This window comes from Lonchura striata, chromosome 2, assembly GCF_050655825.1.
Source record: "Lonchura striata isolate lonStrDom1 chromosome 2, ASM5065582v1, whole genome shotgun sequence".
Classification (NCBI taxonomy): domain Eukaryota; kingdom Metazoa; phylum Chordata; class Aves; order Passeriformes; family Estrildidae; genus Lonchura; species Lonchura striata.
The window spans coordinates 128,654,664-128,726,752 of record NC_140704.1 but is presented as its reverse complement, the minus strand read 5'-3'; the positions used below and the strand labels follow the sequence as shown (position 1 = coordinate 128,726,752).

At 39.1% G+C, this 72,089-nt stretch overlaps 2 protein-coding genes and 1 long non-coding RNA gene across 4 annotated transcripts in view; 1 reads left to right on the top strand and 2 right to left on the bottom strand.

Annotated features, from left to right (window-relative positions):
* The first annotated feature begins 5,518 nt into the window (after positions 1 to 5,518).
* LOC110481779 (myelin P2 protein-like) lies at positions 5,519 to 9,670 on the top strand. 2 transcript variants are annotated; one of them, XM_021550540.4, is made up of 4 exons: positions 5,519 to 5,777; positions 7,336 to 7,508; positions 7,771 to 7,872; positions 9,418 to 9,670. In XM_021550540.4, exons 1-4 carry the CDS (start codon positions 5,705 to 5,707, stop codon positions 9,466 to 9,468), a joined length of 399 nt encoding a protein of 132 aa, XP_021406215.2. In that variant the 5' UTR covers positions 5,519 to 5,704; the 3' UTR covers positions 9,469 to 9,670. The 2 variants fall into 2 exon arrangements, with proteins under 2 accessions (XP_021406215.2, XP_085428417.1); XM_085572291.1 differs by lacking the exon at positions 5,519 to 5,777 and adding an exon at positions 6,763 to 6,908.
* Positions 9,671 to 15,030: 5,360 nt separating this feature from the next.
* Positions 15,031 to 50,878, bottom strand: LOC146768418 (uncharacterized). Its single transcript, XR_014952964.1, has 2 exons — positions 36,867 to 50,878; positions 15,031 to 36,340 (listed from the first exon to the last, which is right to left on the bottom strand). It is a non-coding gene; the product is annotated as an uncharacterized LOC146768418 (long non-coding RNA).
* Positions 50,879 to 71,455: 20,577 nt separating this feature from the next.
* The window catches only part of LOC110481782 (fatty acid-binding protein 5), a 5,131-nt gene continuing 4,497 nt past the window's right edge, over positions 71,456 to 72,089 (bottom strand). Inside the window, exon 4 of the mRNA XM_021550543.4 lies at positions 71,456 to 72,089. This exon is cut by the window's right edge and continues 232 nt beyond it. The gene's annotated coding sequence lies outside the window, so the exon portion shown is untranslated.

Below are 72,089 nucleotides of genomic sequence, written 5' to 3'. Positions count from 1 at the left end.
GGCTGCTCTTCTCAGCTTCAAGAAGAGGTGGTTGCTTCTGGGGCAGGGAGGAGGATGATCTGTGGATGCCCAGTTTTGGCTTCCAAACACAAGCAGGTCCTCTGTGCACAAATGCAGAAAATTTTAAACCTGAAGAGCATTTGAAGCAGTTTGATCTTATCCTTTTTTAACATCAAGTGTGAAATGTTAGAGCTTTCACCTGTGATTATTTTTTCAATATGCTTGTCTTGAACATCTTATTTTGACCGAGATACGCTAAAAGCCTGGAATTAAGAATCATAGCTTAAAAAATACTCAAGTTTACTAAAAGTCTGTACAAGTTTGCTGGTGGTACAACTTCATTTATTACCTACATGCATTTTCTACTAGCTCATTAGGCTTGATCACTCTTAGGAACATGAGCCTTTCTAGATGCAAAGCCCTTTGGGACACCATGTTTTTCAACTCTGCTTACTTTTGAACTGCCATCTTCTCCTGCCCATAAGCCTGGTCTCCTATTTCAAAACTTTGCATCTACAGAAGCCATGATTTTTACACCTGGGAGGTCTTAAAGTGAGGACAAAATAAAAAAATCGAGATTTCTAGGGAAAACCCAGACAATAAGTATAAAAATGTGTGCCTTAACCACTAAATGGAGAAATGACCATATCTCGAGCGATTAAGAACTCTGAACCAAATTCCACATATTCCTGGCATTCCCAAAGTCAGCTGTCAGAGGTGATGGTTCTGCCCCTACTGCTAGCAGCAGTGACCTCTCATACACTTGAACTTTCCACTGAATTAGTCAGGTTGTTTCCAAGTTTTTGCACTATTTATACAACCAGATAGGGAAATGGAAGGACTTTTACATTGTACATGAGCTGAGGAGTCATTTAAAAGTGATGCCAGACTATCAGTAAATTCTGCAGGAAAACAAACAACTCCTTTGTTTTAACCTTGGCTTCACTGCTTGTGAAATCTCACCAATTTAGAGAACAGTTGCATATGGGATGGAAGAATGCTTCAGAGCACTCCATATATATAGTACTAAATCTACTTAGCACTTAACAAAACCAAAATTATTTATGAGATTTAGGATACAATTGCAATTTAGTAGTAGAAAATCTGCATGAGAGTGATGGTTGTAAGAAGGAGAAACACTGACTTAAATAAACTACATATAGACATTAAATATAAGCCCATGGTATTCTATCATCCACAGATTTGGAAATACTCTGTCAAAGGTACACTTTCTAATAGTTTGGTATTGATATAGCAGATTTTATTTTCCAGAAATCTTACATTCTGAATGCAGTTACAATTGTAACATTCACAGCCTAATATTTCAGCAAAGGGTAATTTCTTATAAAAGAGAAACAAAACCCATTTGTTTTGGTACCTGGTGGATGACTTTGAACTTTGCAAATTAATCAAGACACTTAAAACTTCTATTTTTGGAAATTTCAATAAAGTGACATTCTGTCTATAAACCTGAACAGGGAGAGCATCATAAGGAAGTATTAGTGATGCTTTTTTTAGAATATGAACATGTTTGGGATTTATTCTCTGAAGAAGGACAAAATTTATTGTCTAAAAACAGCACCATTCTAGTGACTGCTTGAATAAATGGAGGTGATTCCTCTCTGTCAAGAAGTGACATGTGCTCTCAGGCCCAGATGGAGGTGAGAGTACACATTTCTAAGGGCTGAAGTCAGATCAGTGTCTTGACCTTACCTGCAGAGCAGCACAGGACTCCCTCTCTCTTCTGTCATGTTAAACTATTGTCCAGAAGTCAGTAACCATCCAGAGCATTCCTTTCTGCCAAAGAAGGATCCTCCTAAACCCATACAAACCCATGGGCAGCACACTTACTGCAGCAGGCATCTTGAATACTGAGAGGAGGAGATCCCTGCCCCTCATCGTATTCGCTCACTACTCCTTCACAGGTTTCTTGGACAGCAAAAGGGAAAGGCAACTCACACCCACAGATTTTTAGCAATTCAGCAGAAAGATGAGGAAAGGCTTATTCTGATCATTGATCTATCCATTGTTTTTCTCTTTTTCTTTTAACTGTTTATTTCCACTGGAAAGAACTTGAAGGCCTTTTGTGTCCTGGCCAGTCAAGCCCTCTGTGTGTAGTGCAGCCTGGACTTGTTCCCCCAGCCCAGCTGTCCAGCCTGGTTTTGTTGGATGTTCAAGCTAAAGGACAAGAAGCTATTTGCACCCTCCAATGTAGCTATAGGGAAAAGGGAGGATGCTGGCCCCCTGTTCAGGGCTTATCAGCTTCATAGAGTCAATGCTAAAACATCCTTGGTGTCCTCGCAGCAAGTCCCTCTTTGACCTCTGTTCTCCCATTCTGTTTCTATTTTCTTCATCGCTCCCCTGGGAATCTATTTAGACTTTTTTTTGTCTTGAATTTGAATAGATCATATTTCCTTTAAAGAAATTCACATAAGTTTTCTTTCTGTATTTCTTTAAATTCTTTAAATACTTTCTGTATTTTCTTTCTTTTATCTCTAAAAAATCTCTGAATTCTTAGTTCTCTATTTCTATCCAGTCTTACCTTTATCTCTTGTGTTTCTTCACAATCTCCAAGTTCAATGTTTTAAATCCTGTTTTACATGAACCATAAGCAAAACAAGGGAATCAAGGCTCTTCCTTATCATATGTACTCACAATCCTTGATGTTTTTTCCCCTTTAAATTCCAAGAAAAGATTGGTTTCCACAATTATTTATACTGAGATATAATTCCGTGCTCTTGTTCTTCCTAAACTGTAAGTCCTTTTAATGAAAGTACTGATTTTTCTTTGTGACAAAGAGATAGATGGTAGCAATGTCAACATTGTTTGAGACTGCTTAAGACTGGGGTTTTGTCTGAATAAATAATTCTCTGTTACTTTTGTTCTTAAGGTTACTGGCACTGCAGTGTAGCTATTCTATTCTGACTAATTTGCTCTTCTTGAATTTCTTTGGGCCTAATTTTACAATATCCCAATCATCTTTTATTACCCAAAGGCACCAGCCTTGTCTTGTTAAAGTGCCTTTATGTGGGTAAGACAATTAAATAAAAGAACAAAGAATGCCTGAGGAGCAACGGTAGGCTATTTTCATATTATTTCTTGAGCAAAAATGGATAGTTTCATTTAGAAGAAGTTTTCTCATTTTCAGAGATGGAATAAAAAAACTAGCTATTCTTGATACAAAAAGTGATATTATGCATCTTTGCTTTAGAAGAGTTTTGTGTGGACAACACTTTCAAAGACTGACATTTACTTATTACAGATACAGCACCTGCTTCCTGTTGTGGGGGAGAAAGGGTTCTTTGCCATGATTATATTTTCAATTACTCCAGACTTCTGCTCCCTGCACTGAGCTATCATTAGACTTGTACAGCAAGGGAAGCTCTTTTCAGCTTCCTCTATTGATGTTATTATTGAGGGGTTTAAAACATTTGGCATATGCCACCAAAATACATGACTGAAGACCTTATTTCCCATAACCGCCATATAAACCAAAGACTACAAGAATCTCACTCCCCAGACTCTATAATTTACTTGTTTCAGTGTGTTCCCCTCCTTCCTTTCAAGTCAGGACCCAGACCTCACCCTCCTTGTCATGCCACCATTTCCATCTCACTCTTTCAACACTAAACACAAGAAATTTGGTCCCACCATTTATAATCCCAGTGTCTCTGCCCTTAAAATGTAGATCTGAAGAGTCTTTATAGGCTGTCATAACCCAGAAATTAGAGTCATACAAAAAAAGCAAACAAAAAGTAACTATTATTCACCCAAGTAGGAAAGAAGCCTCTAATCTTTCCATGTAGAAAGCAATAATTTTCTCCAGGAAGATGGTCTAGTAAGGGGAAGAACAGAATTACTGACCACATCTGATGTGGTCTTGCTCTAAATGGTTTCAGGTAGTTTGAGGTGTCTTGAGTTACAAAGCTTTAAATTCCTGCCTGTCACATACATGTGTGGTTTATCTATTTATTCCTTGTGTCTGCTTTGTACTGAGCATCAGACAATAGTTCTAATTGTGGACTTAAACAAAAAAAGAAAAATAAAACCAAAAATCCAAAAACCGGAACAGTTTTAAATGCTGAAAACTCTAATCTTTCAATCTTTCAATTTTGGCTTGGCAGAAAATATTCTGGTGGTTCTGGTGTACACCAAGCTAAAAATGAACCAGGAACATGCATCAGCAGCAAAGGGTGGGTGATGTCCTGGGCTGCATTAGGAGTGTTGGAGGTTGAAGGAGATTATCCTTCCCTTCTATTCTGCACTGAGCAGGCCACAGCTGGAATGCTGTGGAATCCAGTTCAGGGCTCTCTAGTATAAACAATACACGGACACAAGGAGGTTGAGGCATTTCTTCAAGGAAGCAGGGAAACCTGAGGAAATCTGACAATTGTATGACACATTTGAATGCAATGCCTTATATTATTGTGCTGCTTAAATCTTCCCTTTACGTTATGGCAGATCAAGTACCCATGTGCAGAAAGAAAAAAGAAAACAGAATATGTCCCCCTGTTAAGTCAGCAAAGCTTCTTGCCTCTCACCAAGTGACTTAGAGATAAAAATAAGCACTTTAATAACTCAGCCTCCTTTCACACCATCCACCTGTCAAGCACAAGAGCTGATCTCCACTGATGCACTCATCTTCTGAATATTCCTCATTGTAAAAGGGAGCCAGAAAGTATTGTCTGCTTCTTCTTTTTGTGATCCTGTCTGGGATATATGCAGGGAAGAACACACAGATTGGGATCATTTTTCTGATGCAAAGGGAGAAAACAGAACAGTATAACTCAGTTCTGCCTTTAAATGATAAAAAATACAGATCTTTCCAGGATGGATCATGAAGGTAAAAAAAACCCAACAAACCATTCGTACATTGTCTTCTTGACTGTTCCTTCACACAATCCACATGGCTTTGGTTTATCCGATTAGCTCAGAGGTAATGATAGTGGTAACATCTACAGCCTCCTGAGGAGGGGAAGTGAGAGAAAGGTGCTGATCTCTTCTCCCTGGTATCCAAGGATAGGATATGGATTCCCCCAAGGTATGGGAATGGTTCAAAGCTGTGTCAAGGAAGGTTTAGATTTGTCATTAAGAAGCACTTCTTCAGTAAGAGACTGGTCATACACTGAAACAGACTTCCTAGAGAGGTGGTCAAAGCCTCAGGCCTGTCAGTGTTTAAGAGGCATTTGGACAATGGCTTAAGAAGGTGCTGTAACTTTTGGTCAGCCCTGGATTGCTCAGGCAGTAGGATGAGATGGCTGTTATAGATTTCTGTTCTAGATGGTGACAGCAGGCAAATAGCACTGGGAGGAGAGTGGGAGCTGGGTTTTGCGGGGAGGCAGCGCTCCTGTGCTTGTCTCTGTGTAGCTGACCCCCATGCAGTGTGCCCTGACCGCTCTGCGGGTGCGCTGGAAGCGTCCCGTCCCCATCCCCACGTGCCCTCGTGTCCTGCTGCGCTCAGGGGAGCAAGCCAAGGCGGCGTCACCCGAGCCTTGCCGCTGGCACGGCTGCTTGGACAAGGTGCACATTGTCTCGCCCTGCTGCTGCCTCCCCCATTGGCCAACCCCCACTGCCACAGGGACCAGAGCTCTTTAAAGGGAGACCACTAAATCTCAGCTGGGCACACAATCTCTCTGACTGCCACCAAGAGCTGTCGTGGCCACTGCCTCTCCCTGCAGGACCAGCTCCTCACAAAGCCTGTACCATGTGTAACAGATTCGTGGGCACCTGGAAACTCATCTCCAGCGAAAATTTTGATGACTATATGAAAGAATTGGGTGAGAAATGTTCTGGGTTTGTTTGTTTTTGTTTGTTTGTTTGTGGTTTTTTTGTTAATAAGTTTCATTTGGGAAGGTTCTGCTCATGGATGGTGCCTTCTTTCTCACCAGAAAAAGCACTTAATTACTCTTCTAACATAATTTAATTTCTTTTCTTTAGCATCTAAATTGAAAAAGGTAGGTGATTAATTACTATTATAAATTTACTTCTGTCTAACTGATATGAACTGATCTAATATGTTTTTCTGTCACAAGAGTAATCTATGGAGATACAGATTTTTTTGTTTCCCCTTGATTGCACTATTAAACTTGTGACTTATGATAATTCACAATATATAATGGAGCTGATGTCTCATGACACTGTAGTTTCAGACATCTAAATATTGTGAATGAATCTATCTGTTACTGAAGAATGCCAGGAACGTAACAAATTAAGCACTGTTTTTCATTTTAATGCTGGCTTCATTCCTGCATGACAAGTGCATGGACAATCAGCTACTGCATTGCTTTTGCTCTATAAATGATTCACTGGTTCCCTTTATTTGAAATGTTAGACTGAATAAAAAAAAGAATTGCAGTTAATTAATTAGACAGGGTGAATGTGGGAGGAAAGTCCAGCTGCAAATATTTTTCTGAACATCTGAACAGAATTGCTTAGTATGGAATAATTACTGCAAACAGTTTTATACTTTGCAGATAACTTCATACCCTTTTTTACAGATCTTTTCATCTGAGAATGTCATAGCATTAAGAAAAGCACTAACTACAGCTATCCCTTTTCTGCTCTTATGAAGCAGTGATACATCACCAGTGGCTTCATTCCTATTTGCCTCAAGCCTTACAGCCTTATTTGCCTCAAGCCTTACAATGAACTGGACTGGAAAAGACTAGGCAATACAAAAGATTTTTGGTATGGCATTTTCCTGGAAGCTCTTTGCAGCTCTCAGCCCTTATACCTCGACATTTTTTATATTTCATACTTGAATTTTTCACCAAGGTTTAGATGCAAGGATCCTTAAGGGATGTTAATAACAAGTAAGGAATTACCCAGTCTCCAGTATGTTTTAATGAACAAGCACCAGTGTATTGGCAATTCAGCATCCAGTTTCTTCCTTGCAGCTATTAACAAAGGTACAAATTCTCAGAATTGTCAAGGATTTTTTAAAAATTATTTTTACAAATTGTTATGAGAACCAGACTCTTCCTCTGAATTATTCTACTTATTCTATCTATATTAAATTAATGCAGATTTGTAACCAACTGTATTTCTTCTTAACTAAATGTACAGCTCTATAATTGTCTATATCTTTACTTCTTGCTGAAGGTGCACACTTTTCAGCTGGGCTGCCTCAGCCCCTGAGTGCTGAGGTTCTCACTCCTACCTCTGTCTCAGTAGCGTCTCATCTAAAGAATGAATGTTTCATCTAAATCAGGCATTAAAGTATTCAAGAATAAACTCTTCCTTATTCTTCCACTGAAGAATCATGAGAGGATACTGAGTTTCTTGCTTCTAGCATGTAATGACTTTTTTTTTTTCTTGTTTGTTTCTGATTTCTAGGTGTGGGCTTAGCTGCCCGGAAACTAGGTGGCCTGGCAAGGCCTGACATTATCATCAGTATGAAAGGGGACATAGTGACCATCAGAACTGAAAGCACCTTCAAAAATACAAGCATTTCCTTCAAACTGGGCCAGCAGTTTGATGAAACAACAGCAGATGACCGGAAAGTCAAGGTAAGGGGGCTGATGATCTCTGATTGGTCTGAACACCTCATAGAAGAACACCATGGGAAATTTTATCTACGCCCTTAGTGCACCTTGAGTTTTCCAAACTATTAAAATAAAGCACTGAAAGAGACACAGTATAGTGCTGAATATAATGTTACGGAGCGTGCCATTATCCCCGAGTGCATATCTTGCTCAACACAAGGTGAATTGCTGCTCTAAACTGCAAAGCTCAGCCTGCAGTCTGAAACTCTTCTCTTGGAATTTGCAGAGTGTTGTAACCTTGGAGAAAGGGTCATTGGTGCAAGTGCAGAAGTGGAATGGCAAAGAGACCACGATAAAGAGAAGACTTGTTGATGGGAAGATGGTGGTGGTAAGTTCACGTTCCTTGTACACTGCTAAAGGTCAGCCGGATACAGCCTTCAGTACGTTTCTGTCTAAACAGACTATCAAGTTAGGCTTACTCTTTGAATAATGAAACAAATTAAAGGAGAGAAAAATGGAACCAAGCTTAGAAAACAGCTGGAAAGAAATTAATGTTGTTGCATACAACAACTTGTCTTTAAAGTGACTATATTGGCAGAGCTGCCATAAGTTGACAGCATACTTACTACTCTCAACATTATTATTCTTAAAAGGAATAAGGTTTAAAAATAACAGAAACCTGTGAAATGGAAACAAAAGTTTCCGAGCAGGGTACTGCTGTCCCTGAAACAGTTCCTTCCTTTTCACTATCTTGGCCAAGACAGGGAGAGAAAACATTTTAGGGACCCTCATTGTAAGGGTCACTATTAAAATTAAGATTTCACTTTGTTCATTAAAGTTTTTAAATATTGGAGTCAAACTAATTTTGGCAACTTGTTTGAAGTCAGCAGCATTACACTTTTACATGTGAGGTCGTTCTCACTGTCTTTTGTTATAAGTTCTCATATGTAGAATCATAGAATTGTTTGGGTTGAAAGGAACTTTAGAGAACATCTAATTCCAACCCACTGTCACAAACAAGGACACATTCCACTAGACCAGGTTACCCAAACCCCATCCAGTCTGATCTTGAACATTTCCAGGGATGGGGCATCCACAACTTCTCTGGGTAACTTGTTCCAGTGCCTCCCTATCCTCATGGTAAAGAATTTCTTCCTAATATCTAATCCAAACCTCCCTTCTCTCAGTTTAAAGCCATTCCCCCTTGTCCTGCCACTACACAGCCCTGTAAAAAGTCCATCTCCAGCTCTCTTGAAACTTCCCTTTATGTAGGAAAGTTGATTTGGTTTTGCATCTCCACATGGCTGCATTTCTGTGTAAGATTTTCTTATTATTAAACCCTCTTCATAAAGCAGAGATGTAAAGTGTCTCTTCTGTCAGCATCCTGCTGTCTGCCCCTTGCCTCATAGAGGGCTGTGGAGGACTCCTCCTCTTTTGCAGACCAAGGAAGTATTTTTTTAACATCCTGTCACCTTTGTTGCATGTATCCTGTGAGTCAACAGCAGCCACTGGGGTTAGAGGGTCAAGAGAAATATTTTGTGACTCAGAGGGGCAAAGATTTTTAGGCCTGACCTTTGAAATACCCAGGTTACTTCTGCTTCTACACAAAAAACCCTTACTACTTTGAAAATTTGAAAGCATTGGTGGGCCATGATATAAACACTTGGTGAGGCTAATATTTCTGACAAGCCAACAATAATACCAAGGAAAGTAAATTTGTTTGTAGAAGCTGAACCTAATTTTGCAATCCTTTTGTCATTAAATGCCACTTAATGTAAGTTTAAAGCTATTAAAATAGAAACAGCTCTATTTGCAATATAAAAATAGCTTTGCTGTAAAAACATCTGGATTTTCATTGACTTCAGAGGCTACTGCAGCAGACGCAACTGCTGTCAGCAAAAGGTTTATATTAAAATTTTCCTTTATGCCTTAGGAATATGCCATGAAAGGGGTTGTCTGCACTAGAGTTTATGAAAGAGTGTGAAGAAGTTCCCTCTCTGCACCGGACCAGAACTGGCTCTAAAACCTCGGCTTGGTTCAGTGACCAAAGCCTCATGCACTGTGCTTCTTCATTTTATTTCCTTTTATTGGGAAAATGACTATGCCATAATTTGATATTTCAGAGCCATAGTGTAACTAATCCAAAATATTGTGGTGATCCAATAAAATCTTCTCAACACAGAAAATGGAGTTTGGCTCCACATGAATGATTTATGTTTATTTCTTGACTGGCACTATCTTTTCTGTTGACAGTGTCTGTACAAAAGGTCAGACTATCTCTGAGTAAAACGGTGAAACACAAGTAATCCATATCTGAGAGAGGGCTAACACTGATTCTTTGATAGGTGTAAAAAATATAATCTCCTGGGCTCAATATTCTTTTCCCACAAGATATTTTATTGCTGAATGGCTCCTAGAGGGAAAATTATCTTTACCACCAGAATTTTTGACTTTCAGTATGATATGTCATTGTAGCCTTATAGTCTTAGCACATCATTGTTTCATACTAATCTCAAAAAGCTTATATTTCTTATAGTGCCAGGATTTATTTGGAAGAAAACAGATACTGGAGGGGAAAAAAATTAGAATATGTTCCATATTTGTCTGCTAAACAGGCAGATAAACCCATGAAACAAAGTGTGGAGCAGGTGTGAATGAACTCCAGAAGCCTTAAGGCTAGAGGGCTTCACTTTAAAAGTGCTCAGCAATCAAGCCTACTTCCAGCACAGTATTTTTAAGTGTATGCTTAATAAGCTCACAGAGGAGTTGCATTGGGTAGAGTTTGCTGTCAAGCCTAACTGAGTAGCTAAAGTGTTCCTTCCTTCCACTGCACTTACTCTGCTTTTATCTAAGGTAAAAAACAGAAAAAGCAAACCTAAACTTCTAGAAATCTATTTAACAAAGAAAACACTGCAGCAGGTTATTAATATTTGCCTCCATTGGCCAGTGGTCAGTACCACTGCCACATTCACACGAAACACATTTCATCATGTCATTGCCTCGTGCCATCACACAGAGCTCCTGCCTCCTCTGTGGGGTTAAAACAGCTGTGAGAGGCTCATGCGTTTATTTTGGCACATGTGTTTATTTAGGAGCCAACAGAGCTGATATGAACCTTTGCCTACTGGTTTTACAGGCAAGAACACAAGTTCTCAAGGTTAAGACAGATCCTGAACATCAGAATCTAAACTGGTTTAGCCAAGCAGAGAATGAAGAGATGAATATCATATGCAAATTAAAGATATAAAGGTCACCTTTCTTCTCTACCCACCACTGGAAAAGCTGGAATCTGGGCTCAGCTCTGGATAGATTTTTATGCAGATGCAGTATAACTGCAGGCAGCTGCCAGAAGGCACACTTGAATCCTAGAAAATATGAGCCGTGAGAGAAAGCTGTGGGATTTATGGACAGCAGTTTTCAGTTTTCAAAATTTATCCTGGTCTCTAACCTAGATGAAGGGACAAATGCCCCATCTTTAACCTTACCATTAAAACTCACCTCTATGACTGTGACTCCAAATCCTCAGTGATTGTTACAAAAAATAGAGGCAGAACAATTCCTTGTGTGTCATCTTTTGCAAACAGAATGTAATCACATATCCTGAGTGAAGATATTCTACGAGGCTTCCATAAGAACAGCCATACAGTGTGAACTCTCATTATACGTGACCCTCCAGATTATTCTTCTAGTGTCTTAACAGAGAGCCAGAGACATTTCTTACAGCTCCAAATATGCCTTGAAATGGACTTGTGAATCTGAATTTTTGCTCTGCAAATTCTTCATTACCTTCCCTTGCAGTATAACACAGTCCCAGTGAAGCTGCTGGAGCCACTCACCCCAGACTGGCTCCTGGAAGCTGGAACTTGTCCAGAGACTTTTAAGCAGAGCTCACCTCCCACCCCTAAGCCACAGGCAAGGGAGAAGACACTGCTGCAAACAAGCTCTGTATTTCCTTGGCTTTTCCTGATGCAACCTGTAAATTCTTAAGTTAAATGAAAAATCTCCTCTTCAATAGAATATTGGTTTTCAGTTTTTTATTTCCTTAGGCAAAGGAAATAAATAAACATTTACTTCAGTACAAACTACAGTTTCCGGATCTGGAAACACTAACAGAATGAAAACAAAGGGCTGCTCACCTACTTTTCATTTATTTATTTACTGTCGTCTCCAATTCTGTGACATAACCCATCTCTCCCTTCCTCTTCTAAAGAAAATTTTAGTTACATTTATTTTTACAGAGATTTGGAATTAAAATAATGATATCTTTGGGGTTTTACGTTCCTAACTAAATACAGATATGCTGTTTAGGAGCCTAGTATTTGGCACTTTCACTCTATACAAAGGTCAGGTAAAAATGTCATGAGAACTGGAGACTTTCCAAAGCAGGATAAGTGCAGCAACACTGATAGTGTCGAAGGCAAAAACAATAGGGTAGGTGGTACAAATCAGCATAGAAACGGAGCACTTTTGTCTACTGCTGTCTGTAAAGCAGTCCTTGGGGTCTACAGGAGAATTTAAGAGGAATGCAAATTTTTTTAGTCTCAGGGTGTTCTTCATGTCTTACTGTAAATTAGCTTTTCTTCTTTATTAAACTTTTTATACAGGCCAGATACTTCTGGAGTAAACATCTAGGCTGAAGTACAATGTCTGTGTCTTGAACTGTACTTTCACACTGACGAACAACCCATTTGCTATTTTCATAGCTTGTGTAAGGACTTACCCTAGAAACATTGGCAGTCTGATGCTGTATATAAATAGCATTATTTAGAGCAATCAGCTTGATCTACCACCCACCCCAGGCAATTAAGTCCTGGCTGAGTTTATAGTGCCACACTCAGATTCCTCTCCCATCAGTCACTCTTTCTGTAAGTTTGTTAAAGCTCTGTCATGCCTCTGTTTTGGCTGCATCTCCTGAGATGGTGGAAATTGCCTGTATGGTGTATTCATCCTCCAGCGGCTGCAGGTCTGGCAGCATTCCCTGCCTCTGCCCTCTCTGACATCTGCTGGGGAAGGAGAAACAAGCTGTCATGGCAAGAGCTCCTCTCAGCCCCTGTGCTCCCATGGGGAGCACTGAAGTCAAATGAAAGCTGCATCTGGACTCCATGTACCAAAGCTGTTTCCTTGAACTGGGCAAAATTTGGCAATTTGTGATAGAAAACATCTCCTGGTGATGTATAGCTAAACCCAGAATACTGGACCCTGCATCCCAGTCTTTTCCACATGGAATAGAGCAGAGAATATAGGCTTTCCTACAGCTTTGAACTTCCTTTGTCCATCTCCTTGAAGTTCATTTTGGAAGCAACTGTGTTCCTGTGAAGTGAATTCACACACATTCAGGTGCTCAACAGATCTGCCATTGTTTTACACAGAAACCTTGTCACCTGCTGGGACAGTTTGACTGGGCAGTGTGTGTGGCTGGGCAGCTCTAGAAATAGCAAAGATTTGGGGAGGGGGATTGGGCTGTGTAAATTAAACAATTGTGCTTCATAAGAAGTCCTCACATCTTACCACATTTTTTCCAAGAAGCAATGTGTTATGCCAATAAACACTGTGCTGTTTATGAATTGCTCAATGTGCCTTTTAAGACAATGCTACCTTGCCTAATTTTTATTTTGGATTAAAGATGTTCTGTTGCTTTCAGGAATACAAAGGAGTGAAAGGTTAGCACTGAAGGGATAATCAGTCAGAAACAAATAGGCTGATAGCATGAAAAAAATTGCCTTCAGAAATCCTGGAATTTAGATGTAATCAAGGTCTTTGTTAGGGAGGCAATTAGAGCATATCCTCACCATTTCAATGAAAAATGTTGTGGTTGGCTATTGGCCATCTGCTGCAGATGAGAAACACAAGAAAATGTTATTTGGACTAAAGGGCACAACAACATTGTGAATAATACTGTGCCTAAGATGCCACAGAGAGGGAAAGCTGTGTTAGACAGCATCCTTACAGTATTTTCAAAGGAAATGTTTCATTTTTTACTTTTCAAGAAGCAAATCAATATTTAAACATACTTTCTTCAGATGTTACAAAAAATTTAAAACTAAAATTAGAAGAAATGCAATCATTCAAGGAATAGGAAGGGTGGGGTGAATGGATTACAGCTGGATTTGTTTCCAGTTTCTCAGTGAAGAATTAATAAAATATTTTAAATTTTTTTTATATTTGCTATAATGTGATCACCAGTATCAATCATACTATTTGTGAGAAGATGAGGGAGGAAGAAAATATTTTCTATTTAATTCAAATTAAACACACTCCTTGTCACACTCCCTTGTGGATAAAACTTCATACAAGAGGCACCTGTGTCAGCAGTGAGGTCAAAACACTGTGAGGATCCATCTTTCAAGCTCATAGACATGGTGTCACAGCTAAAGCTGCATCAGGACACACTTACAGTGGAACTTTGGCACTGTCTGCTTCAGATTTGCCTGCTTCAAATTTGCCTGCTTCAAATTTGACAAAACTTAGGGTTGCTTTGGAAATCTGTAAACATAATTAAGGGAAAGGGGAGATATGTAATGTGTCTAGCTACTGTACAATACTTTGCCAAAACCAGTCTCATTCATCTCAGATCCTAATACGAATTTCCCAAGCTAAAAAATCTTTAAGTTTTCTTGGAAGCTCTTCACATTTGATATGAAATCTGCAAGACAGTGAAGGTAAGGCACTCAGTTTTCTTGTATAAACTTCTAGCTGAGGTTTGCGGATTTCTAAGACGTTGTACCACCTTCTTGTGTCTTGTACCATATTGTGTTAAGAGTTTTATAGCCTACTGACTCCTATAGCTCTGTAGAGGTAAGTAATTCCTTTAGGTTTGTAAAAAGGTTTGTAATTCCTTTACAAACCTCTTCTCCATATGAACAGTGGAAAAAGAAAAGACTACAAAACCATTTTAGACTGTAAAATACAACATTCAAGGCCCCTAATTACTTGGTCAACACAAATGTTCACTTAACAAGAGATAGAGCAGTTAGATTATAAAGGGTTAGGTGCATAAATGTCTGTGCTTTCCAGATAGGAACTGACCCCTCTGGCCAGGAGCACAGGAACCAAGATTAAGACTTTCCCTGGTGTTTCCTTTTTCTGGGGATTTTGGTGTAATCAAGAAGCATTATTACAGTTTATCCTGGCTCTTTCTCCAGTTGGGCAGAGAGCATGTTGTGAAATACAAAGGCAATCACTATGGTCTAAGTTAATGACTTCAGAAAAGTAGTGTCAAGGAAGAAGATATTTTTAAAGCATGGGGGCCAGTTTGGATAAGACATTTCAAGCCTATCTCATTTTCCTCTCACAGGGTCACAAGCCTTGTGGATGGAAGAACAGAAGTAGTCACCTCTGTTGACTTGGGAAATGTTATGACAGTATGACCAAAGACATCGGCCTACAAGAAGGCCTACAAGAAAATTGGAGAGGGACTTTTTGCAGGGGCATGTAGTGACAGGACAAGGGGACGTGGCCTTAAAATAAAAGAGGACATAAGCAAGATTGAACATAAGCAAGAAATTCTTTACTGCGAGGGTGGTGAGGTACTGGAATGGGTTGCCCAGAGAAGTTGTGGATGCCCCATCTCTGGAAATGTTCAAGGCCAGATTGGATGGGGTTTTGGGTAACCTGGTCTAGTGAAAGGTGTCCATGCCCATGGCAGGGGGGTTGGAACTCGATGATCTGCAGGGTCTCTTCAAAACCAAACCATTATATGATTCTGTGTCTATAAATATGCTATAAATTAGACCAGATAAAGCTGCTGCTACAGAGAGGGTACAAAGTGATGCAAAAAACATACTTCACCAGCCAATGGTTCAGAGTGGAAGGATGTATCTCATGGATTTTTGCTGGTCCGGTCCTGTTCAACCTTCTCAGTAATAAGGATGTTACTATTTGTGGAGCGCACCAGAGCTGAGAGAAAATGCAAGCATACCAGAGGGCAGGGACCAATTCAAATGATCTCAACAAACCCAGGTAAAAGTTTGAAAAGCCAGAGGGACATTTAAAAGGGGAAAAATACATGAGGCAATATAAGCAAAAGCACAAATACCAGATGGAGAACAAGCAAGAACTAGAGCAAACACTGTGACTTTACAGCAGATCACAGACTGAAAGTGAGTGGTGAATGTGGCCTTACCAAAAAACGCAAACATCTTATCAGGATGCACAATCCAGAGGATAGCCAGCAAGCTGCAGACATCCACACGCTCTGCTTGTCACTACTAAAGCTCCTGGGATCATTCTCAGTTCTTGGCAATGACATGCAAAATGAATGGATCAATGCAGACAGTTGAGAGAAAAGCAATGAGGCCCAAAAAACATTGCATAAATGGAAACATGAAATTACTAGGAAGAAGGGATTCAGGGAAGTGAGACTGGTCAAGGAGAGAGAAGGCTTGTATTGACACACCAAATTTCTTGAATAGGTAAGATGTGCAATAAATGTAGATACACACACACACATAGAACTACTTATTCATACACATGGTTTAGTCACACCCAGGGATACAGGACCAAACTCCTTTTCTCCACCCCTGAAACTGTCATGGAGTCAATGCAGCAGAGGCTAAGTCACCTCTGCAGCACCTTCATTTAGTGCACCTCTCCTTGGCTTCACAAGTACAGGTTCCCACAGGGCAAGAGATCAGTATATGAAGAAGAGGCAATTTGAACAAGAACTACAGCAGAAGAGTAGAATACTCAAAGCACAAACAACACTCCTGATTTTCTTCTACTACTTATGTTTTCTATCTGATTTCGCATAAAAAATGGGAGATTGAGGTTGCTTTTACCTGAAACATATTGGCACCAAGTTACTCCTTTGTCCAAGGTATACAAGCAGCTGGAAGTTAGATAGTTTGAGAGGAAAGAAAAAAAAGAAGACAGAGAGAGAGGAAAAAATACGAAATTACCTAAAAAATATTAAATCTCTCATTGTTTCAGAGTTGATAAAGTGCTCACAAAGCAGAAGACACTGTATCTCCTGAAAAAAATATACTTGTCACCCTGACACAGTTTTGGATCAGGTGGTGATTAAGTCAATTTGTCAGAGTGTGGTGCTAATAACACCAAGGTTCTGGATTCAATCCCTGTGTTGGCCATTCACTCAAGAACTGTACTTGGTGATCCCTGTGAGTCCCTTCCAGTTCAGAATATTCTGTGATCTGGGAAGTGTCTCTTCCCAATGTTTTTCTAGGATCAGGAAAGAATGTCCATATTATTCTTTGATACAAGTTTCATATTATTCATAGGGTCTGTGTAAACAATTGAAGAATATACTTTTTGGACATAATTTTAACTGTACTCCAAACAGAGATCTTCCCTGAAATCCATAAGCTCTGAATTCTCAAAATCTGCCTATATGGTACCTATGAGCACTTTGGGATAGGAGATGTACATTGGATATTCTCAAGCTCCATGTCAACAACAGCTCTTCCACTTGGAAACTCCCTTCCATCTCCTTGTTGTCAAGACAGGGGCATCAATATGATTTATTTTTTTGATGTAAGGCTCTGCTCCTGTTCTCAGAATTAATATCTTAAAAATAGTTAAAGGGATAGGGGAAAATGCCAAGGTTATTTCTTACTGCTCAGATAAATTCAGTTACCTCTACTGTTGTCAGCTACTGCTGGATATCTGCTGGTCACTTTCTGGAGGCAGAGTTCATTAAGACAGGCTGATGAGGAACTATCCCCAGCCATTGGCAGAATACATAATTCCTGAAAAATATCCACCATGGAAGATAGCGATTAGCCCAGTCAAAAACAACTCTCTGAAAAAGGCCCTGCAATGCTGAGGCTGGGCTGAGTGGATTGATATTCCCTGATCATGATGTGCACTGCTCCAGGTAGTGGTCACAGCCAGTTTGCTTCCTCCATGTGAGATCCTGCCCAGTACACCTGCAGTACTTCACCTCTTATGGACAAAGGTCTGGGATGTGCCCCCACTCAGTCTGCAAGTGCAGTTTCTACTGCCTGACTACATCCATTCCTATCCAGGAAGGCTAGAGAGGGAGGGATTTGGCATGGTTCCCCCAGCAGCTTGCAGCATCCTGCTCTAGTGGAAACACCATCTTAGAATCTATTTTGCCACAAATAAACAAATCACAAAACAAAGTAAATCCTCTACTGAGTGGCCATAAACACAAGAGGATTAAAGCACATCTTCTCTGCTTTTTGCCTATAGCTCAAGCTTGTTAATCCTGGCAACCTGTACTACTCACATCACACTGCATCTACATCTGTTTTTACCAGCCACCACTAGCTATTCTCTGCCTCTTCTTCTAACTCCATATTTCCCTTGCCTGCTTAAATGATTGATCTAACTTAATGTCCCACTATGAACCTTCATCCTGGTCAGCAGAGAGGAAAACAGAACAGACCCTGTCCATGTTTGTCTGCATGAGTGCTGCATGTTTCAGTCTGTGCTGGCCGTGCATATAGGTGTTTGTGTAGGATGTGTGTGGCCACACGCACCTTTTGGCCAGTCTTGCTGCTGACTGCACCTGAGACAGAGATCTGCATCAGCTTCACCTTTGTGGGGCCACTGAATTCAATAAACCCAGACAGATATCCCTGTTCTACCTCCTGTGACTCAGCCACATCTTCCTGTACATTGCCATCCCTTAGTCAAGTCCTGGTTTCACAGTGAGTTTTAACATGTATGCTACTTGATCTGGGTCTAAGTGAACTGCTAAATTTAACACTCCTCTCCTCTTGAATCCTGGCCTCTGATCTCCTTAATGCAGTGTAGACATTTTTCCTTAACCCACCCTTGACATCAATATTTGAAATACATCCTTACTACAGTTCTTGGAAAATGGCAAACACCTTCAGGTCATCCTTTAGCTTACCTATTTTAAATGTCTTCTTTCAGAGATGAATAACAGCTTAGAAATGTGTTTTTTATTTCACTGCCTAATAAAAGCTTTATGTTATTGTCTGATACTTGATGTAACAGCTCACTGAGCTGAAGGTCTGGTAGCTTGAACCACTATTTTGGCTGACAGGTCTGTGGCTGAGGTCTCTTTGGATGTCAGAACCCCGAGGATTGTACAGCTGGAGAGTGGTGGTGTGCTGGTGATGCAATGGAAACCCTCACACAACTCTGACTGTGTGCCAGTCACACACCACAATACCCATTTGGGTAATTCAGTCCATGTTCTCTAGACAGGATCAAGTTTGTTAACATGACTGAAGATCATTTACTGAGGTGAGCAAAGAAGATGACCTGTTTCCTTCCACCCAGCTGTGAAAACACGGTGCTGATCATACACAGGCATACGTGGTTAAACGTGGTGCTGGTTTTTTGCCTCTGCATGCCTGCACTGTCTTGCTTGCTGCTGCCTCGCTTCCTGCTCTTCCAATGCATTTGACAGCCTGTCCTGCTTCTTGGGCTAAGTGGTTGGGCAGTACTGATGGCTGCTTTCCAGCTGATTTCCTATCCTAACTCAAAAGTAGCTTAATTTTGTTTTTAATTGTAGTGTTGGGAAAATGTGTGGGAATCCGGGGAACAAGAAAGTCCTTCTTGACTAAATAAAATATTCTGTTGTATTGTCATAACCTAGTTTGGGCTCCCAGGGGACTCTCATGAACATGACAAACACTCAAAATACTGGAAGCAAAACTAACTTTAAATATCTGTTCCTAATCAGTTTCTAAAAATACTGCAGTTTTTCTATTCACAAAGTAGCAACAAAAAATAGAAACAAGATTCTCAAGTTTCAGTTCAGCCCTTTCATCAGGAAATTACTCAGGACTCTCCAGAGCAGTCTTTGCAATGAGTTTCTCTTCTCTTGGTAAGTCTGTGGAGAGAAATTTCAGCAGAGGGAAAGGGTGAAATATGGAAATTATGTTAGAGTTCAACAACAGCATGATGTTTATGTCCCAGAGAAAAGGGGAACATTACCCCAGGGACTTGAGTTGAGCATCCACATTGTGATCACATTATGGAACATTCAGATCCAAAGCCAGGCAATGGAAATGCGACCAGCGTCACTCCCAGGTGTGGTGCAAGGATGTACCACAGCCAAGAGGAAGGGAAGTCTTTTTTCAATAGCAGAAAATTATCCAAGCACCATCTGGATTTGAATAGAAGTACTCATTAAAGGAAATAACTTGTAAATGATGACACTACCCTTTGCAATTCACATGGCTTTCCACACACATCCTTCTCATAACACACAAACAAACACACAGACAGAATTGATGTACTCCTACTGTTTACAAACACAGTGTCTCAAACTGTGACAAAGGGAGGACATGGCTAAGAGACAGAAAATCTGAAGTATCTTCTTTAGGGTCTAAATGTGTGATAGAAAGAGCATAAACCTGCTTTCCTTAGTTAACCAAGCAATCCATTCATTTTCCTTAGTTAACCCAAGAAATCCATTAGTTTTCCGTACTCAGCCTAAGAAATCCATAAGTTTAACATGCAGTAATTAGTGTGATTGACTCCTGTGCAATGACTGGTGGGGAAAAGGTAACCCTGAAGGCTTAGCAGGACTATATCGCTACACATTTTTAGTCTTTCCTTCTGAGGCTTTTCTATGACATCTGACTGGTGTTTGGTCTTTAAAAAACCCCAAGAACTGTCAAAAAAGTGAACTCAGTAAGTTTGTGGAAAAGTAAAAAGACTCAACAATATATAGCGTTAATTCTTATAACCTACAATATTAATTGAAAATAACACTGGGTTTTATTTTTCTTTTGTATTTGATATCTGTCCATAGACTGTAAAACAGTTCTTCATCCTTTTGGAAACTTCATCTACAGTTTCTATAGAAAATATGTTTTTTTCCATCAAAAAGTGTGATGTTTTTTCTCTAAATATAGTCCTATTTTCTCTCTTGGATGTGACTAGCCCCTACACTAACAAGACAAAAAATACAGGATGACAATTTAAACAAACATTCCTGGGAAAGACGCATTATCTGATTGAGTTCTCTTGTTGCTAGTAATATGGAAGCAGAACAATTTGTTAACAGATCTTCTGCTAAATGTGAAGGATATTTGTAATCCAACTCCAATAATACAATGAAATCAGGACTAGCACCCTTTGATCTAAATTGTACTGACAGAGAGGACAGTTTCTGTCCCAAGGAATTGATGGTACAAGGAACCAGAGTATCATACATGTCTCTAAGAAGGCAGATTTACTGCTGTATGGCAGCTGAGTAGTAATGGAGAAAAAGTTGCTCCTTTTGGAATCATTGGTTGTAACTTAAAGAGATTCTGAGGTAAATACAAGCAATTTCCGTGGACTGGAGAATATTCACATAGGTGAGGCTGCACACTTGTCCTTGCAAAACTGATTCCTTTCATCCTTTCAGAATTTGTTTCTGTTGGGGTTTGTCCAACAGTGGGGCTCAGCCCCTTGCTGGCATAGGCAAACTACAACATCTAAGTGGGTGAATATCCAAAAATGTAACAAGTGGCCACTGGTAGCTGCTAATCACAGCATCTGGGAAGTGGTGCTCATCTTGAAAAAAAGCAGACTAGATTTGGCAGACATGTCTTCTCCCCTATCAGCCCAACATTTGCTGTTCTGTCATCTTCTTGAACAGATCTGATCCGACTTTGTGTATCCACAGCAAGGCAAACCACTTTTTACTGTGCCGTTTTCACAACCAGACTCACTGAGGACAATCGAGTCGTATTCATAGAGGTGGAAACTAGAACATGACAATTTGATCACCACAAGTGAATGGCAGCTGTGGCAGACAGGGGAGAAAGATGGAGTGTCAAGATGCAGAGGAAAAATTATTTCATAAGTAGAGAATCCATAAGCACAGCACCTTACACTGAGTTGTTTATTGTTTGAGCACACAGAAAGTTCACTGCTTTTCTTTTCCACTTCAGTCAGCATGATAATCTGCCTCCCAAGACACTCCCAAGTCACAGAAAAAAAGCTGACATTGATTTCAAAGCGAAGGAAGAAAACCCCTTCAATGAAAAGAATGTTTTCTATTTTTCCACTATTAATACAAACAAAATAACATGCTCTGGAGTCTGCCTTTGTAGGTACTGGGCCAAAAAGCACCTCGGACAACATTGCTCTTCAGCATGGTGATTGAGTGTACATAGTCACCTGTGGCAAACAATAGCAGGAAATTCAGTCCTCAGGCAACGGAAGGCTCCAACATATAAAATCTAGCACATGCATTATTTATTTCTACATTAGGCATGAAACCCAAGATGGATGAGTGGTTGAAGAGTAACTCCATGCAATGTTTGTAGGCAGGAAATAAAAGCTATTTATGAATACTTAATAAGAACATTTTCTTTTGTTCAACAATAAAGTTTCTCTATAAAAACTGGTGAAATACACCATGCTATTTTTATTCTCTGAGTGTTCTCCAATGATAAAAAGAAAAACAATAACAAAAATTATGGCCACGTTTGTTAGAAAGTAGTACTGTTTAGTTTGAAAATGCTCAGAGGAAAAAATCATTAATCAGTCATTTAAAAATACTCTTAGTGAACAGGAAAAGGTAGAAAAGAATTCTTCCAAAGATCCCACTTATGTTCAGCATTGATTTTACACTTTCCAACATACTTACTTTACAGTTTCATGCCAGTCTCTTCTCTGTCTAGGCAACGTCCCCAAGCCCTTTTCCTCACCTGTGCATTGCCTTATTGGCTGCAGGTCATTCCTTCTCTCAGGTTTCCCTCTCACGGTGTCTAAAGATAACAAGTTTGGGCATTTTGTGCTAAGGATTTCAGAGTTTTCACTTGGATAGGACTTGGTGTTTTATGTTGTATCTTTTTGTGGATTTTCCCACAGAGCTCTCAGGTAATAGTCAGAATTATGATCCAACAGCTGGGATGGCTTCTTGTGTAAATAGATATGTCTCCATTTTTGTGCAGGCTTTTTTAAGAGTGTGGAATTTCTAATGTGGTAGGTTACACACATAAATATATAACAAAGTCCTGTGAATTTTGGAGAGAATAGAGTGAATAAGTTGATCTCCTATTAGCAAATTTTCCTGGAAGAAAGTAGCTTTGAGTCAAAACAGAGAGGCCACAAACTCCAGATTAGGGCACCTTGAAGATAAAGTTCAGTGAAAGAATGAAAGAAACCTACTTGTAAATGAAAAGGTAAAAATGCTTTGATGAAAATAAAAACAACAGTTGTAAAAGTCTATTTCCTGGGTCATGTCCAGCCTCTCACCCACCAGCACCCACAGTCCTCTTGATCAAGGCTGCTCTTGATCTGTTCATCCACAGCCTGTGTTGATACCAGGGGTCGTCCTGACCCAGGTGCAGCACCTTGCACTTGGCCTTGTTAAACTACTACAATCTTATCAATAGACAGACACCATCCAAATATATTTAGGAGGTCATGAAGGCAAAAGTCTGTGACAAATATTTGCTATCACTTGTAGAAAAAATGAAGACAATGTGTATGACACATCCAGTTGATGGACATGGAGTTGCTATTACTAAAAACAGGCAACACTGATGGTAACTTGACACAGTCCCAGCATAGCTCTACCTTATCCAACTACAAAATGTTTTCATCCTCTACACAAAAAAAATGCATAGACAGTCTTCATTCATGCCCCACATTTTTTTAAAAGCTTCATTTCCTAGTTTGCTTTTGATGATTTTCTGAAGTTATCTTACTGTTTTGCTGTGTCTATTGGAAATTTTATAAACTATTTTAAAAGACTTCTGAGACGACCTGTTGTTGGAGGAAACTGGAATATTGTTCTCTAGACGGATGTTTAAACACAACCAGCTGCCTTTTATGTACTACAGAAGCAGAGGAGGTTAACAACAGACCTGATGCCACCTTAGGGGAAGAAAGATTTCTAGAAGTGCAGATCTAGCACATGTTCATGCCATTGCACAGAAACTCCAGCTCCCAGAAATGTTTAACTAGCCCTCATTATTCCATTTTCATCAGCCCCAAACATATGGAGCCCTAAAGAACTGTTCCCACCCACAGTACTTCACAGCCCTTTCATTAGACCCAGTCCTTACATTGCCAGCAACCACATTTTCAAGCTTTCTCTGCTAATAGATTACTGGTTATTTCATTGTTGTTTTTCCCTGGTTGTTCTGGAGTTTTTTAATGAAAATGAGGCTCTGACATATTAATACTACTCTGGGGAGGCAGTTTTAAGAACAGAGGAGCAAAGTAATAAACATGTTTAAATGAAGTTTAAAAAAAGATGTGAAAGTTCAAAGTTAATTGACTCCATAAACACAAAAGCTAGGCAAACTCTGATTTTACATACATATAAATAGAGTGTTATGTGACAGCATTGATGGACTGTATGAGTCCCATTGTCCTGAAAGCTCCATTACAAAAAGAAGCCTGACATTTAATATTTTGTCTATTATTTCTCGCCATGTCTTTCCCAGTCTTCTGAATCCACAGTGTGTATTAAAAGATCAACTATGCCTACCAGTATGACAAGTCTAGGAATTCTCCATTCTTTGTTTCTCTATTTCTGTTTACTGTGTGTGCTTGTGCATTTTGAAACACTATTCATTGAGAGTGTATTTGAAAGGTCCACTAACATGTGATAGAGATTAATAAAGTCTCACTGAAACACAGCAGTTTGGAAAAGGAAGTAAAAGAATTAGATTCAATCATAAAAACCAACAATAGCTTTTGGATGTAGAACATTTAAAAAGCCAGGAACAAGGTCAGCCTATGTGTTTTATGAGCATACCACACATTGCTTGTTGCCAGACTCTCCTGGGGTGATGAGACTGAGCACCTCTGAGGTAGTTTGCCATGAAAAGACAAGAATTTGCAAAGCTGGATGTCCAGTCGACTTGCCTATATCACCGTTCCTTTTAAGACCTGTCTGGGATAAAGATGTCCTGAGTGAGAAGTTACACAGACACACTGACCCTAAAATCAGTCTTTGGAGTATCTGTCAGCATAGGACTTCAGTCTGTATTGCAAGGCAGCTCCTGCCTTTACAGACATTTTGTGTGTAATTCCCTTTCCCCAGGTGCCCAGGAAGATGGCACTTGCAGCAAGCAAGGCTGCCTGCAGGGCTCTGGGTGTGTAGTGTCACTGCCCTTTCATTGTATGGAAGCCACTGACACCTCCCTTCACCCCCAGTACTGCTACCACCCCTTCAAAGCCTCAGGTCTGTGAACAGCAATGTCACAAAGCACGTTAAAACCTCAATGTGCTTCATGTGCTAATGCAAACCAGCATCCTCAATATGCTGTCTTCATTTATTCATTATTTTATAGCTGGTTCTCTAGAAAAACTTTCAACTGGTTTGCACTGTCCAGTTTAAAGTAGACTGGAAGGATAGGTATTGGGTGAAATCGGAAAAAAATTTGTCATAAAATAAATCCCAGATTATAAAATTAATTTCCTACCCAGCAGTGAACAATGTCCCAGAAAATCAGAAAAAGAAGCTGCATGTATGAAGTCCTTGTTTTTTTACTTGTACAAGAGAGGAAAATAGTAAATCAGTGATTACAGAGTCATGTACTTTTCTTGGTATTTTAAATATGTATTAAATAATCATGTGAGTGCTTCAGTGCCCAGGATTAAGGCCTATGTTAAAAAGTCACATGTACCCTAAGCCAGGGACTCTCTTGATTGTACTTAGTCTTTTATTTTAAAGCTGTTTTGGGGAAGGTGCAGTTAACCAAATATGGCTCACAAAGTTTTTGAAGCCAATAAACCACATTACAGCATATTTCTATTGAATTTGTGTTGGTGGCTGATTGGAGAAACTCATATTCATTAAGAATAGTGCTTTCCAACATTAATGATATGACTTACTGCCACAGAGCAAAGTCAGCATGGTACTAAGAAATGGGAGAAATTTCCACGTTCAGAGCAAGTTTATAGTTCACCATCCCACAGTCACTATCTCTAGTCAGACAGACACTTCAGGACCCTACATGACCCATGACATCAAAAACATTTGCTTTTCAGCCTCCACTCTGAAGGCACCTGGAACCTGCAACAATATTTGCTATCTTGAGATATACTGTTAATTTTCACCATGCCAGTTGCAACAGGGGCAAGCAAAAACCCGTTATGAGAAACAGAGAGTTTGAGAGGAAATAAAGGAGTAGGATTTTGTTTACATATTCTTAAAAGTGTCAAAGTACATGAGTAGCTTATAAAGCAATGGTAATGCATAGCTTTATTTTCTTCCTCCATATCTTTTTAGGTTATATGATTTTCAAGGGCAAGGGGGCACTGAACTTGCTTCTAAAAATAAATGTATAGTAGATGAGCATGAAAAAATGTGTAAGTTGACAAATAAAAGAAAAATTAAAATGCCAGATTTTAGTGCTGTGCTCCTCATGCATCTATGATCCTCAGTGACAGCTCTGAAAAACATTTTTCAGCTAAAAAAACACTTTCTGAGTCATCACTCACTCTGACTGCATGGCAGTGCTATTCTTAGTTGTCTGTGTGACAGCCTGACCTAATCAGTGCATAGCGGGACAGATTTCCCCATATACGTTTGCTCTAACTATAAATCATCCCTGGCCTATTATTGGGATGCATATGCCTAATGAGACACCTAATCCCTATTACCACCCCTGGAAGGGCATAGCAGATCCTGGGCATAGCAAAACTGACAGGGTAGGAAGTCATATGGGAAATAGAAAGTGGCCCTCCTTCTGAGAGCCGATGACGAGAACAAATTATCTGTGCTGGATTCCAACTGGCAGGCCAGGAGTGAAAAGCCTATAGCTTACTTTCTGTGCCTTGAGTCATGTAGGCTGTATTAGGAGAGAAATGTACTGGTTATCCAAAGAGGGTTTTTAAATGTTAAAAAGAATGGTAAGCAGGAAGTGGTCTGGGGCAGTGAGAATTTTGAGCTGAAAGAACACACTGTATCTGCTATTAGAAGTACCACCACAGGTAGGGAGCTACAGGCACAGCACAGCCTCTGTGGCTGGAGTTGGAATGAGTGCTCTAGAGACAGGTCTCACCAGACAGACTGTGGAAAGCTGATTTTTTGGTATGCCTGTGTCAAGACATGAGACTTTGCTCAGAGAAAACAGTAAGAAATATCACCAGAATTGTGGTATCAAAATGACAATGGTGGTTAAAGCATCTTCTTTCCTACAGGAGACACTGGCCTGAGACCAATCAATAACTTTCAAGAGGAATATTTTCACTATCTCTCAGATATCACCTCTTCCAGAATGCAATATACTTGACTTATGCACTAAGAAGTCTGAAATTCATGCATACAATCATCCTTTCAGTACAATTCCTCTTCAGAGTTGAAGTCTTCAGACAAAACAACCAAACAGCGACAACATGGGAGAAGTGAAATACCTGCTTTCTTTACCACAGTTGCCAATTCACTGCTAGGCAGGACACCACCTTTTAAAATCAGAGAGCCCTGAATCACCATTTTGTGCTTCATTCACAGGTCACAGTCACCTTTCTTCTATTTCCTAAGAAGCCATGCTGCTGCATGCTCATATGATCCTAAAAATGTCAGCCTGTGATTTCCCAGGGACAATAAAACATCATTAAAGTTAGCAGACAGTGCACACTGAGTAAATGCCAGCATCTAAATCTGTCTTTGTGAGAGACCTGTAAATCTGCTCCCCCATCCTCAAGTGAAGAAGTGAAACTACTGTGCATATAGGTAGGAGATACTCAGTATTATATCCTATCTATGATGTTGGCTATTGAATGCCCTTTTGTTTTTTTCAAACTGGGTTAATAAATCTTCACGGACAGAAACTCATCTCTATTTGTGATACACTGTTATGGTCTTCCATAAAGACCAGTTAGAGGAAGTAAAAACAACCCTCCAAATCTGATACTCATGGCAGGTACATGTACAGGCTCATGTCACTTTTGAGTAGCAAAGCAAGAATTACTATAATCACCAAAGATCATTTTTAGGAAACTTCCATAATTCCAGGGGGTTTATTAAGTGATATTTCAGTTTGTAAAAAGTTGTATAAAACCTCTCATCTCCCATCTGGAGTGTTGTGGAACAATTTCACATTTCAGAGCATAGGGAGCCCCTCTAAATCCCTCCATCTTCTCCACAAGTCACCTGGAAGCCCGTCACACAGGGATACCCCACAGTGCCCCTTTACCTGGCCCAGACACAGGCCCTGTCACAGCCCATGCCTGAGCTGCCAGAGTGTCCCAGGGAGCAGCCCCAGCCCAGGTGTGCCCAGCCCTGCTGTTCCAGAGACCAGTCAGCCCAGTCCTATTGCACACAGTGTGGCATGTCCCTGTGCCCAGCACAAACGCAGGGCACAGCTGATTGTTACAGCACCTCACAGGGATGTTGGGGAAAGGCAAGGAAGTCTGAAGTAAGGAAAAGGGGATATTATGAGCCCACTTTCCTTTTTCAGGCTATATTTTGCACAGGGTGGGGTCCAAAGAACAGCTCTGGAAAGCAAAGGAAGACAGTGAGCCCACCGCCCACTCTCTCAGGACCATTCTCTGGGCTGGATGTTAAAGCTCAACATCTTTATAGGAACCCTCAGTAAATGGGGCCAGGACTGAAAGCCATTTCCTGAGCAGTTTGTCAGCCTGTTCTAGCAGCCTCCCTCCTTTCCCAGGGATTTGGACCTGCTGAAGTGAGCCTGGCACCCTGCCCCAGGAAAGCTGCTGTCAGAGCCAAGCGTGGGCTTTCTGCCCCAAGCCACACCAGTGATATGTGCATTCCACTCTTTAGGTAAATGTTCTCCATTATACCCCTGTGTGGTTAATTAGCAGCTGTTCAGGTAATGTAAAAATGCAAGAACTTTCAATAAACATAATTTATATATAGATGACACCAAACAGCCTCCTTGGAAGCCTGAAGACACTGGGAAGACACTGGGAAGATTTCTGCTGTCCTCGATGGGCCTTGGAACAGGGCCAAAGGCTGTTCAGCATTAGCAAAAGAGAAGTTTATGTCAGGATTATAATATTTAATCTGTGTAGCAGCCAGATTAATTTCACAATTAAATTTTCATCAATTAACCCAAACTGTCTTCCCTGATAGCTAGGTTTAAATATTACGCCTTACAGTCTTAAGCTCTGAAAGAGTGAAGCATGTGCCTAACATTGAAAATTCCATTAGTACTCAGGTATTTGTGCCCTTGTTCCTATTTTAGACAACAGGAAGGGTTTTTAATGCTCTTGCCACTATGAACAATGGTTTTCACTGATACAGTATTAATTACAGCATGCACACTCAGGGTAGATGCCTATTTCTAGTGACTGTGTACTCCTTTTTGTCTTACTGCCTGAAAGATAACAGGATTAAATATATTGTATTTGAGGACAAGCATGAGTGCAGGAGAAAGAAGGAGGAAGAGAACATTAAATAACCAAATTAAATAACCAAATATTTAAAACAGTGTCTGCTGTTTCATCACAGTCATTAAAAATGTCATAAAGTTCCTATTGAGAACATTTTTATTCTTTAACATAAAATTTGTCTGTTTATAAGGGTATCTCTGTGGTTACTGACTGATGGTACTGCATAGAGAACAGAGCTTCAGGGACTGGGTAAAAGTGGGAAGCTCTCTAACTAACAAATGAGGGAACCAATTTTCTGGGATACTGATACCCACTAGGCTAAGAATGTAGTCCGTGGTGTAATAGTCTTTGGACAGCTTCCAAACAATGCTGTGTTGTGGGAAGGAAGCTATAATGCAGTTGTGTCCCTGTCTTATATTGACTTCTAGGTCAAACAAAGCCTGGAGTGATTTGGAATTCACTTGCTGTGCCACTGCTTACTGCAGCTTGTTTGTGAAGAAAGTTATTGTGGATGAAAGAGAGAAACAAAAAGCATTTGATACTTGCAGTCCTCATGAGACAGCTATGAATTTATGGCAATTTTTTTCTTTCCAGGCAGCAAAGGAACAGATTACTATCTTATTATAGATCAGCATTTTCACAAATGCTGAACAGCAAATGCTCCCTGGCAAGGCTTATTAGGGATGTGAAAAGGAATTATTCAAATTACTTAGAAATTGCCTGACAGCACTTTTGAGATAAAGATGCATTGAAATAAATCTGTGTCTAAGCACTGCTTACCTAGAGATAACAAGGGAATTGTGGCACTGGATCAGACTGAAAGTGCATTTAAGACCTGATCTCTAGCAGTGGCTACCTATAGATGATGAGAAGAGCAAACAAGACTAAGCAGGGCATGTACCAAGTGATCCTTCCCCTCAGAATTCCCCTCAGAATTCAGATACCCTCAAATGAGGCCCTGCTGAAGCTCAGATGAACATTCTTATATTGAAGAGTCTGGTTGCTGCTCTCCACAAACAAATTTATACATTTGACCTCCCCACCATTCTGGGATGTCAGTTTCCACCATAGTAAAATTTGAATCACTACATGAAAATAATAGTAATTTGTTTCTTTTTTGCTGCTTGCCTGTTAGCTACCCAAAGTCCTTGAATTCTGCACAGCTTGAAGGGAGGAATGACCATTTATACTTTATCTTCCCCAGACAACTTTGTAAGTCTGTTTCACATCTGACCTGGATTATATTTTCACAAGTTAAAGACTGACTTTAGCTTGAAAGATCAGTCAATTAGACTAGTCCATCTTTCTATATCTAATTTTCTCCAGTTATAGAAAGGAGTTTCTGATCTTAGGCATATTTCTAGAATTTTATTGTCCCCTCCAACGTCCAGGAAAACTCAACTAACAGAATGGTTTGAACTCTTCCTGATATTTTAGTAAACTTCCTGATATTGCAAAGTTAATGGAGACTACAGGATTCTCAATTGCACTGAACACAGTAATGTTGTATATCAAATGCTACTGTTAACTCAGTTTTCATGTAAGAAACTTGATAGATATGTTAAGGGGAAATAAATGCCTGACTGAAAAAAGAGCTCATGTTTTGCTGTTCACTAAAATAGTAGGAAAATCTGCGCAGAGATCACTCACTTACTTTTTTCAGCTTCTGTATCTGCAAAACAGAAAGCATGAATGGTCAGAAACAAAAACACCTGTGTTAGACATGAACATACCAGCCATGTGCAACAAAGGAATGAAAATGGCCCCTGATGAGGTTAGTGAGCCAACCACTGGGAATGTGATCCTGTTTTCTTGAATCAGAGGCAAAATTCCTAGTTAAATTCCCAGGACAATTTATGAATCTTAATGGGTAAGCCATCTTTAAAAGAGGGGTGTGGTTGCAGCTTTTTGAACGTCATCTTTCAAATTCCCAGTAGACTTTAGCAAAACTATTTTGATTTCTGAAATTCCACTTCCACACAAGAACCTTCTCCAATATGCTACCAGACTGTTTAGTGAGGCTGACTAAAACATTTGCCTGTCCAGAACCACATGTGAAACAAAATAATCTGCTTTTTAATGTAAGGGGCATAAGTCTCTGAAAAAAAAAAATTAAAAAGGCATCTTGTTCTCACCTTTCAATGAACTTCTGTCTAATATGACCTGCTTGCTACATTTCTTTAAACTCATAAAAATACACCAAACAGACCTGCCCCTGTACTTTGTTGAAATTTTAGGTGGCTGCAATTATTAGAAAATGACACAATTACCTATTCAAGGCTGAAGCCTGTCCAGCAACAAAGGAAATCCCTGCCCAAAGCATAGGAATGTACTTGACTTGTGCCAGAAGACAGGACAATCAAACTTGCTTACGTTTCCTTCTGCTGAGGTCAGGATGCTCAAGAAACAGTTTAGGTCACAGCAACCTTGGACTTCCTCATGTCTGAAGGCAACCATTTCAGGACCTCTGCCTCATTTCAAATTCCCTTGTAAAATCTGAGATTATTTCTATCTATTTTATTTATTCTTCAGATTGATATTTAGGCATATCACTCTAAATGTTTTGTTTGGGCATTAAAAATGGGTCTGTATATCCTTGCTCTGCAAATAAAAAATTATTTTGAGCTGTTGTTTTCTAGAAGTCTCATTCAGATATTTAAAGAAAAACAGAAGTCCAAGACCTGTGTCTTTATTTCTGAATGCAAGAAGAATAAAGTAGGTGTGTGTAGATGTTGCAAGAAGCGTAACGCTGTCATGCACACGTTTTCTGTTTGCTCACAGCAGCATTGCTGCACTCCCAGGAATGTGGTATTTGCCAGGAATGGGAGGATCCTGCAGGACTGTGTCTGTGACTGGATGAAGGAAGCATTGCCAAGGTGTACATACCATGCCCCCTGACATGCTGAGGTTGCTCCTCAGCAACATCCCACCAGGGCACTGCGGGCCTGCTGCCCCTGGAGCATGCACAGGAAGTAAAGCCTACTGCAGTTCTGCTTTGAAGTTTCCTCCTGGCCACAGCATTTGAGGATTTAACCCTTAAGGAGATTGGAGTTGTAGTCATTGGGATGAGAATCCTAGATTTCTTCCAAGGATTTAATTAAATACGCCACACAATAAAAGTGCAGGCATGAGAGACCATTTGGGTTTGGCCCCATGCATGTGATTAGAGTCTAATTAGGCCTTTATTGCTAACAACATCTGGTTATAACACTCTGCATTTCACAATGGCTGTTTAGCAAGCGCTCTCTGGGGTAACTAACACAGGGATGCCTACACCACAAAACAGAGCTTGATGCAAAAAAGATCATCAAAGCAGCACTGACCAAACCCTGAATTTACCCATGAGCATTCAAAAACCAGAGAGCTGTGATTCAGTTATGTCTACTGATGTTAACAGGCCATGAAGTCTAACAAGCAAAGAAGATTTTGGGTCAAGTTGAAGGCACCAGCACTGCGGCCAAGGAGAGTACTCTTCCCACACTCGTGGTCAAATGAACTAATTAGTTTCTGAACTTTCACAGGGAATAGCAACATTTGGACCTTAGATCACTTGGCATTGCCTGGGTTCTGAGAGAAGATGACTTAAAATCATTCAAAAAAATTAAAAGTGAGACAGGAGAACACATAATCTCACAATACTCTCACAGGGCTAGTAGGCATGAACAAACTGAGAACTTTCTTTCAAAGCAAATATTTCCTGCAGAGTTGATCACCTAAGATAAGTTTTGCTTTCTCAGTATCATGAAAATTAATTTACAGGTTTCAGTCACACACAGCAAAATATTCCTACAGGCTTATTTGTGTCGTTCCAAATAATTTAACTCTACAGAAAGCAGCAGATATGGTAGTGCATGCTTGACAGTCAGGTCTTGCTGGGTATAGATTTACATTTAGCTCTGGGGCTTTTGGCTTCTTACTGATAACTGGAAGACTGGTAATATTTGCCAAATACAATTTGAATTTAAGTGGTTGCTACAGAAACTGAGTAAGAATAGAGATGTAAAGTGAGAGCAAAATAAAGTTTCATGACCCATCAAAAATAAATAGATGCCTATTTTCATTTATTTGTTTCTGAAATATTATTTAAAGGCAAAAGAATAAAGACCATTTTAGAGCTGGCACGATAGGAAAAGAGTCAAATTAAGAGCTCTTTCTGAAGTGTGTCACCTGTGATTTTGTGGTGGTGCTGTTTCTATTGCTTTCTACCTAGCACCTACTAGAGGAGTATTTAATATCTGTTATTATCCACTATATTTTAACAAGATCTAAAATGTTAACTTAATATTTTATTTTCACTTTGGTAATATCTTAATAACAACTTTTTCTTCATATCACAAGATGGTTGTGATTTCTTGATGGAAGCAGTTAAAAGTCATTTTTTCAGATCCTACCAATCAACATAACTACCCTGAACTCACTTACCCTAGTGCCAAGTATTTATTAGAGCCTTGAGAACATCTACAACAACTCAATGTTCATAAAGACTGCAAATAAAGACTAAATATTTGTTAGGGGCATCCATTTCTCTGGAAAAATGACTTTCTGGTAATATTTTCGTAGTTTTTGTAAAACTACATATCTTGAATAGTCTTACTATACACAGACTGGACTCTTTTTTTTTTTTAATGCATGCCACAAACTTTTTTGATCAGCTTTACTTCTGAAACACAAAAACCAAAGGGGGGTGAGGCCATATAATTAGTGTGTTTCAAAAAAATTTCAAACATTTCTATTAGGTCTTTATTTGTAATTCATGTATTAAAGCAGCATAGACTTACACAAATATTGTGACTGCCCCCCGGAGACCAACTTATTCCTGGATTCTTTTAATCTATTGTATTCTTAATCTTCAAGCAGCATAAAGATCATGAGGAATGTGCTTTACTTTCATGTGCTTATAATTTTCTCCATGTGAATACAAACATTGTAGTTACATGGGTATTTTACAGTGCAAAACACTCTTTCTAGACTAATAAATAAGACAGAAGACTGACAATGGAAAATATGGGTTATCTGAACCTATATATTATAAACTGATCTATTGCACAACAATTGGCCAGTTTGCAAACCTTATGTGTGCTTTCTAAACAGTGAAGCCTATACCTAAATACTAATAGAGAGGTTGGAGGGTTAAAAATAAAAAGCATTAACTTTTCATTTATAATGATCTGCCTCCATTTTGCAATAAAAATCCAATGCAATAAAACAAAAGAATGCTTTTTTTTTCCCTTTGGGCTTGAGCCTTCAAAATTTTTAAATGACATTTCATGAAAGACTGGTTCTAACTACACTGGAATCCTTGCCAGTCAGAGAAGGGCACCTGAAACACTTTGGGTGTCAAAGTGCAGGAGCATTTACTTTGTGCTGTAAGAGGTGACCAGTTTCTGCTGTATGTGATGTATTTTCTCATAAATGCCACCCAAGGAACAAATTTATATGTGCAATAGATAGAGAAATCTGTGCTTGTTTTGGGAAATGAAAGGTTAATGTTTGTGCTGTTGTTGGAGTAGAAACTGGATCTTAGCAAGCATCTTTTGTTTCAGAGAAAGTCGATCCCATAGTTTGGAAACTGAATATAAGAATTACTCTTCTTGTCTAAATTGACAAAGGCCAAAGTCCTGTTTCAAGTGCAAATGATGAATTGTAGCTGTTCCCTTAATTTTGTAGGGATTTTGGGTTTTACTGGGGGGAGTTTTTTAACTTATTTGCTGAATTACTCAGTCATTTTCTTGGCTTTAAAATTAGCCAGAATCATAATTTTAAAAGTCTTGTGGAATTTAATTTTTAATTGGAAAACTTAATTTTATTGTATTGATATTTTAACATATTATTATGTCTTTATTCTGCTTTATAGTGTTCCTCTTCAGGATTTCTGCAAATGGGTTTAACTACTAGAAAGTTATTGATTTCTTGTTACCACGTTCCTTCCTCAATCAGTATTGTTGCTGAGTTGACTGCCACTGAGAAAATTTACACCATGATTACACCAAATAATTAACTGCAAGAAGCTTCAAATTAATGTTGAGAAATCCTTTTTGAAGTTTAGCTACATAATTAATCCAGCCTGATAGCACTGAGCTCTGTTTTACAAAGCCTTAGAAAGACTGTTTCAGAATGTGTAGACCAGGGAGCCAAAATTTTCTTATATGTGACATATATTTTGCACAGACTGAGTAGAAGCTTATCTTTTAAGTACCTTTAAAAGCATCAAAAAGCAGATGTGAGCTGTGGGGTAGGCAACCCAGACCAGGATGATGAGTACACAGAAGCTGGATGACCAGGCTCTTTGAATATATCTCTCACTGGTTATAAATCCAGCTTCTAATTGATGACATCTGCCTCTGCTACACCATGGCAGCAGCCAAACCAAGCGATGCAAGAAGAGGCAAATATGAGGAGTATAGGGGAAAGGAAATCAGAGATTGTATCTGTTGATTTTTGTCTAAATATGGAAATTCTTATACAATAGACCATCAAATGTAATTTCCTATGTCTTAGAGGACAAGCCGTACATTTTTTAAAATAGTTCAAAAGGCTTACAAACTCGAGCTCAGGGTGTGGAAGTGGGAGGAGGGGGCCAGAGGAGCTGTAGAGAAAAAGAGATGGAGTACGGGATATCCCCCTCACAAGCCTTTGTAAAAAATCCCTCAGTTTGAGATTTCTGTGTATCAGCAGCAGACAGTCTGTTCACTTGACAGGACTGGGCCCACTGCAGATTGATGACAGGGATGCCTTTGTGCAAGGACAACTGAGAGAGCCCTTGCCAGCTTCCACAGGACCAGAGCTGAAGCATCTTCCTAGTGCCATTCTGCATAATGTGCTGCAAAAAGGAGGAGCCAGTAATATCACAGTAATGTTCTACCCTTTGTTGTATTTTTTCTTCTCTGCTTGAGACTCCACATGTGTCTTGGTCAGCCCCATCACAACCTTGCCCCTGCCTCACAGAACAGTGAGATCAGTTTCTCACTGAGGGCCACAGCCCTGCTCCATTTTTATTTTTTTTTTACCAGAAGTGAATATTGCTAGTCCTGCTTCACTTCTTCTGACATCTCATTTCCAAATACTTTTATCAAATTAATTCAGAAAGCTGCTGGCCTCACGATTACAAAAACTTGGAGAATCCACTGGGCAATTTAAGGTCTTTGCTAGGTCAAAGAAGAAGCAAAGAAGATTTCCAAAGGATTAGGACAACCTTTCTCCCAGTACTTGAAGAGTTGTGCTTCTTTCTTGTCTGGTAATACTTGCTGAGTATGTGGTAATAGGCTTGTACAGGCATTCTTGCCTAATGTCACTGGGACATTACAGTACTGAGAAAATCAATGCAACTTTATAGCTATTAAGCAAAGTGTTGACAGTAGCAAGCATATGGATTCCTTCAGAAAGCAGTGTTGGGAGATTTAACTGTGTCTCATGCATCCCAGTGCTCAGCTTTGGAAATGTGTTTGTCTCAGACAACTTTTTTGGGTAAAAACTGAGATCCCTGAAGGAGGTACAAACTGAGAGGCAGAGACTTTATATGTAGTCACAGTCCTTCACAGATTAGTGATCAAAGCTGACAGCTTGAACAATCAACAGAAATCATGTTCTGTTTCCTTCCAGTGCTCAGGGTCATACAGCCTTGCCCATCAGTAAGAGACCTGAAACAAACAACAGAAAATCTTATTTATAGGTGGAACACAATGATTTTGGTTGAGATGAAGAAGGAATTCTGAGCCTGAAATGTCACTTAATTTTTTCACCTTTATCAGCCAGTTTAAGAAACAACAATGGCTTCCCTGCAAATTCTGCTTCCTTATGCCCACACAGTATGGTAGCTATGGAAATACTCTCACCATTCAGTGGATCTGCTCTTGAGAAATAAGGATTTTGGACAGGGGACCAGTAGGCAGCACAAATATTTCCTATTCATTATGGTAGGTGAAGCTGCCTGTTTTGATTTGAAATTTTAGACAAATTTTCAAAGCTGTTTGAAAGGGCAGAAAGCTGGGAAACAGAAAATGATAGATTATTATTTTATTATTTTAACTTGAGTATTATTTAACTTTTAATAAGCTAATTTTCCTTATTTATGGTAAGGCAGGATTGTGGGCAGATGTAAATAGACAAAACACAAGTTCAAATGTCTTTTCTTATGACAAGTTGCCCTCAGGAACAAGAATTTACCTGGATTTGAACAGAGCATTTCTCTGACCTCAGCAGCCTTATGTTGATTTGCAAATCCAACACTTCATACAGAGGAAAAGGAAATAAAGAGTGTGATTTCCCTACTGGCAGCCTTGTGCAGGTTAGTGTAACTTCAAAGTTACAGCACAAGAACTCTGAAGGTGGCTGGGAAGTTTTCTCATGCAGGAGGAAGTTCTGAGTAGCACTGATGCACACTGAGATTAGTATACTGGAATTTGACAGCAATGGTGCAGCATACCTGCAGGTAAGGAGAAAAGGATATCAAAGCAGGAACACTGGAATGTGGGGCAGGGTCATTTTATGCACAAGGATTTCCACCACAGACACCCGTGGAGTTTTTGGAGTGGCTTCACAACACTCAGCAGTCTAAAGGAAAGAACCCAGCAAGTGCCTGATGATGCACACTTCATGCACTAGATAATCTCGAGCCAGAGCGACAGTGGTGCCACCAGTTATTCTGGTAATGGCCTGCTGTGTTTCTTCCAGGCAGAATGAAACCACCTTCACTCCTGGCTTACAGTGATATTGTAGACAAGTAGGAATATTTTAGACAAGTAGGAATAGTAAGGAGCACTTAGCCTATCTCTTCCTGTGTAGTCTTCCATGTTATGTTCTTAAAAATCTCTGAGAAGAAGGTGTCCGCACTTCTAAATTCCCATCTCAGTGACAATAACAGAATCACAGGATTTTATATCTAAAAGAGAAAATATTTTTTATGAGAAATGACTTGGCACAAACATTTTAGAGCTATAACCTCATCCTGAAATGTGGAATGAGATAAATTAATTGTTAGAAACAGTTCCGTTATACTGAATAAAGTATAGACCTTGGGGAAAAAAAAAAAAAAAACCACAAAAAAAAACATGAGAAAGAAAAGCAATGAAGCAGCAAAAAGATGAAGCAATTTTACCTGAAAGAAAATGCAATCCTCAAAATGAAAACTTTCTTTTCACAATACCACTTTTCAAACTAATTTGTTCATAAAATTTTTGAGCCATTCATTGGCAACACTCGCTCATTATCTACAGATGAACAACTCATGGATGCATGCAAGACAGTTGCATTTGGACATTGAATGACTCCTGCAGGTAGGTAAAATATTATTGTAAGAGAGTTTCTGCAGACTGGATGTTGGGCAATATTGAATTCTTGTCCACTAGAGAAAACAATTGGCCAGCTTTGGAAATATACATGGGTTTCAAGAGAACAGTAAAACCAATAGTCACATTCTCCAAAAAGGCATAAAAGAAGGAGAAAACTTAAGAGTGGAGGATAAGAAGCAAACCAGAACATGAGGCAGGGAGTGGAAGAACTACTAAGTAGCTAAGGTGAGCTCGAAGGTGAATTGCCTGTGGGACTTATTTATCTTGGTAATGATGAGAGAGCTGACTGTGGCATGACTGAAGCACTGATTCACAGGTGTCACCTTTGAAAAGTAAGAGCCATGGTCAGCAGGAAAGTTGCAGAAGATCTTGATGTGCCCTGGCCAGTGGGAAGCATGAGGCCAGATTCTTCTAGCTGAGAACAAAAGCCAAAAGCACCTGAAAAAATCCTTTACTGGTGAAATGTCAAGGTCAAGTTCTTACTGAAATCTTCTTTGAACTTCTGTGCAAGAAAAACATTCTGGATGTTAAACATAGAAGACAAATTATTTATTTTGAGGTATTGGACAATATCAAGAGCAAGCCTAAAAATCAATATGTCTGTTGTTACCTAGGAAATTAATAGTTCCATATTTTAATTTATTATGAAGACAATTATGTATTCTGGCCACCATGGTGTATTATATCATTTGCCTGCAAACAGTTTCATCTGTCTTTGTGTCCAACAGCAGCAATGCCTTCAGCAATGTGTTGTCAAAGGCCCTGAAACTATGCTATTCAGCTGACACTTCTACCAGCAAACTAGATATTTCCTTCTCAGTGATACATTGGTGTAAGCCTATTCATGTGCCCTACAAACATGAAATTTAAATCACTTCTCCTCAATGAAAAGATTAAGTGGCAACAAGGCAGACATGCTTGGAAAGATATAACATGTACTAATAAGAGAGGAAGTCATCAGGAAACGGATAGTTCCTCAAGCAAATGAATTTGTCCCAACAAAAATGTGTCTATTATATTCACTATTCTTCCATGGGATCATTTTTAGAACATTTATTCTGAGCAGTTCAGCAATATTTAGAAAAACATGTAATGTATTTGTTCATTTTTCTCACAGGCTTTCACTTAACAATGGGTGGTATGAAGGTTTTCCTGCATTCAACATTTGCTTTCCAGATCTGCATGATTCTGATGGCTTGGAAATGTGACATAATCTTAATGATTTCCCCTTATTCTCCATTAGGCCATTCCACTGCTCAGGAGTATTGTGCTGCATTGATAATCACCTTGAGAAGACTTTTCTGAAAGCTTGCTGGGTGTGGTGGTATGAAACGTGGAAAGACGCAAATGCTCCTCAAAATGAGAACATGCCACTGATTAAATAATCCTATCTTGCAGCAAGAGTGCTTAGAGTCTTGGTAGGTGTCCTGGCACAGGGACCAGGACAGCTTGGACATGCCTGGGAAATACATTGGAACTGATCACTTTTTGGTTCCTGAACACCAATGCGAATATATGAAACATAAGATCTCTTTAAAACAAACAAAAAAAAAAAAAAAAAAAAAAAAAAAAAAACCCACAAAAAAAAAAAAACCAACAGTGAAAAGAAAGCTAGGCCATCCTTTATCAGACAGGCAAAGAGTGATGTACATCCACAACAAAAAATGAAACATAACAAATTATATCAACAAAAACTATGCAAAACAGAGCAAAACAAAACCCACAGAAATACATATGTTGAAAAAATAATCCACCTCATACCCTTTTATCAGTTTCATTTAAGGGTCATCAAAGCCTGGTTACTTAAGAGTACTCTGGACTCTTGTGTCTCTAGTTAAATGAAATACATTTTCACCTTGAACATAATTTTGATCCACCCTCCTGCATCACAGATGCTGCATAAAGCTGCTTATTAAAGACCTGTTATAATATCCAGTCTTTGCTGATGAAACAAAACACAAAAGGTCATCTGATACTTGCTTTAAAAAGGCCAAAGGTCACAAGAGATAGGATAAAATACAATCATCAGCTTATAGCAAGATTCACATGCCCAGCCTATTATTTCCAAGTGCATTGCAAAAGTCTAGTACTTTCATAATCAAGTCACAGATGACTAAAATTAATACAAAGGTTAATGCCTCTGACAGTTCTTGTTGGTAGTGGATCTCAATTCATAATATTTTCTCTGCTGTTACAGTAATAATATGTAATTATAAATTAAATCCTATTACTATTGGAATCTATTTTCAGATTTCTTACCAACTATAGCAATGCTAAACTCAGAAACTAAGACCCTTTTTATTAACAAAATACAACAATTATTCTGACTCCATCCCTTTTCCTGCAATAAAACCTTGCCATACTGTAAAAGAATTTTGCAAAGTAGCAAAATTTCATAGTTATTATTGTGTTTGGTAGGGACCTCCTCCTTGATGTCAGTTTTTCAGAGGTGCATCCATCCACCCTTTGGCTCATGATGAGGTACTCAGTGAAGAAATTTATCTTTGGTGCAAGCCTGTGAGGATTTGCTAGCTAATGTGTCAAAGCAAAAGCAGGAGGAACATAACATAGCTAGAACTCTTTTACAAAAGCAAAAATAACTTCTGAGTTATATCTTGTTTGTTGTCTTATAAGAGAGAAAGTTGCCTGGTCAGTATTTGGGCAATAATCTCTATAGTCCACAGGGAATAACCAAGGCTACAATAGTTGCTGTGATTACAGACTTCATATGACAGGCAAAATTTAAGCAAATTAACTCCTTTAATATTTCCACCACAAACTGAGGCTATTAACTTATACGATATCTTGATAAGGAGATCATACCGTTCTCCACAGAACTCAATTTTTTGTTTTACAGCTGACGGCTCACTCGCTCCAAATTATTGCAGAAGTGTGGCTACAGGCAGTGCATACCTGGAGAAGCTTCACTTACTCCAAGAAGCAACAGAAGTGCTGAGAGAGATAATTGCCTTCTGCTTTCCCATCAGAGGTGGTGGGGCACTGCCCCAGCCTGCCTGGTGCTCATTAACCACACAGTCAGAGTCAAAGCTCAGCACTGCTCCCAGCATAACCAGAGTGCCAAATTAGGTTTGTGGTCATGGTAAAGAATGTTTTAGACTGTTTCTCCTGTAAGATTACAACAGCCCATAGTCTTTAAACTAGTCCATATGAACAGACATGGAGCTCCTAGGGTGTGTCTCTGCCAATTGATTAAAGGATCACCACATAGTGGGGCTCAGCTTTCTGTTGAAGTCAAAGAAATTGGTCACTGGTTACCTCTAGAAGTAAAAGATAAAAATTGACAAGAAAAAAATGTGTAAGAGATAAAAACTGACAAGAAAAAAAATGTATCAATCTAAATTGATATTATACATCATAAGCAGTAAAATAATGTTTAAGAAAAACCATTATTATAATATCCTCATTTTCTAGGCTCTATTCTGTTACTTGAGAGTCCTTTTTCCTTATACATTAAAAGCATGCTTAGCTATAGAAGAGGATAGAGGAGGCAGGTCTGACCTGTTAACAGGCAGAGGAAACAGGCTGCCTCCTTTTGATCTTTCTTTGTTTCAGTGCCATACTCAGTGCTCTGTTCAGAAAAGTTGTGAAAGTGGTCCTTCATGCAGGATGTCAAAAAGGAAATCTCTTTATGGAGAGGTTATAGCTCTTTGAAATCAAGCAAGGCAGCTAATAACTTTATAATAAATGTGCACTTATTGATTTCCTTTCCTGAGACAAACACAACTTTTTGCCTTTTTTTTAATAAAAAGGATCATGGCTCATCTCCTTCAGAAACAATTCTACATTCCCTTGTAAGTATTTTTTTAAAACTGCTAGTGGAGTCATTCTTGCCAAAAGGGAGAGAGTCCACACTCCTCCCTCCCAAAATGTTCCCTCAGGAACACTTTGTACTTTCCCTTAAGTGTTCACTACGTCCACTGGAGTCCAGATGCAAAAAAGGGATCAACTTTACATCTGGATTTCCAATCAGCCACAAATTCATGGCTGTTTTCCCAGACAGAGAGCAATTAAATTAAGCCTGTGAAACCCATTACCAAAACCTCTGGAAACATCAGTTCACCCAAACAAAACTATTCTCACTGTTTCTCAGCCTAAGCTTTCAGGATTAAATGAGATTTCATAAACATCTAGGGAGAAATCACTCCCAAGGTTATCTGCTGATTGTTTTCCTCTCCCCTCTTGTTCACTAGTATTATGTACCATTTTTTAAATGTTGTTTAGCATGCAATTTAATTCCACTATACTGCAGACAAGTGTGTTAGTGGATTTGTCTGCAGAAAAAGCCACATTCAAGTGACATTCTTCTGAATATATTGAAGAGAAAAGAATAAACTTTTTATTCTCTAAAAATAGAAGATGCCATCTGCATAATGCCATGTTCCAGTTCTGTTTCTAAAACCATCTCTGGAGAGCTACTGTTAAGGTTTTGAAATCTTAAGAAACACTGTTGATCAACCAGCTGCAAAACAAAATGGTTGACCCAATGTTTTCAAGACAAGATTTTGTTCTTTTCCATATACTCTGTGACTTGGTCTGACAGTACTTTTTTTTGCATCAGGGCTGTCCACCTTGTAAGCCTAGAGCTACAACGGGTGTTTAGATAAAGGGGCTTAGACAGAGTTGCATCTCCTTGATCACCATCCTTTTCCACAAGAGTCAAACACACCTTTTGCAAGTTCTGCTCAAAGAGTACTTTTTACTTTAGGGCTTGCAATAGCAGTTTTCTTAAAGTCCTTATTTTCTCAAGCCAAAAAGCAGCTGATTTCTGATCTGAGTTGCACAACATATATTATCTATCACTCCTGCTGTAACTTTGTCTTCAGTGTAGATGACAGACCAAAGGGATCTCAGAGCCATGACCTGGAGGACCATGACTGCAAGAATTTTCAACTCCCAGCTGACCCTGGAATTGTGCAAGATCTGCTGCTCTGGCTGGATCCCTAAAAATCTATGGGGCCTAACTGGATTAATCCAAGAATCCTTGAAGAGCTGGATGATGTCATCAAAAACCATCTTGATTTTTGTGGTGTCTTGGGAATCCAGAAAGTTCCTAGTTGACTGAAAGCTTTAAGGAGGCAGATTTTAAAGAAGGGCAAAAAGAAGGACCTTGAAAACTACAGGCCTCTCAGTTACACTTTGGAGCCTGGTAAAAGTATGGGGAGAGACCTCACTGCCATCTACAATTTCCTTGTGAGGGGAAAAGGAGGGGCACAGATCTCTTCTCTCTGGTGACCAGTGACAGTACCCAAGGGAAAGGGCTGAAGTTGTATCAGGAAATGTTTAGGCTGGATAGTAGAATAAGATTTTTCACCCAAGATGGGGGTTGGGCACTGAACAGGCTTCCCAGGGAAGTGGTCACAACACCAGCCTGGCAGAGCTCAATGTTTGGACAGTGCTGACAGGTACATGGTGTGACTCTTGGGGATGTTCTGTGCAGGGTCAGGATTTGGACTTGATGATCCTTCTGGGTCTCTTCCAGCTTGGGATATTCTGTGATTCAACATCAAGCCAGTAACTTCTGCCGTAATTGAAATGTTGGCACCAGCGAATTAAAGACCCATAAAAACTTACTCTCAATTTATAGTGCTGCAACCAGCTTCCTGGGAATGTGACCTTAATTAATATTCCCTATACCACTTCCCCACCATTAAAATAGTGATAGTGATGAAAATCTAATATGTCACTAAAGAGCAAAAGAATAACTACTCAAAACAATAGCAAGGTATTGCTACAGAATTATATAGATAACTTGCAGAAAGAGATGTAGCACAGCTTGATTTTTTTCTTTTGGGCCAAGAGTTGTAAAACAGGACAGTTTTAGTGAGATTTGTTGTGATAGCAGTCACAAAGACAGGATAAGGATTGCAATAAATTTGTTGATACTAAAAATTTACCATCAAGTGAAAAATATGCATCAGTTAAGTACTAGAGTATCATGAAACATCTCCACCTATATTGTTCCTAAGAGCATCTAGGTTCTAAAATGGGTATAATACTAATTTACTTAGTACAGAGTTGTGAAACCTCAAACCAATCAACTACATCTGGCTTGACAAGCTGGTTAATATGAACCAGCTCTTCCTGCTCTCTTTCCCAAAGCTCCCACAATGATAGGAGCAGACTGCTCTATAGTGCCAAACCAACTGGTCTGTCCAAACCAGCCAGCCTTGGCCACCAGCTTTCCACTATGAGGACCCACTGTTCTTCCCATTGTAGGGTTACATCTGGGAATCAGCTAAATTAATTGTTCAGAAAATGGCAGCTTTCTCCTAGATCTTTTCCTAGGGTTTCTCAGAGATGGCCAAAAAGTCAGACAAACCAAGAAATGTTCACATGTTTTTAGAGTTATATTGCATCAATTCAGGTCTTCAGAACATTGCAACAAGAGGGGGAGATAAACTGAATGACTTGTGAATGAAGTGTTCTTGTGCAGCCACCCATATGAAGATGAGGTGTCAGGGACCTAGTCCATAATATATTTTATTATTGTGGTTTTCTTTGCATTTATTTTTAATTAAAAGCAGCATACCCATTAGTAGTAATAAGACAACTTCAGCACTTAGTCCAGAAATGGTACAAATGATACATTAACATATACAAACCAATACCAGAAAGTTTGCAGGTCTCTGAATGCAGAGAGGAGACAAAGGAATTTAAGCATATAAAAATAAGGTCGCTGTAACCTCCACTTAAAGCATGTTCTAGCCATCCAAGCAGCTAAAAAATATATTTGTATTAGCATTTTTTGTTTAAATGGTATTTGTTTGCCTCAATAAAAATTTTCCACTGATGTGGAAGAAATATGCAGAAAATGAGCAGTTGCAGTCTTTGTGGTTTTAAGGACTTATCTAAGATTGTAATGCTGTGTGATGATGTCCCTATATAGGCAGCACTGATTGAATATATAGCTAGGGTCAGCTTTTGCATCCATCACAGAATCACAAGGCTGGAAGAGATCTTCAAGATCATCAAGTCCGACCCCTTCCCTGACACCTCAACTAAACAATGGTACTGAGTGCCACATCCAGCCATCCAGTTCCTTCTCAGCTTTTCTATTGGTTCACAAAACATCTTTCATGCCCCTGTTGAAGACTGCATTCTGTGCATGGGTGACACTGTGACTGGAGCTCTCTGTTCAAAATCCAGCCCTGTCACCACCTCATTTGCTACCTCATATAGTCAGAGGTCTAAGCTATTGCAGCACATCTAGTAAAAGACTGAACAAAAAAGAAAGAGGTGTTCAATAATTCATTATTAGTCTGAACAGCTGCTTGAGGTTCTGAAGAAATGGAATTTCTAAGAGGGTTGACTTTTCACACACATTTGTTTATGTAAGTCATACTAACTAGGCTTGTCCCTGTCCTGTGAGACAGAAGGAGAGAATGAAAAGAATGATGAGTCAGTGAGGAGGTATTATGCTTTTTCTAAGAGGGTACCATTCAGAGTTCTTGACTATTATGCCTTTTGAAGTACTGAGATCCCCAGATGTGCATTCTTCCTTCATAGATTACATTCCCCTTGGAGCAATGAGTGTACAGCAGCTGTATATTTTCTATCAACATACTGTACCAGACTTGCTAGATGGAGAATTTTGCTTTCTGATGCAGGATACCCTTTCACTGCTATGAAAGGATCAACCATGCTGACATTGATACTCCCATTCAGGGCAGTAAAGGGCACAGACTGAGGATTACAGCTTTGTTCACACTACTGTAAGAGTAGTTGGTTTCAATCCCTTGTGGTCATGAGTAAAAATGATGGCTGCTTCTCGCCTATTTATCCTATAATCCACCAAGCAGATGTGCTAAGCAATTCAGAGAAAACTGCTTTGCAAAATACAAAAGCTGTATCATGTTACAATCCTCCTTGATGAGTATAGCATTTGTACAGTCTCCAACACTTTAATTTTTAAGTTCTTTAGTATTTCCAGAACATTCATTTGTCACATTAGGTGCCTTAATGCACCTGTTTGGAGCAAGGACATTCCCATTTCAGTTTCCCCCCTGTCTTCCCATGTTCATATTATATGATCCCTGTAAATGCCAGGCAAAACCACATGCCTATCATTCTTAGGGCATCCTATGGGATGTTCCCCCACAGGGAGACAGTTGGTTGCATCCTTGGTGAAAATGTGAAAACAGCAGCAAAGGGAGTAGGTGTCAGCTTTCTCAGCCAAAACCTTTCCTAAGGCTCCTGCTGAGGCAGGAAGGTTCTGCACCACTTCCAGCACAGCCGATATCACACCACACTCTGCTGACTCAGGGCTGGGGCTCTTCCCCAGCAGCCTCTCACCTGGCTGATGCAATCACACTGTGCTTTCAAATCACTTCAAGCACCTGCCTTTCACCTGGGAGATGCATGCAACATAGAGCGTGCACTATGACTGCCTTGGGTAATTTTATTTCAGATTGTGAAATGCCGGCTGTTGTGCAATGATAAATCACTTTAAGATTTATTATCTCACTTCTTAAAGAAGTGAAAGCGTGTCTGCAAGCATATCTGAATCACACTTCCAAAATGAAGACTCTTTTGTATAGAGCTAACTTATATCCCTGGAAAATCACACCCTCCCCTCCTCAAGTATATTATCCACTGACCTGTTTTTAAATGTGGTTATAGTCTCATTTCATAGGCCTAGCAATCTCCCTTTATACCAAGCAAATTTTAAGGAGGCTTTGAAAGCAGTAACTTCATCATAATATTGCCATCATAAATATGGTCACAAAGCAAAGTGAAGTCTTTAGTTACCATGTTCTTAAAAGATCAATTAACAAATATCAAGACAAATATCAACAAATCAAGAAAAAAATATATTAAGTAGAAAAAATAATTGACACACAGACTTTTCAACATCATCAAAATGCCTTGAGATTTGTCATTCCTTCTTCCTTTTGGGAAATCTGATCTCTTCTGTTACCTCTTCTATATCTCCCTGCTTGTTTTTGCTGCTATGGAGACGATGAGTCAGAGAATACAGACAGACCTTCAGGGTTTGGGGTTTTTTAAAACAACACTTTAAAACATTAGAAGTGGCAATGTTTCACTGGGAAGATGAAAGCAAATAACACCTTTCTGGCAAAGAGCTGATGTATCAAATGTGAAGCAGAGCATCACTCTGGCTTTAAAAACTACAAGGTTGCATCCTGTTCTGATGTCAAATATTTTCCACTCATGGTATCTGTTGGATTCCTAGTTGCTGTATTCAGCTATTTTGTGGGACAGCCCTTTGGATTCTGTCCTTCTGAGGGCTTCAGTTTGTGCTTGGCTCTAGACATCTTGCTGTAATATCATTTTGCAGGACTGTACTTCTTCTATGCATCATTTCAGTGTGTCATATACATTCCCATTTAAATTATGGATTTTTCACAGTTCAAAATTCTTTCCATTCATCTACACCAAAGTAGCTGTAGATACAAGCAGTGGGATTTGCCCTAGACATTCATTTTGAGGGCAGAAAGATAGAAGGCATAGAGTGGGTGGAAGAAAAAAGCCCAGTGGACACTTCAAGCCAAGATAGAGATTGCCATCTCAATGCTCCTCTACAGGGACCAGGGAAATGAATAGGACACCTTTATGAATAAGGTTGCCAGAATTATAGCCACCACAGTGCCCCAGTACAACCTACCGTGCAAGCACTTGTTACATAAAATCAATCTAGAACAAACTATAGAAAAACATTGTTATTATTATTTCAAACTTATTATTATAACAAAATTTACTTTCCAATTTGCTATTATTATTTCAAACTTACTATTGTTCCAGCTGCACATAGCTCTCCTTCCACAATTACAGCATCTACAATGCTTACAAAGGATATTCTCTAGATCTGCAGGTCAGAGAGCTGTTCAGATGTACAGTGAGTCCATCCTGAAGACAGTAAGTTTAAACCCATCCCAACGGGCACAAAGGTGGGACAATGGATCTGCCAGAGGATAGGAGGAAGCTTACTGATGGGAGAGGAAAAAAGGAGAGGAAAATTTAATCAGAGTGAGAGTGCTAATCTGGCCCCAGCAGGCATCAGTTCCTTATTCTGGTGAGGGATTTGGCCTTTGGCCCACATTTGTGGGGCCTTCGTAAGTTCCAGAGTTCAATTAGTCAGTCTAAAAATACCCATATAAAAAAGGAAATTTTGGGCATCACATTCTGATACTAAATGCCCCTACAGCAGGAACAGTGTCACCAATGATCTGGTGACCCATGTTTTGAGGGACAGACACCTGCCCTGGCAGCTCCCCAGCTCACTGTGCACTCAGTGCCGCACTGCCAAAGCCCCTTGGAGTAGATTTTCACACTTATAACTACAGAAATCAAATCCAGTTTTCACTGGCATAGCATAGGATATTCCACTTCAATGGAGCTTATGTTTGACTTTCTCCATGATTTTAGGATTTTTGGTCCAGATTTGCTAAAAAAAAAACACATGTGCAAACATTAGGAAGTTATTTTCTCATTCTTCCCATAAAACTCAACCAACATAAAAGAAATACATGAGTAATTCTTTCTTTTTTTGCTTGTTTGAAAGTCCAAGTTCAAGGCATTTGAAAATAGAAAGATGAATGGTTTGAGAAGCAATAATTGTTACACTCATGAAAACAGAAGCATGGAATGGAAATGTGTAAGCAACCACAGGAGTTACTTGTGCTCCAGTTACATTCCAGTAAAAGCTAGGCAGATTTGTTTGGGTTCACAAGTGTAAAATGAAACTTCAAGTGAGTATGCATTTTCCTTTTAGATAAATTTATCACCTTCCAGTAACATGTATTATTACTCAAGAAAAACTGATTATGCAAGAAATAAATATATTTTGCTGGTAGATTTCTCTCTGATCTACAGTAAGCATACTACATACACATCTGGTTTTCCTCTTTCCAAAAAAATAAAAAAATCAGCATTCTTGAAAAAAAAACAGTGCTACTTTACCCACAAGAGCATGCATGTAAGATGCATGAGATGTTTATTTACCTTCCTGCTGAAATACACACAATTTTCCAAGCTGTCAGTTCATGTATCTGTTCTAACATTCATTCCAAGTTCATGTTTAATACACATGCAAACTACTTATCAGCAAGGCTGTTTTAGAAATTGACTTAGACAGTATGACAATACCCAAGGCTATGTTTCCAGCCCATTTGGATATGAATGAAAGGGATGGAGAAAAAAAATGTTTGATTAACATTAAACTACTGAAATAAAAGATTGAAAAAAAGAAAGCATCTTGTTAGTGAAGGTAAAAATCTACTATTCTGTCACCTAAAATTAATATCTGAGTTGCCATCAACAATCCATTTACTTGTATTACATGTAAGCAATTTTACTCAGAAAAAAAAATAAAGGTTTTTTAAAGTTAAAAATACTTATTCTTTATAGAATCTATTTATATCATTGCAATTTTTAATTTGGAAATGAGATCTTGACATAAGATTGAGATAATTGTGTAATGGGTGTCTAGCTGTGCTCTGAATGTATAAATCACTTAATGTTCTGCAGATATCTACCTGGTACAGCTTGTAGAGCCTGTGCTGCTGTTTAGCTGGCCAGTGAATAAGGGTCTGCTTTATGGTGAGGTGGAACACCAGGCTCCACTGGCTGTGTTGACTTGAGGCTCATTTCAGTTGCCTTAAACAGTCACCCAGTGCCACCACAGGTGCCTTGGGTACCTACCTAGCCTCCAGCTGCCTCCAGCAGTCCACAAACTTCAGCAATTTCTCTGAAATTTCCCAAAATTTTTATTCATTCTTGTAAAAAATGAGTTAGCAAAAAGCAAAATTATCTACTTGATGTCCTAGGGAAAATTTCCTTCAAGAGTATCTAAATGCTCCATGCAAAACAGTAAAAAGTCCCAATCCAACAATCTTTCCAGAATTTTACTCTAAATTTGGAATGCATTTTAAATACATTTCAATGATCCATTTTTACTTGCTGAAAATTGCCAGGCTCCTTCTCAAAGTTATTACAAAGTGAATATTAAACTTTTTAAGCTGCTGCCTCTGATATCGTCTGTTCCTCTGCCATAATAGAAACAGTTTTCGTTTTCTACCCTGATATCCAGTATTATAGCAAGGGGTGCTTTTGAAACATTGCAAAAGCCACACAGCTCAGTTTAAAATCACATCTGTTTAAACCTGCCATTGACTTTAATAGACACCAAACAGCTTTCAGCCTGTTTTGTAGTCCCGAGATGCGTCTGATCAGTCGCCCTCATTTTCACCATCAGAGAGTTTACAGGCAGTTGTCGATGTCTAACTACACAGAAACATGCTCCTTATCAAGGCAGAGTTTCTTCTTACCTAAGAGCTAACCAAAATATTAAATTAAAAGATTTTGTTAAAAGATATGGCTGAATAGGCCAGGTACTAAACTGGAAGACAACAGCAACTGGAAGACAGCAACATGGAAAGACATTTCCATGTTTTGGCTTGCAAACAAATAAATAATACAGAATAAATACTTTTGGAAATAAGTTGTGTAATTGCAAGTGGTTTTTCTCTTCGTTTTGATTTCTTTAGGAAAAAGAAGTTTTGTCAAATAAACATGTAGATAATTCAGAACACAACTCCAAAAAGTACCCATGGCCTTCCTGGAGGGAGAAGGCAGTGCTGGCTTTTCTTGTCCTCAGGACACAGGAGGCAGAGTGGGTGTCCTATGCCCCTGGAGCCAGGGAATCACGTCTTTGGACACAGGAGTGAGTGTGCAGGCCTGGATCCAGTGTATCTTCCTGGAGCTGGAGCAGTGGGTGCCACCAGACCTCCAGCTCCCTCCATCCAGCAGGAGCCAGGGCTTGTCCCTCTCCCAGTCCGCGTGTGCCAGCCCATGGCAGCGCCTGTGCTCAGCCGGGACTCCCAGGCAGTGCCAGGCCCACGGAGCGCTCCCGCCGTGGGCCATCGCTCAGCTGCGGCCAGAGGCGCCTCGGGCAGCCACTGGCACAGAGCAGCCACCGCTGTCTGGAAATCAGCTAGATGCAAAGGGTGTTTGCTGGGGCTGCTGGACCGAGAGGCAGGTTTCCAGAGTTTCCATGGCTATTCAGTGGAGATTGTGCAATGGCAACTATTGCCCCAGGCTCTGGAGACCACCCAGAAGTGGGTGAGGGACTCTTGACCCTCCTGCTGTTGCTTATTCCCAGGCCAGCATGCCATCAAGAGAAAACAGGAGCTTGAAAGTGCCTGAGCGGGAATTTTGGATGGTCTGTCTCCATGCAGTCCCTCTGTGCTGGCACTGGACCAGGCCCAGCTGCTTTCCCATGGGCTCCTTGAGGGCCGAGGTCCAGCATCCATGTCCAGCATCCAGCAGCTACACTAAGCCCTGCTGGTCTCTGCCCGGGGTGCAGCCATCTTCCCCCGCAGGGCTGGTGATTCCCCATGCCCAGGCACAGCCATGTTCCCGACTGCAGGAATGGTCAGTTCCCTATTCAGCACTCCTGCAGGCTTCATGCTTTTCCCTTCTCAGATGGGAAATACCTGCAGGGCACTGCAGCAAGGAGGGATGGTAGAAATGGTGCCTTCTATTTAGCAGCTTTTCCACAGAGGGTTTCCACAGAAAACTACACATTTCTGTCATGCATGGAGTTGAGCACCAGTATGTGTCCCACAAGTCAAACTGCTTGATGGCAATCTCTCAAGAAAGAGCTTGTTCCTGCAAAAGGTCTCCATAGCATCTCCTAAATGTGGCACATTGGCAAGAAGGAAACTGCTCTCCTCTTTTTCCTTGGATGCCATGGCTACACACACACACATAACTACTAGGTACTCATTGCTTCAATTATGGATATTTAAATAGAATTTATTTTCAACATCAGGACAAGGTAAAAAAATCTGAGTAAAAAAATGTTTTTGCACTGTATGGCATGGCAAGAGAAAAAGGAGCTAAACTCAAATAGGCTTTTTCAAGGACAACGCTCAGTTTGAATGAGTTCAACAAAAGTGCATCTCCAGAGAGACAAAATATTTGCTTCTAGACAGTAATTACCTTTCTTTAAAATAAAGACTGAGATTCTTGCATTACCATAAATTCTGACAAAAAAAAAAAAAAAAAAAAAAAAAAAAAAAAAAAAAAAACCAATTGAATTAGCCCAGGTGGCTTTACCTTTCTTGCAATCACAGGAAATACTTCACAGATTTGCTTCTAGAAAGCAACTGGAAAATTAATGCTATTTATATTTCTCAGAGATCTGGAGAAATTGCAGCCTCATTCAAGATTTACTGCCTGTGCCATAAAATGCAATGTTGAAGAAAAAATATGAAGGATTGATTTCTGAGGCTTAGAAGCATTTTTGTGAAGGAAATAAACCTCATTTTCATATCATCAAATTCATCATTTTCCAACTTTCACAGGCCAATTAAAAATGAAGTCTTGTTTGAATTCAAAATATCAAACTGATTTCACACAGAAGAATGAGTGTCATGGGAAAACAGAGTGAGCATTATAACTTTTTAAATAAGGAATTATATATAACAATCTTCCTGTTACAATTTCAAAAAGTAAAAAAGCAACAAACAATATTTACTGGAAAAGCTGAGCAAAGCTATCCCCATCTTCAAAGAGGGCAAGGTGGAGGACCTGAGAAAACACTGACTAGTCAGCCTCACTGCCATCCCTGGAAAGATGGAACAGGATATTCTGGAGGTCATCCACAATCCTAGAGATGAAGAGAAGGTCACCAGGAGTAGTCAGCATGGATTCACCAAGGGCAAATCATGCTTGACCAATCTGATGGCTTTCTACAATGGCAGGATAGATAGACAAGGGGGGAGCTGTGGATATTGTGTCCTTCAGCTTCAGCAAAGTTTTGACACTGTCTCCCATAAAATCCTTCTAGGGAAGCTCAGGAAATGTGGGTCAGATGAATGGAGAGTGAGGGGGATGAAGAAGTGGCTGAATGGCAGAGCTCAGAGCGTCATGATCAGCAAAGCAGAATCCACTTGGAGGTCTGTAGTCAGTGGTGTTCCTCAGGGATCAATACCGGGTCCAGCCTTATCCAACCTGTTTATCAATGACCTGGACAAAGGTATAGAAGGTACCCTCAGTGTTTTTGCTGATGATATAAAACTGGGGCAGTGCCTGATACACCTGAAGGCTGTGCTAACATTCAGCAGGACCTCAACACACGGAGAATTGGGCAGAAGGAAACTTAATGAGGTTCAGCAAGGGCAGGTGTTTGGTACTGCACCAGGAGAGGAATGACCCCAAGAACCAGCACAGGCTGGGGGCTGACCTAGCAGAGAGCAGCTCTGGAGAAGGCCTGAGAGTCTTGGATGACAACGTGACCACGAGCTGGCAGTGTATTCTTATGGCCAGGAGGGCCGGCGTACCCTGGGGTGCCTCAGGAAGAGTGTGGCCAGCAGGCCAAGGGAGGTGACCTGCCCAGCCCTAGAGAGGCCACAGCTGGAGTGCTGTGGCCACTTCTGGGCACCTCAGTACAAGGAAGACAAGGAGCTACTGGAGAGGGGTGATGAGGGGTCTGGAGCTTCTCTTATGAGGAGAGGCTGTGGGAGCTGGGCCTGTTTAGTCTGGCAAAAACAGAGAGGAATCTCACTGATACATATAATACCTCAAAAGAGGGTGCCAAGAGGATGGTGCTGGACTGTTTTCAGTGACGTCCTGAAAAAGGATGAGGAGGAATGGCTATAAATTAAACAAAATAAATTTCACCTCCTTTCACTTTACATTGAGGGTGGCACATCACTGGAATAGGCTGCCCCGGGAGGTTGTGGAGTGTCTCTCTCTGGAGACATTCAAAATCCAGAAGCCCACCTGGACACATTCTTGTGTCACCTGATCTAGGTTACCTTGCCTTGTCAGGGTCTCCAGAGGTTCCTTCAAATCCCAACAGTTCTGTGATTCTGTGAAATTAGTTCTAGTCCTACAGCTTCAGTTTAGTGGTACAAATCACTCACAGGCCAGTTGTGGGGAAAGGTTATAGATATATGATAGCAGCTCTTATTTTGTCCCTAAGATGGCATTCTTAGTTTTGACTTCTTTTTATATTATGAATGAGACAAAAAAAACTATCACTATGTTTGGTGCTCATTCAGAAAATTGGCAATAACCTGAAGGCTTCAAGTGTGGAGAGCAAAACTGAGAAGTTTCCTTTGCAGCTCACAGCCAAATGGCAGTGGCTGGGAAGGCAACACATCTTTACTCACTCTGTGTACACAGAGGATCCACTGCTGGGGCTGTAACATTTTTCCATATCACCTTTAAGATAAATTTTGTCTTTGTTTGGAAGGCAATGTGTTAAAGCATATGCACTTTCTGACGGGAAGAAATTTCTCCTGCCCAATTTTTGCAGAATTTGTGGAGGAAGATGAAAGTCATTAGGAACAAGAGTAACATTCAGCTAGGCAAAAATTGGAGTTTGAAGAAACCTACTGAAAGTTTTACATGTGACACACCTACATTATAAATGACATTTTTCCTTCACAGAGGAACACACAGTTCAGTAATTCAGCCCCCTCCACCACAGGGCATTAGAAGCCAGCACTGCTTGTCCATTCATCCAAAAGTGCACATTCTCAAAAACTGGAACTGTATAGTTTCTAGTGGGCTGTCTGGATGATAATAGTAAACTGTTTCCTTCTGAGCCCACTTAATTGCAATTAGTACAGCTTTGGGGATGGTGATAATCATTTATTTATACTGTTCTCCAGTGAAGAAAGAGCTTTTAACAGAGACCGTATTTACCAGACAGCAATAGCTGCAATAAGCAGTTTACCCGGAGGCAGCTGCACCTCTTGCACAGACCCTGACTTCAAAATGCCATTGAGTTTTATTTTGTGAGCAGACTATGCTTGACAATCCCTAGTGGCATATCGCTTTCACAATAATTATCACTAACTTCCAAACTTCTACTCCTCTTTAGATAAAATGCTCTCTGAAGGAAATAGTGAGAAGCTCTTGAGTCTGGATTTGGCCCTTGCCTAGCCAATGCAACTGAAGATGTTTCTTTTATACAGCATTGCACCTGCTGCCCAGCACAAAAACAAATTAGTCTGGGTGTATTCAAATGGAGTCACCACCTTGGACTTTTTAAGACCCAGCTAAAACAAATCTATGGCTGACTTGACACCAGTAATGTGGTACCACTTGACAGTGGTAGTACTGCTTCAAACAGCAGGTTGGACTTCATGACCTCCAGAAGGGCATCCACTGCTGACATGAAGCTATGAGATGTGTATAAAAGCCTTAGATATTTAGAACATGATAGCTTTGCATTTGAATTGGAATTGTTTTGCAACTGAACCGAGAACCTTGTATTTAATAAAGTTGGTGCTAGTCCAACAGTGCGTTCAGGACTTCTGCCACACAGTGGCACATCATACTTTTGTAGTTTGCCTATGCATTCCATAGATTTCAGAGGTCTTTTGATTTCAAAACAGTAAAATGAAACATCAACAACTTAATATGGGTCCTCCCATGCAAGAAGGATGTAATTAATTTCAATCACTGCCCTGACCTGAAAACAGGGGGCCATGGCATCACAGGAGCTTCTGGCAGTGGGTAGAGACTGGAGGAGGAATTTCCAATACCTTGCAAACAACAGAAGAGAGCAAAATAAGTTCTAAATGTAGGTTAAGTAGCCTCCTTGATTCCATTGAACACTTTGAATTCTAAGTATTGTAATACCCCCATTATGTTTTTATTATTGAGGCATCTTTTGAAGTGCTAACAATGGCATCAGCCTGATCAGGAATTAAAAGGGAAAATGGTAAAGACAAGATCCTCTCACTTTGGGCACTTTGAAGGTAGTATTTGTTCAGGTCTTGTTCCCTGAGGCTGTTGTGTCAGCAGTACCTGGATGCAGTACTGGGCAAGGGAAACTTCCAGGAAAGCTGAAGGGATAATTTGTAAATATAAAATCTTCCTTATTTTTCATGTCTAAATCTGAGGAGAAAAAAGCAGACCATGTTTGTTTTTGCATAAGCCACATTAATACTTCCATTAGTATAGGGGCAAAGAATATAATTGAAGGTGGGGCTAATGAAGGTGGGGGAAAGTTATATATTTTTAAATAAAATTACTAGGAGAAAGTGATTACCATAGTTTGTAAAGCAAATTACTAAGTTGCTCTCCTTCTTACAGCCGTTTCCCTCAACTACTTCTATGACCTCATCTTTTAATGTTGAGCATTCCAGTAAATGCCTATGAGGTAGAGAAGTATTATCATTATGCCTCTCAGATGAGAAAGAAATGCACAGAGAATAAAACCACATGTTAAAGACATTTAAGCATACAGCTTTGAATGTATATGTGCAAGTAATTATATTTGCTGAAAGTAATACAGAGGATTAGTGTCTGTGTCTTCTAGTCTTGCTCACTTTATAGCATTCTTCTCATTTATTGCTCAGCAAAACGACATAATTATGTGGCTCTCAATAGTTAGAAGCACTTGCTCATTTGTCTGTATGCTTAGTTGTTCTATTTATAGCCATTTTTGTGCAATTTACTTGCAATAGGAAATATGCTAGCAATGCATTGAGAAATCAAATTCTGACCTTGACTTGGCTCTTTTTCATTGTGTGAGTCTGCTCTAAAAGCCAGTGGGAAATTTGTGCACAAACTTTGCATTGTATCATTCTCCAAGGCAAAGGCCAAGATTGTAACTCTGAAGAATTTAGGACACAGACCAAATATTTCTCAAATTGCAGAATTACAGAATTTGAGTGATCTATAATTTATATTCTCTTTATACCAGTTTATATCACCTGTTTCCAGCAGGCTCAAGCATTTGCCTGTACAACATTTCCCTGACTGGTTTCTGTTATTAAAATATCTTTGTTTTCCACCTACGGTATAATTTAATTTTCATTCTTGATTGCAAATATTGATTTATATATTTTCAAACCTAGTCTTAAAAAAACCCCAAATCACTTAATAACTGTCTTCAGAGGAAATATTTAATTTTAAAGCTAATGAAGTGTAGTCCATTTACTTAATTTAGATACTCATCAATCAGCCACTTTGAGTCTCTTTATGTTTCCACGTACCTGTGTATACTATCTTTTTTCTCAGTATTTTTTTTAAAATTTCATTCTCACTCATATTCCAAAACAGATTTTACTTCTTACATTTTGCTCACACACCAAGGCAAGATCCACCACATTTGTGCCATGTTAAGTTCTCATAAGAACAGACATGCTTCCAAAAACTCTGTTCCTGGAGGTGCCAGCTGAAACTAAATTTGAACCTGGTGTCTTATCAACATCTGATACAACCCTCTGTGTTGTATCCTGTCTAGATCCTGCATTACCTTCACAGTCTGCCTCTGATACATGAGCATAATATCTCTTGTGTGATATTTCAGCATGAAAGACAGCACAGCCTCCCTCCTCACTTAGGCCTGAAGAGATTCTGGGAGGTCACCATTCAATTCCCTACTCAAAATAGGGCCAGCCCTGTTTTCAGGCCAGGCAGCTGAGGGCCTTGACATCAAAACCTCCTGGCTCAGAGATCTTAGAGGCTCTCTGAGAAATTTCTTACACGGCATGGCTATTCTCAGAAGGGAAGCATTTTTCTTTTTATCCAGTCAGACACTGCCCTATTTCAGATTATGATAATTGCATTTCATTATCCCACCATGCAAGCTAGTATTGAGATTGACTCCTTTTTCTAGGTAATCTCAAGAATATTGTAAGTGAGCACTTAGGTGCTCCCTAAGCCTTCTCTTCTCCAGTCTAAACATGCTTCAGTGGGTCATGAAGTGCTCTAGTTGTGAGATTCAACTAACTTTTAAAACTCATCCTCTAAAACTTGGGTATCTCAGATAGGTTCTTGCCTTGTCTTCACCTCACCAGTGAAGGAAGACGTATGTTCTTGGGGGAATATCCTCTTGCAAAATAGGTGTGTAAGGGAGGTAGGATGATCTTGCCTGCAAATACTGGAGATTTCCTGCTGATAAGACAAAGAGAGTAATTACTTAGCTAAAAGCAGAGGACCATCCAAAAGGCAGCATTCAGGAGCCATAAACCTTGCCAGTAGGCACACAGACACTCCTCTCGTCTTTGACTGCTATGTTTGTGTGTCACTGGCCAAGAAATGGCACCTCTTCTTTGTTTCCTCTCTCTTAGAAGAAGAGAGTGATGACTGATTTCAGTATTTTGCCAAGTGGTTTAATTTTCACATACAAGAAGCTCCATGTGAACGGAAAGGGCGCTGATCCAGGATGAATCCGCAGGAGAATGAATTTCTGGGCAGAAATCATAATCCTTTTGAGTGGCACACCCCAGTGGTAGCAAAATGTAACATTTTTCTTTTTTTCAATTATTTTTTCTGGTTGGCAAATAGAAGAAACATCCCTAAAAAGGCCAGGCCCCATATGTGGAGATAGACATAGATTTCTGCTTGTTCTTCACAGTGCACTGGGCAACAAAAGTTTTTCATGTTACAAAGGTACCTCCCTAATCTTATCTTTGTCATTGCACCTATTACAGTTCAGGACACACCTTCATTTAAATACAAGTAAAGTTCAAAATCTTTCTGACTCAATCTGATAACTTATTTAAGTGTTGTAAGAAAATGATTCAACACTGCAATTACGTCTTGCCATAATTGATTGTATTTGTTTACATGGTAGGTTATTAACAAAATATTATCTGGGACTGAGCTCTACATTTAAGCACAGTTTAGATTATTGCAGCAATATACCAAACATAATGTCATAAAGGTATAGCAGGTGGCTACTCAATTACAGTTCATAATATTCAGCATTATATCTAAATAGTGCATTTAGAACCAAATTAGCTGTCTTGAATGAATGATTAATTTGACTGATAGTGAACTGTATGGCTTTACTAGTAAGCATTATGCTGCTTCAGTAAGAAATTGCTCACAGCTACAGGTTGATGTCAATCATTATCTTTGAAATACTGTTTTAGAAAAGGGGTGAATGGTCTTTGCTTCTTTCAGGGTGATTCATTCTATTCCAGGAGCTGAGGAGTACTTTTCAGTGCCTGAATTCACCATCTGGTATAGCCCAAAGCCATTATGCCATCTTGCCATCTTAAAACAACAGTATAATACAGCACTCCAGATTTATAGTACTGTCTGTCTGTTTGGATGTCATGCAGTAGTACCACATTTGATCAAGCCCCTAACTGCATGTAGTGTTTTAAATTATTATGTATAAAACTGTTCTAATTTTGAGAAAAAAAAAATTAAAAATATGGGAAAAGGAGAAAATACATAATTCTGAATCTGCTCAGAACAGATCCATGGAAGCATTAAAGCTTTCATCAAGCCTGTTTCCCACACATCTCCCTTTATGCTATCTAACCAGTTAAAAAATGCTAGAATAAATTATTCTAGTAATGTGGCAGATAATAGGATACAGAGCCATTGACATGCATTTACAGAGAATTTTTTTAATTGATGGAAAGGGTCTGGAGGAATTGGAGAGGTAAGAAACACAGGGAATTCAGTCTCTACTGCAGTGCCTTCAGAATCCTGTTGCAAGAATATAGGGTGAACTTGAAGATTATAATACTGGAAGCAGGATTGTCATTAGACTAATATTCATATATACTCCTTCTGACAAAGAGTTCTCATCATCTGTGCTCATCTCCTTCCACTCCTGTGCCTTGCTGCAGCTTCAAACCTAACTGATGTAAGTAGGTGCCACTGGGAAGCTGCAAAGGCTTGTGCCTTCCTCAGGACTCAGCTGAAGTGAGGCCCTAGATGGAAAGATTTGTATTTCCCTCAATTTACATAGAAAGTCCATTAATGTGCTGCTTGTTCAGTGCACAGCAATGGACTGGAGGCACTGAGCCATGGCTCCAAAAGGACCAAAAGGGCAGGTAGTGCATCTGTAGGTGGATGTGCTGCATGCTGCATCTGAAGGTGGATGTGCTGCTGCTGGAGGCTTGTTTTTAGGCAGAAAAGTACACTTGGAAAATGGAAGCACCTATAATATAAATAAATAAATAAATAAATAAATAAATAAATAAATAAAATTTTTTAAAGTGGGTTTATAGGGTTAAGTGTGAACTAACTGAAATATCCTCTTCAGAACAAATCATTGTCTTGGGGTCCCACAGAGTCAACTAGTGATGTACTCTGGCTCCCACTGGGAAACTTGAGAATTTATCCTCCCATCTAGTGTAAAATTCAAACTGCTAGGCAAAAATGATTGGTTAGTTTATAAACAGACAGATTGGAAGTAAGGGGGAAGAAAAGAAAGATATGTCTCATTATTGGCATGTAAAACTCAGATTTAGTTTGAAAATCATCTAAATATTACCAAAGCATTGTTCTGTTTCTTAGCCATAAGCTTTTTTCAGGGTGGAGCTCTTTCTTTATTCTACTTCTATACACCCTGTTTCACCAGCATATTTCCTTGTGTTTGACACAGTCTGCTGATCCTTCAGATCATGTCCAACTTTTTAGTTTTCTCTGATTAGCTGAATTAATGCCCTTCCACAACAGGTATACCTCCCTTGAATGCTAAATTTTTTTGCTATAAAACAACATGGATCTGCTCTATAAGCACCAGCTTGAAGTATCTGACTTTTTCATTACATCCAGCAGCTCCCACATACATATCAGGTCTATATCAAAATTCTTGGACTCCTTAATTTGGGAAATCTCAATATGTCTGGACTAATATTTTAGAGAATTTTATAGTTTAGTTGTGAGTACTTGTGACACCTAGTGGTCCTGGCAGAAAAATACAAATATTCCAGAGGAAGAGGGAGTAGGGGGTGGGTTAGTCAAAGGAGGAAAGGATTCAATATCCTACTGGAAGGTAGTTACCACAGTAATCTAAGAAAACACACAGCTGAACAAATTCTGTCCCTGAAGATGAGGCACACTTGTCTGAGGCAACCACCCTTTGCAACACATCCTGTAAACAATGGCAAAATTCAGCTACATCAAACACTTCTGAGTTGAGGTGGTACTAGGTGCTTATAGATGTTTGGGTAAGGTGGTCAAGCAATTACCAAAGTCCTTTTCATGGATGGGGAGGTGAGCACAGGAGCTGTGAGTGATGGCATCAACCTGGAATCAAAAGAACACCTGGGGTAGAGCAAAACTACCAAAAACCAAGGAAGATGTTGTAATCAGTTCATTTCTGCCTCTTTACAAAACCATCCTTTACATGTGACAGCAATGTTCCATCATCTAAGGTCATCTGTATATTCAACAGAAAAATGTGGGTGTTTCCCAAGGCATGAACTTAGGACTCAGAATTTAGATGGACCGTGAAGAACTCTGTGTCAATAGCTTAACAAAACCCCTTGAATTCATGAACTTTGCGAAAAGACCAGATCAAGAGAGCACACATGTGATTCACAGAAGTGAACTGGGGACATGATCAGATGCAGGGACAGCACAGCATAGACTGTGCTGGCTAACTGGGGGCTGGCACCTAGAGAGGCACAATTTGCTTCTTGTTGCAGGGCAAAGCTCTTCATCAGCTATCCAAGCCACTGACCCAGGTGGACAAAATCTCAAGAACGTCCTGTGATGGAGATTCCTAAAAGAAAAGTGCTTCTGATGGTAGAGGCAACATCATCCAGTGGCTTTTGGAAGTCTCTAAAAGAAATCAAAACAATGGAGTCCAACATAACACAAAACTCCTCAGAGACAGGTATTCACAATTAATGACAGTACCACTGTCTGCTAACACAAAACACCCATCTAAAGAGCTTTAATAGGGATAACAAAATGAAAATCAATTCACTTCACAACTGAACAATTTTTGCACAGCTAGACAACAGATGTACTAAAACACACCTTGCAAGCATGCAGTTCCAGCCATACACAGTTTGTATGTACTTGCTGTGACTCATGAATTGGAGCATGCTGTGTGTGATTCACGCAGCTCCTGTGAGGTTTGTGGGATGAGGGATAGGCTCTATACCTCCTCCTGTGTCATGGCTCCTAGTGCTAGAGTGTACCATGGATGTCCCTGGAAGACAGCAAAGTGTATTCGCAGTGGGCTTGGCAGTTTATTCCTCAGACTGCCAGCTGGCATTTCCAGGTCACATCTGCCCTTTGTCATTGCTGTGGCAGGAGCAAAGCACCTTGGCTTGGTCCTCCAGTAGAGGTTTGGTGAGATGAGTCTGACTCCACAGTGTGACACAGTTGTAGCTCCTATAGCTCCTAACATGCTCTTGCTAGGTTTCTCTATAAAGGAATAAAACTCAAACCACAGTAACTGCATTATTTAGGTGTCTAGAAGATGTACATGAACAAAAAGTCCTACATCGGTCCCCAGGCTGTCCTCAGACTCTGAAAATTATAATTTTGCTTGTACTGTTTAGCTGTAGGTGCTTTTCTAAGAGAACTTTGTTAGGTGTCCCTTTGTAGATTGCACTAAGAGAAATTAATGTATTTTCCTAGCAAAATCTTCTCATATGGAAAAAGTAATACATCAGATGGTGAAAGCCAAACTCTTCAGGATTTTCTAAAGGGCCATCTGTTTCTTCATCCCAACCTAAACAGCATTACTGAAGTTAAAAATGGAAACTGGATTGATTCATTCCACTCAGCACCACAATCCCATTTTCCCATGTGAATCCTGGGGCCTGCAGGGTAGCCAAGAAATTCTGAGTTCCTGGGTCAGCAGAGAAGCAGAGTCACTGTGCAGAGCACAGCACCACCAGGGGCAGCCTCAGCATGCTGCTGTGGCACATCCCAAGTGTGAATGGAGCCTGGATTACGTAAACCCAGAGTAAACAGAACCTAGAGAAACAATCAGTTTGATAGTAGTACCTTCTCAGTCCCTACTCAATGTCAACAATACAAATAGCAAAACACCAGACAGAGTTGTCCTGCATGCACAGGCAGAGCCTGTAAGAAAGGCAGAAGCAAAACCAAATCTTGAGGGGGAGTTGCCAAGAAAGCATTTGTCTAATTGTGAAGAATGATTAGAAGAAAAATACCTTAATCAGTATGCTGGCACCCACATTAACTTATGAAATAGAGGGCAGGATTGAACTTTGCAACAAGGGTGACCTGTCTTTTACCTTAGTAATATTTGAATAATATTACCATAGAAGAATGTGAGATCTCTTTCTTGAAGTGTTTTAAGAATAGTTTGACTGTTACTTCTCAGGGACAACATAGAAATCATTAATTCAACTTTGTGGTAGAAGAAGGAATTAAATTATTTGTGAAAAATTCTTCCTTTTGCTTTTTATTATTTTTCAATATTTTATTTCAAAATTTTTATTTGAGATATAAGTGGAATAGTAATGAAGAACTGTGCTCCTCCTTGCAACCTCAAATATCTTGTAACAGAAAATAGAGGTGGGAGGGAGGGCGGGAGGGAGAAAGGAAAGAAAGGAAAGGAAGGAAAGGAAGGAAAGGAAGGAAAGGAAGGAAAGGAAGGAAAGGAAGGAAAGGAAGGAAAGGAAGGAAAGGAAGGAAAGGAAGGAAAGGAAGGAAAGGAAGGAAAGGAAGGAAGGAAGGAAGGAAGGAAGGAAGGAAGGAAGGAAGGAAGGAAGGAAGGAAGGAAGGAAGGAAGGAAGGAAGGAAGGAAGGAAGGAAGAAAGAAAAAGAAAGAAAGAAAGAAAGAAAGAAAGAAAGAAAGAAAGAAAGAAAGAAAGAAAGAAAGAAAGAAAGAAAGAAAGAAAGAAGTAATAAAAAAAACTATTGAAAAGCAGACAAGAAACTAGGAAACTGTTAACTTCAGAGTCATTCCATAAAAAATAAAATTATGTATTTGGCTTCAGTAGAATAAAATTTCATTTGCACTTGTTATACTTGAACTTAGCATCTGAGTCCATTCAGCTTCAAATTTCTTTTAATATTTAGAATAAATCTAGTATACAGCAGTAGAACATTAAATACTCATAAAGAATCCTTTGAAAAATCTTATTTTACAACATGGGAGTATTAACTACTAAAGACCTATAAAAATGAAAGTTGAATTAATTTCACCAAATCAATCTTGTTACAGAACAGAAATAGGCAAAAGCCTTGTAAACCTCCTAAAGTAAAGATAAGCAAAATCAGTACAATGTTCAAACTTACCTTTTGAAGAGTCCTTTTACTAAGTAAAATGCTAAACCTAGCCTCACTGAAGGACAAAAAGGGGACAGAAGATATGCTGTGGTTGATTACCAGTTCTTCACAATTTTTTCCTTTTGCATAAATAAAACCTTTGAACAATAAATGTTATTTTAATGCTGGCTGTCAGTGAGTACTTTGGAGACTGCATCTGAAGGAGAACTGTGTGGTTGGCCAAATCAGACACTGGTCATTAGAAAAACCAATAACTTCTAAGACACACCAGAATTCTCAAGATATTTATTTGATAGAAAGGCAAAATTATAAAAACAGAGGTTATGCTGCTCTGCCCTACAAGAAGTGTACCTGTAAAATGCACCTCTGAAGTGCACCTCACATGAGAAACTTGCACTGGTTCTTCTTGGCTTCAATATTAAGAGTAATTGTTTTAATAAAATCAAGCTTTATTCATGTAACCTATTATTCCTAAATAACATCTGAAATTACATCACATGACATCTAAGTGCATATTTCAAAGAACAGTTAGAGTCATAAGAAATAGCTCAAATAGCATAATTTTTCTGGTAATGAGATCTATACATTAAATAAATCTGGCTTTTCCAAATCCATTGGATTCACAGTAATAATGTAGCATAATGTTTTCCTTTTTCTCCATGATGCATCTACATGCAAATTACCATGCAAAACAAGTTGCTCTGCTTATTAAATAACTGACATTTTATGTCAAGTTAATTTCAAGACTTGCAAGGTTAACAGCCCATTGTATAAGGTCATCAAAAATTAATTACAACCTTCTTTTCTGTGATGTGAAGTAACTGTACAAGCATGATATTCCACAACATGTTTTATGGGTGTTTTCTTCAAAAGATGTCCCAACAAGCATTAAATTAAAGAAAAAAAAAAAAAAGATCAAAGTTAACAGTGAAATGTTAACTTAATATTCTGATGCAACAGAATAGTCTTCCTACTTAAATCTTTTGATACTATTGAAGGCAAGTGAGGGAAATATTTTCTCTATAATAAGGTCATTAAATAAGAATAACTCCAAAATAATAAAATATGTTTTACTCTCCGCATGCTATTCTTTATTCCAAGAATAAGACAGTGAGAGCATAATAAAACCATACTATCAGCTGTGATCTCTCCTTTCTGCTATAAATATTAGATTCATCAAAATAAAGAAATTAATGTATGAATTTATCAAACCTCATGTGCCACTCCAATTCTGTTCCCAGTGAACTCTATTCCCATCATAAGTATTACAAACATCAAGAAGTAAATTTTTATAATATGAAGAATCAGTTATGTTTCTTAAAATTAGTTATTCATACTTGATTTCTGATAGTAGTTTTCAGTTACTAGAGACTCATCCAATCATACTGTAGTAATGCAAGGCTTTCCATTGATATCAAAGCTGTTGCTTCACAAGATGCTCTCAGCACCTCTATAATAAATGCACTTAGCTCTTGATTGTAGCAGGAATCCAGCCCAGCAATCCTAGTCAGTAAGACTCATACTCAAAGCAGAAGTTAACTCTCTAGTAAAATCTATAGAAGAAACTATGGAAGAATACAAAGCATCTCCTGAAATTTAAACATGAGTACAACACAACCAGAGAAATCTCACTGAATAGAGAAAAAAAAATTATTTTATCTCTAAGAAAATAGTCAATTACAGTGGAATAAAGACACAGCTGACCAAAAGTATTATCCACTGGGAAAAAGGGAAATACCAGTAGATGTGTGACAACCTCTCACACGGACAGTGTTTTTAATCACAAGGAGGGATACCTAGCCATATCCAAATAAGTCACTATCTGCATGAATTAGAGCTATGGCTGATGACCTGAGTTTTCACAGCCTTATCTGAGATATTTTAAACATTCTTAAAGTTTTGGTACACTTCATTTTACAAGAATAGGTAATTTTTCAAATTTGTGATTTTTGTAGCAGAAAAATCTCAAGGGAGACCTTTCTTCTTGGTCATATTATATCAAAGTATATTTAATTTTAATTTTTCCTTCCTTCTCCTCTGCAGACAGAAGACTGTGTCTTAAACATTGATCACAGGGTAAAGATATAATTGAGTAATTTCCCAAAGTAATGTATACATGATAGATAGGACTAACTGGGAGCAGATCTAAAACATGAGGGAAAATCTCAGAACCCTGCAAATTAAGATAACAACAAGGCAGAAATCAAAAATTAAGCCATAAATTTTTGCATTCCAACTTGAAACTCAAGTTCCAGTTCCATCCGAATCTGATGAAATTTGTCCAGGTCCGTAGAGCTTTAGCTGACAAATTAATAAAGGAAACAGATCTTTTCAGATGAAGTTGTTTAATTCATTTGATTATCACAAATTACATTCAGGAATTAGTGACACTTTCATTATTTAAAAAAATAAATTCAGCAGAGATTGGCTTTTTGGGCAGACACATGTCTATCTACTTTCTTAGGTCAGGACTATACTGATTAAATACTGCAGAAAATTCTTCTTGAGACCACTTCAGCACAAGCATAAGAACAAAGAGCATGTCGAAACAATTAAATCTCTGGCTAATATTGCTTAGATATTTACTGCTTTAAAATCAGACTTTCAAGATGGCTGCCACGAATAACGCTGCATGTAGTTGGAGTGGAAAGTTGTGCACTTAGTTTTTGTCATTCGCTTAATGCTGAAAAACAGAGTGGAAAAAACAAGCTTAAAAAATTTAAAGGGAGAGACTGGACAAGATACACATATTAATTCTGTTATTTCTTAAAACCGGTTCCATTTTACCGCAACAGCTGGATGTTCAGAATCGAGTCTGAGTGACCTGTTAATTTTTTTTTTTAAATAGGAAAACAAGAATAATCTTTATGAAAAAAGTGAGCATACAGAAGGATAATGCTTAGGCTCAGATAAGCACGAGCTGTGTTGTGCTACCAACAAGGGGAAAGAGAAGTGAGGATATTAAGACACTGAGGCATCTGTGATGTCTGTTCTATTCAACTGGCTTCCTTTGCTCAGTCACAGTTTCAGAAAAGCAGCCCACAGTTAAGCTGGCCCTTTACAGCAGGACCATATTCCATGCAGTGGGCAGTAAGAATACAATTATTCAAACAATACCCTCAGCAGAGGAATGCACCTTGAATTTTCATTCTGCATCTCACCAACAGAAAAATATAAATGTCAAAGAATAGAAACATCTAATTTTCTGAATTTTATTTATATGCACTCTGGATGAAGCAAGGCAGTTTAGGAGAATGAGATGAGACAATAGAAAGCACTCAGAGCAAATCCCAGTATCAGACACTGCTTTACACAGTTTAAGAGACAGTATTAATTACACTAGACAATAAAACAGGAATAATTCCTACTGGTATACTCTACTGCTGCTTACAGAATTAAATTGCCATAAAAAGGCCTGGCCATAATTTCTAGAGTGAAGAGTCAGTCTGAGTTGACTTCAGCTCAACTTACCATGTACCCAAGGAGCCTTTGTACTGTAGGCGTTTCCAGAAACTCCCTGTCATGGACTCTCTGATCTCAGTTTAAAGTTTCCCTTGAGGTCAAGCCATGCAGGCTATCCTACTCTGTATGCTTCTGAATTTGCTGATCACCATACAGGACTTTATCACAGGGCCCAGAAGACCATACCACTGACATTCAAGCCACAGAACACGAATGCCCCTGGGGTATGCAGCAGCAACTCACTGCCATCCCAGCTTTAAAATTGCACTCAGTCCCTCAGTTTTCTGTTGGACGCTTGCCCTGCTCAATGAGCTCGCCTTTAGCTAACACCTTTTCTGAAGGTAGACTCAAGGATTTTGAGCAAGAACTCCCAAGGGAACAAGATGCTCTGCCTGGGGGAACAAAAAGTCCAGTCCTAGATAAGTGGTATGCATGGTCTTCAGACTGGGATATTTGTCTCTGGTGTTTCATTTCAGAGTGCACATCTGTGATTAATGACAAATGTGTTATTTATTTTAAAATGTCAACAATACTATTTGGGATTCAGCAGATTTTTGTAGGACATTACCTGAAACTGGTTCTAGGTTGCACGTGTGGCAGAAACTTTATATTTCTTCTGAAACTATAATGAACTTCACATGTAGATATCTTCAGAATATAATTAAGACCACCTGGTAGAAGGAATTGATTTTAAAAACATTTTTGCTGGAAAGGAAACCAAATTCACTCTTGGGAGTGGGGTCTCTCATAGTGTTTCCTTTTCCTCTGAAATAATAGTATGAAGTAAAACCATTCTGGGAAGTGTCAACAAAAACTTAATTTGATGGACAAGGGCTGAAAAGCCAAAGCTAAAAGAACCATGGGACAAAAATGTGTTTACCCAGATGCTGGATTTTCTCCAAAACCTAAGAAAATAATGCTAAATCCTCTCAGGGCTGAACAATGGGACTGAAATTAGGCATCAAAGAATAATTAATATATGTTAACTTGCTCCCACCCACTCTCACACTGGCTTTTTTTTCCCCTAGGATAACAAATAATCAACATAGTGCAAAGGTTTCTAATCCATTCATTGTGTCAGCACATAGGCAGGGAAGGAATCACCAACAAAGGTCTGAGTGGAACTGGTTTGCATTACTGCTTTCATTTTTGCTAAACCATTTTATGTAGAATATAAACAATATGGCAGTTCCTTCACAGAAATTAGTTTTAAGCATGAATTTTCGTGTAAAATCTGAAGATATCTGAGCTAGAGACTGATCCTCTGATAACCAGCTCAGGCACACACTAACACCCCAGGCTGACCTGAAATGGGGCTTCTGAGACCCTGAGAAATATTTACACTTATTTTCAACATCTGATTTTAATAAGGGTTATTTTGAATTGACTGCTTGATGAAGCAAAAAAATTCATAGGACATAATATTATGTAGAAGTAGATAAGGCAGTTTATAAAATACTAAATTTTTAAATCTTAACTGGAAAAAAAAAAAAAAACCTGCCTATTCAATGATTAATTTGTTTTTCAGATGTTTGAGTCTCGGTTAATATAGCCCAAGTGGCCAATGTCAGAGCAAAACTGTCTTCCTACACTTGATCTTCAGACCTGAAGAAATAAGCATTCTTTTTTTTTTTCTGGACAGCTGACAGCTATCAGTTGAACCATATTCTCAGAAGATTGAGATGTTTCCAACCATTGACTTTGTTTTTTAAAATTCTTTGATCAGGAGGGCATCTGTGAGGTAGGAAGGGGAGAGGAAGAGGAAAAGCCAGTGTTAATTGCAGAGATTGCAGGCAAAGTAGGATAACAATTTTGAAATCAATCATAACAACAAACCATAACAGGAAAATCCTTAATAGTCTGAGCATTATACAGAGCCAGTACAGACTCCACAAAGAACAGTGCTACTTCAATGCCAACACATTTTAGTGTTCCTGGAAAGCTCAAGCAAAGACTTCCCTAATGTACTGGAATATCAGATTTAAATTACTAAACAACTTCATTTTCTACTCCTTTATCCCACTTCACTTCCAAAAAAACTCCATCTACCCACCTACTCACCAAAAAACTAATGAACATCAACAGCAGCCTCTTCCTTGTAAACAGCAGAACTGCCTCAATTTGAGAAGACAGTGAGATTCAAAGATATAAATTGGACACTGCTCGTGACTTTCAATGAATGCGTTTTGGAAATGGAAACTGCTTCTCTTTGAGCAAATTCTACTTGCAGCTTCATTTGCTAACCGTGATTCTTTCATCCCTCCAAAGTATTCAAAAAAACATGCACTAAAATGTCACAGCAAAACTTGTCTCCCCATTTATTTCTTTAGCATTATAAAGCAGTCCTGGCAGGATAATGCACAACTTCTACAACTTCTTAATTTTCAGTTCTACTCAGAAATCTTATTTTCTGCCTTCATATATGATACAGTGAACTGCAGTTATTCAAATGTCAGGACAATTGGTTATTTTGCACTGATGGGAATATTGTGCATGTTAAACTCATGAAGGGTGAAGCTTTTTTCTAGTATAATAAATAATAGGAGGAAACTGGAAACTAAATATATTTTCATGTCTTCAGCATTATAAATCTTGGCTTGCAGTACTGTAGAACAATCATCATTTTTAGTGTATGGTCTAATCTAACACAAACAGGTTGTATATATGGTAGTTCTGGGTCACAGTACACTTACACTGAAGTTACTGGCAACTGAGGCTGGAGCTAACATCAAAATAAAGCAAATAAATATGTGAGACAAAGTAGTTCTGGAGAATTAGCTCTAAAGAATTCCAGTTTCCTCTTGATTTGCGTCTTATCGTTGGTCAGCTTCTGTGCTTAAGATAATTTCTTGTCTGTCCCTTGTAATGTGCCCTTGTAATGTTTTATTTCCATTTAATGTCAAATGGACACTTCCATTTGCAGTCTTTCCATCATCAAGGTACTTTAACGGTCCATCTCCTTCATCAGGCCACCTATTTTCATGATATTTGTGGAAGAATAGCTATCTTTGGGACCTCTAGCCTCTACTTCACATGTGGCTGAATTTGGAGAGCACAGATACACAGACTTTATATGTCTTGTTTCCAAAGGAAATCACTACAAAAAGACACTCTTCTGCCTTTTGTTTTACAAGAAGTGATCTCATTGTAATCAAAACGGACGTCCTATAAAAGACATTGGATTGTTTTTCCATTCAAATGAAAGATAAACAATTAACACTATCCAGGATCAGGAGTAAACAAAGCAGGGCTAAGTGATAGACCAGTGACCTCATGGAATGCTTAATGCCCAGTTGAAAGCAGCAACACTGTCTCTTTAGGAAGGGAGGCAGGATTTTCATATTGTGCCTGATGCTGTTTAGTGTATTTCTGATCTGAAACTTTGTAGGTCCCTTATCAGATCAGTTTGTTTTCCGTATTACCTCTATGGGTAGATTCCTTCTATTTCTAATGTCTGTGTTAGACTGCATCCTCTATCTTTAGGGTTCAGATTAAAATGAGGAAAAATACTGCTAGAAAATAATGTGAAAAATGACAACCCAAAAAGGAGCCACAGAAAGAAATTACAAGAAATATTCTCCAAGGAGAAATGCTTTTAGATGACAGAAGTAAAGAGGATGACATCATAAGTAGTCATAAAACTATGAAAAAGATAAATGGTCCAAAATTATGGAAAAAGTCACTTTTCATGGTTAGCAGAATGAACACAAAAAAGAGATTTTTCTATGTGAGTAAGCTCAGTAATTTGATACATGCACTGAGCAGCTAAAATCTCAGAGGTAAAATTGATTCTGCAATGACGGATGCAGCAAACAGGACGTGTGCAATTCCATGATCCCCAAGGCTCCTGAATTTGTGGAAGCCTTCCTGTCACCAAATGGTTTCACTTTTAAGTCATGCTTGTCTGGTATCACAGAAATTCATCTAAACCTTTTTAATTTTTTGTCTCATCTGACATCTCTTTGGCAGAATAGCATTATAGGCTCTGTTTCCCAACCAGAGTATAAGCAATACTCAAGACACTGATGTTTCTGATTATTTATTATGGCACTTCAAAGCATATAAATTCCACTGCTAGGTGTTTCAAACAAAAATAAATAAAATGAGACTTCAGGTTTTAGGCAGTATTTCAGCAGATTTTGGTTAAAAATTGTGAGAATGTTACTAGATATGGAATAAGAGTTTTGCTAGGAAAAGTCTTCTTAAAATAAGGCTTACTTTCAAGAAAGTGTATGTACTTGCTTGGATTTAGCATGTTCATTGGCTTATTGATATATCTTGAGTTTAAGAAAACTGTGGGTATTGTATATTGAAATTAAGCAAACTGTGGGTTTGAAACACAAAAAGCCCCAAACTAACCCTGAAAATCCGTTCCTCTACTTAAAACACCAATTTAGCTTCTCGTATTTATACCCACACAATCCTATTTACTTAGTAAATGGAAGTTAGTAAAATTTGAAATTGAAACAACTCCACAGTCAAAACTTTCAGTGCTTTCTTTATCTTTGAAAGTAGGGATGTTTGTGATATACTGGCTTGTTTTGTGCTGAAGGCAGATTGTAGAAGAGCCTAAAACCAAAATGGGTTTTTTTGAAACCTCACTTAAAATTCCACTAGTAACAATGTTTCCACTTCATATATTCAACAATTTTATTTA

Coding starts and splice junctions, on each gene's coding strand:
- LOC110481779 (XM_085572291.1), top strand. CDS start 6,800: ATGTTAATAACAAGTAAGGAATTACCCAGTCTCCAGTATGTTTTAATG. Junction 6,909..7,335: donor CCTTGCAGCTATTAACAAAG/GTACAAATTCTC, acceptor TCTGATTTCTAG/GTGTGGGCTTAGCTGCCCGG. Junction 7,873..9,417: donor TTGATGGGAAGATGGTGGTG/GTAAGTTCACGT, acceptor TTTATGCCTTAG/GAATATGCCATGAAAGGGGT.